Source organism: Artibeus jamaicensis, unplaced genomic scaffold (assembly GCF_021234435.1).
Source record: "Artibeus jamaicensis isolate MK-2021 breed Jamaican fruit bat unplaced genomic scaffold, CSHL_Jam_final contig_415, whole genome shotgun sequence".
Classification (NCBI taxonomy): Eukaryota; Metazoa; Chordata; class Mammalia; order Chiroptera; family Phyllostomidae; genus Artibeus; species Artibeus jamaicensis.
Genome location: NW_026521823.1, coordinates 2,002,581 through 2,074,669, shown reverse-complemented (window position 1 = coordinate 2,074,669; position 72,089 = coordinate 2,002,581). Strand labels below are relative to the sequence as shown.

At 34.7% G+C, this 72,089-nt stretch overlaps 1 pseudogene; it reads right to left on the bottom strand.

Annotated features, from left to right (window-relative positions):
* Positions 1–48,387: 48,387 nt before the first annotated feature.
* On the bottom strand, positions 48,388–50,059 carry LOC128627479 (ribosome biogenesis protein NSA2 homolog; annotated as a pseudogene).
* Between the last annotated feature and the right edge of the window lie 22,030 nt (positions 50,060–72,089).

Below are 72,089 nucleotides of genomic sequence, written 5' to 3'. Positions count from 1 at the left end.
AGCTTGGGAGATCAGATAGACTGTACCACTGAATCTCACAGGTTCTCTACCAAAGATGTTCACACCATAAACCCAGGGAGCCAGAACAGATCAATTTAAGAAGCTGAAGCTAGCAAGAAGAGTCTCACAAACAATGGAAAGACAAAGAAACAACCCCAAATTAAAGGAAAAAAGGAAGCCTCATAAAAATGTTAAATAAAATAGAGGCAAGTCAACTATCAGATATGGAGTTCAAAGCAATGGTTATCAGGGAGTTCAATGAGCTCACAATGAGCTACCAGAAACTACAGGGAAACTACAATAAACTCACTGCAAAGTATATCAACATGAAAAAAAATAGAAACTATCGGCAAGGGCTAAGAGAAAATGAAGAATACAATTTCTGAACTGAAGAACACAGTAGAAGGAATCAAAAGCAGGATCAATGAAACAGAAGATCAGATCATCAATCTGGAGGACAAAGTAGAAAAAACAGAAAGAGTGAGAAAAAAAGAGGCTCAGAAAGAATGAAGAGGGATTAAAAGAAATACAAGACAATATGAAATGTAATAACATCCATATAATAGGGACACCAGAGAAAGAAGTAGAAGAGCAAGGGATAGAAAACCTATTTGAAAAAGTAATGATGGAAAACTTCCCTAATTTCATGAGAAAAAAATTCACACAAATCCAGGAAACATGGAGAGTTCCAATCAAGAGGAACCCAAAGAGGCCCACTTCAAGGCACATCATCATTAAAATAGCAAAATTTTAAGACAAAGAGAGAATCTTAAAGGCAGCAGAGGAGAAACAGGAAGTAACATACCAGGGAGCCCCAATAAGGTTAGCAGCTGACTTTTCAATGGAAACACCCCAAGCCAGAAAAGAATGGCAAGAAATATTCCAAGTAATGAGAACCAGAGGCCTATGAACAAGGCTACTTTACCCAGCAAGGCTCTCAATCAACATAAAAGGCAAAATAAGGAGCTTCCCAGACAAAAGAAGTCTAAAAGAATATATCCCCACCAAACCAGCTCTGCAAAAGATTCTAAAGAGACTGCTTTAAGGAAAGGATGGAAAAGAGAGAGACAGAGAGGAACACAGGTATGAAAATGGTAGTGAATAAATACTTATCAATAGTAACCTTAAATGTAAATGGATTAACTGCTCCAATCAAAAGCATAGAATAGCTGAATGGATAAGAGAACATAACCCACACATACACTGCTTACAGGAGACCCACCTCAGTACAAAAGACCTACATAGACAGAAAGTGAAGGGCTGGAAACAAATTTTCCAAGCAAAAGGACAGCTAAAAAAAAAAAGCTGGGGTAGCAATACTCATAGCAGACAAGTTCCACTTTAAAAAAAGGGCCATAAAGGGAGACCCAGAAGGTCATTTCATAATACTCAAGGAAAGAATCTATCAAGAAGACATAAACATTATAAATATATATGCACCCAACATAAGAGCCCTGAAATACATAAAGAAATCTTAGAGGACTTCAAGAAAGATATTGACAGCAACTCAATTATAATAGGGGATTTTAATACCCCACTGTCAAAAATGGACAGATCTTCCAAACAAAACATCAACAAAAATATTGTGGCATTGAACAATGCCCTAGATGAAATGGACTCAACTGATATATATATATACAGAGCCCTTCATCCCAAAGAACCTAAATACACATTCCTTTCAAATGCATGTGGAATATTTTTAAATATAGATCACACAATAGGACACAAAACAAGCCTGAACAAATTGAAGAAAACTGAGATTATACCAAGCATTTTCTCCAACCACTAGGGATTGAAACTAGAAACCAACCCAAAGGGAAATTCCAAAACAATCAAAATCATGGAGGTTGAATAGCATACTATTAAACATTGAATGGGTCAAAAATTCAATAGGGAAGAAATAAAAAAGTTTCTGGAAACAAATGGAAATAAACTTACAATAACCCCAAACTTATGGGACATAGTGAAGGTAGTCCTGAGAGGGAAGTTCATAGCAATACAGGCTTACCTAAAAAAGATAGAAACATTTCAAATAAACAACCTACCCATACTCCTACAAGACTTAGGGGAACAACAACAAAGACAGCCCAGACCAAATAGAAGGAAGGAAATAAAGAAGATCACAGTAGAATTAAATGACATAGAGACTAAAAGCACAATTCTATAAATAAAGAAATCCAGAAGCTATTTTTTTGAAAAGATAAACAAAATAGACAAGCCTTTAAACATGGTCAACAAGAAAAAAAAAGAGAGGACACAAATAAACACAATCAAAAATGAAAGAGGAGAGATTACAACTGATACCACAGAAATACAAAGGATTGTAAGAAATTACTATGAAGAACTGTATGCCAAGAAATTTGAAAACCTAGGTGAAATGGGCAAATTTCTAGGAAAATATAACCTTCCAAAAGTCAATGAAGAAGAAGCACAAAGGCTGAACAAACCAATAAAAGCAGATGAAATTGAAGCAGTAATCAAAAAACTCCAAACACACAAAATCCTTGGACCAGATGGTTTCCCAGAAAAATTCTACAAAGCATTTAAGGAAGAGCTAACGCCAATCCTTCACATACTATTCCAAAACATCCAAAATGATGGAAGACTCCCAAACTCTTTTTATGAAGGCAGCATTATCCTAACTCCAAAACCAGATAGAGACACAACAAAGAAAGAAAACTTCAGGCCAATATCGCAGATGAACATAGATGCTAAAATCTTCAACAAAATATTGGCAAATCACATCCAAAAATACATTAAAGTGATCATACACAAGAACCAATTGGGATTCAACCCAGAAATGAAAGGATGGTTCAATATTTACAAATCAGTAAATGTAATGCATCACATAAACAAAAGCAAAGACAAAAACTCATGATCATATCAATAGATTTGGAAAGCTTTTGATAAGGTATAACACCCATTTATGATAAAAACACTCAGCAAAGTGGGAATAGAGGGAGCATTCTTCAACATAATAAAGGCCATACATGAGAGACCTACATCCAACATCATACTAATGGGAAAAAAAAACTAAAAGCTTTTTCACTAAAATCAGGAAGAAGACAAGGTTGTCCACTTTCACCATTTCTATTCAATATAGTATTGGAAGTTTTAGTCACAGCACTCAGTCAAGAAAAGGAAATAAAAGGCATCCAAATAAGAAAGGAGGAAACAAAACTGTCACTGTTTGCAGATGACATGATAGTGTACATGGAAAACCATATCTACTCTGCCAAAAAACTGCTCAGCCAAATAAATGAATTTGGCAAAACAGTGGGATACAAAATCAATATCCAGAAGTCAAAGGCATTTTTATATACCAACAATGAAACAGCAGAAGTAGAAATCAAGAAAAGATCCCATTCCACATAGCAAAAAGAAAAATAAAATATCTGGGAATAAACCTAACCAAGGACATAAAAGACCTGTATGCAGAAAACTACACAGCACTGAAGAAAGAAATCAAGGAAGACACAAACAAATGGAAACATATATTGTGTTCATGAATTAGAAGAATTAACATCATCAAAATGTCCATACTACCCAAACTAATTTACAGATTCAATGTAATATCTATTAAAGTACCAATGATATATTTCACAGACATAAAACAAACACTTCAAGAATTTATATGGAACCATAAATGTCTCCGAATAGCTGCTGCAATTTTGAGAAAGGAGAGCAAAGTAGAAGTGATCACAATACCTGATATCAAACTGTATTACAAGGCCACTGTAATCAAAACAGCCTGGTACTGGCATAAAAACAAGCACATAGACCAATGGAACAGAACAGAGAGCCCAGAAATCAACCCAAGTCTCTACAGGCAATTAATATTTGACAAAGGGGGCAGCAACATAAAATGGAGTAAAAATAGCCTCTTCAACAAATGGTGTTGGGAGAACTGGACAGCTATGTGCAAAAAAAAAAAAAAAAGAAAGAAAGAAACTCGAGCACCAATTTAAATTTACACCATACACAAAGGTACATTTAAGATGGATAAAAAAGATTTAAATACAAACCATGACACAATTAAAGTCCTAGAGGAGAAGATGGGCAGAAAAATCAGATATTTCACACAGCAAATTTTTTACTGATATGTCCCCTAGAGCAAGGGACATAAAGGAAAGAATAAACAAATGGGATCTCATAACATTAAAAAGCTTCTGCATGGCTAGAGAAAACAATATTAAAATCAAAAGAGAACCATCTGTATGGGAAAACATATTTGCCAATGATACCTCAGGTAAATGTTTAAACTAAAAATATATATATAAAGAACATGACTCCACTCTAAGAAGACAAGCAGCCCAATTAAAAAGTGGGCAAAGAACTTGAACAGACATTTATCCAAGGAGGACATACAGAAGATCCAGAGACACATGAAAAAATGTTCAGTATCGCAAGGTATCAGAGAGATGCAAATTGAAACTACAGTGAGATATCACTTCACGCCAGGCAGAACGGCCATCATAAACAAAGCAACAAACAAGTGTTGGAAAGTTTGTAGAGAAAAGGGAACCCTAGTGCACTGCTAGACTGCTAGTGGGATTGCAGACTGGTGCAACCACTGTGGAAAACAGTATGGAATTTTTCTAAGAAAACTAAAAATAAATCTGCCTTTTGATCCAGCAATTCCACTCTTAGAATTATATCCTAAGAACCCTGAAACACCAATCCAAAAGAACCTATGCACCCCAATGTTCATAGCAGCACAATTTACAATAGCCAAGTGTTAGAAGCAACCTAGGTTCCACCAATAAATGAATGGATCCAAAACTATGATACATTTACACAATGGAATTCTATGCAGCATGAAGAAAGAAGGAGCTTCTACCCTTTGTGACAGCATGGATGGAACTGGAAAGCATTATGCTAAGCAAAATAAGCCAGGTGGTGAAAGACACACACCACATGATCTCACCTTTAACAGGAACATAAACAACAAAATAAGCATGCAAAATATAACCAAAGACATTGAAATAGAGAACAGGCTGATAGTGACTAGAGGGGAGAGGGGAGGGAATTTCAGGGGGAGAGGCGGAAAAGTTTACAGAATAAATGTAAAGGATACATTTACAAAAACCAGGGGGTGTGGAAATGGGAGGGAGGCAGAGAGGGCTGGTGGTGGGGCTGCAATGAGAGTAAAAAACAGAAAGTGTACTTGAATAACAATTAAAATAAAATTTTTAAAAAGTAAATAAATAAATAAATATTGGGCTTTTTAAAGAAAGAAAAATATCTTGGGCTTTAAAATATACTGCTAAGAAAATAAAAAGACAAAGCATATAGATACCGGGAGAAAATATTTCTATAGAAGATAAATGGGTAAGTAGGTAGGTAGGTAGGTAGGTAGATGGCTAAATAGAATTGATAGATATTTAATTAGACATGTTTTGGTTTATTTCTTGGTCTAAATTAAGTTTACAAATATTTCTTCTGAATGTTTTATAGTTTTAACCTTTATATTTTGAGATGTGATTCATTTTTAGTTAATTATTTGTGTGTAATATGAGATAAATATATAAATAATTTTCATGTGATTATCCAATTTTTCCACCACCATTTGTACCTAGAATATATAAATAGCTCATAATTTAATAATAAGAAAAATAAGCCCATTAAAATATGGGCAAATGAACTGAATAAAAAATCAGTAAAGAAGATATATGAATACATAATAAGCACATGAAAAAATGATCGACATCAATAGTCATTAGTGGAATGCAAATTAAAACCGCATGAGATACCACTTCATATGCTCTACACTAGCTGTTACTAAAAAGGCAGATAATCAAGAGTGTAAGGGAAGGATCTAGATAAACCAGAATCTTCATATATTGCTAATGAGAATGTGAAATGATACAGCCACTTTGAGCTGTTTCTTAGAAAGTTAACCATAAACTTACTCTGTGACCTGGCAATTGTATTCTAGGTATCTTCCTTAAATTAAACACAGGTGACACAAATATTGTGTTCATAGTAGTTTTATTCATAAGAGTAAAAGTTCTTAACAATCTAAATCTCCATAATGTGGTAAAGGGACAACATTGTCGTTTAACCCTGTAAAAGGATGCCATTGGGTTATATGGAAAGAAACAAAGTATTAATGCAAACTACAAAACAAATGAGACTCAAATATATTATGATAAGGTGGAGGACGTCAGATGCAAAAACTACCTATTCTATGACTTAACTTGCACAGCATGTCCAGAAAAACAAAACTATATAGAAAGAAAGCACATAGTGGTTGCCTGGGGCTGAGAGTCAGAACTAGAATTGATGGCAAATAGTTACTTGGGATATTTTTGAGATGAACATAATGTTACAAAACTGGACCGTGTTTATACAGCTCTATAAAATTGGTAAATGTCAAACCTGTACATTTAACCTAGATAAACTTTATGGTGTGTCTATCAATTTCCTCTTTCTGCTGCAAAAAATTACCGAAAACTTAGTTGCTTAAAATAATACAAATGTTTGTTTATTTTGCAGTTCTGTAGATCAGAAGTCTAGTGTGGGTCTCCATGGGCTAAAACAAGGTGTTACACTCCTTTCTGTAGACTATATAAAAGAATCTATTTTCTCATCCAAATATTGGGAGAATGCAGTTCCATGAAGCTGTAAGAGTAAGGGTCTGAGGTGTTTTTCTGAATGTTCATTAGGGGCAACCCTTGACTCTGATAAGCTGCTTCTTTAGTCCTTGCATATATTTTCCTATATTTTGAAACCAGGAATGAAAAACCAAATCCTTCTTATGCTGCCATGTTTTGGAGTGTCACCAATCATTGCAGCTCTCTTTGACCCCACAAGAAAAAGTTATCAGATTTTAAAGATTCACGTGATTACATTGGGTGACCAGGAAAATCTCACCATCTCAGTGTTCTTAACTTTAACATCATCTTCAAAATCTCTTTTGACAAATATGGAAACATATTTATTATTCAAAGTATTAAGATGTGGATATGTTAGACGGTCCATTATTTTGTTTACAAAAACATTGTTTTATATAAATTTTTAACTTTATATCATGTACTTAAATTTGAATAGCATATAATAAATAGCCTCTGAACAGTCCTTTGCAGAAAATTACATCATTTGTGCATAAAAAGAGTTTAGTTTCTTCCTTTCTGATTCTTATATTTTTATTTTTATTTTCTGATATTATATGTCCTCCATGTCCTTAACTAATAACTTTCCTAGATTCTTTTTAAAAAATATTTTATTTATTTATTTTTAGAGAGAGGAGAAGGGAAAGAGAAAGAGAGAAATATCAATGTGTAGTTGTCTCTAGCATGCCCCTACTGGGGACCTGGCCTGTAACCCAGGCATGTGCTTCAACTGGGAATTGAACTGGTAACCCTTTGGTTCACAGGCCTGTACTCAATCCACTGAGCTACACAAGCCAGGACAAACTTTCCTAGATCCTTAAGCTGAAAATGTCAGAGCCATCTTTTATTCCTTTTTTTCCCCTCTCAAGCCCAGTGAAAAATTCCTCGGTAAGTCCTGACAGTTCTACCTAGAAACATAAAATGAAAATCATTACTTCCTCACTTCTACCTGTACTCCTACGTTCCAAATCTCTGTAAGATTCCAGTTAAGACTCCATCATCCTCCTTGAAGATCTGTCTGCTCCCATTTATGCCCTGCTCTCCCTTATCCAGTCTATTTTTTATTTAGCAGTCAGTATGTTCCCTAAGGTCATTAACCAGAATACTTAAAAATAGCTAAGACTCACTGAGTCCTTACTACATTCCCCAACTCATATGTATGTTTTAGAGAGATTAACCCATCTTCTATTCATAATAACCCTATAAGGTAGGTATTGTTATTTTCCTCCTATTTACAAATTAGAAGTTAATGCACTGAAATAATTTAGTTTACAAAAGAGTAGACATCTAGCAAATCTAAGCAGCCAGGATTTGAACATAGATCTATTATTTCAAAATCTATGACATTCCTAACTGCAATACTACAGAGTCAATCTACAATTTGCTGAGTGTAATGAATATGAAATTCAACTTTATCTGTTGACTTTGAGTTTTGTCCAAGCCACCAAGTGTCATTTTTCTCCCCAATGCATATTTTTAGAAGACTGGAGAACAAGGTAGTCACCAATACTTTTGGCCTTAAAGACAGTGTTCTGATTGTCGGGAGAGGCACCCAGCTCCCCAGAGAGGATAGGGAGACTGCAAGATAACAACTGATGTTGCCATCATAAAGGGAGATCTGCATTTGGTTTCTCAGATGAATACCTGTTTAGGCAGTGAGCTTGCTGACCTTCCTCTCTATGTTTCTCAGCAAGGAAAACAATCAATTGGAGTGACAGCTGGCTGGCACTCTAGGAGACTGAGCAGGAATCAAAACTCTCAGATCAAAGACCTGGGAAGTGGCTAGTACCTGCAAGGCCTCCAAAGAACTGTCACTCACACAGTACCAGAGCCAGATGGTCATTGCCTGCCACACAGGGGCTGATGGCCAGCAGTGCTGGTCACAGAGGCAGCCAGAGTTTACAAGAAGGAGCCCCAAACCCAAATGCAATAATAAAGAAAGAGCCATTTGTACTTTTTTTATCTCCCACTTCTCCACTGTTAACACCATGAGGGACTTACAGCCTAGTATCAGGAGGTGAGAAGGGGTTGAACTTAAAACACAAGGTTTAGACATGAAACTGGGAGTTTTAATGTAGAATGGACACATTTTTTAAATGACCATAAGGACACCTCAGGAATAAAAAGGAATAGATTTTCCAGAATACATTTTACCATAATGATAGATTTAAATAAAAATGTGTGTTTATCTACTATGCTTGAAATTTTGTAACTAACTGGGTACAATAACTTCAAAGCTTTCAGAGATTAGGCTTCTATCTCATTACTCTTCTACCTCATCATGCTTGTCCTTTCTTTCACCAGACTCCACCCCCTGGTGCAGACTGTCTGCAGCCTCTGGGTCTTTGCACAGGCTGTCTGCAAGGCTGCTCCTACTCTCCTCTCATGATTCCATTGCCACATTTTCAAATAGGCCTTCCCTGAGCACCCTCTTGAAAGTTGCCCTTCCCCTGGCTCAATGACCATATATCATTTTTACCCCTATCTTATGTTATTTTATTCACTGCATTTCTAATTATAGAACACCCATAATGGAAGATAAGCTGTTTTGTTAGCAACTCCATCTAGGCATGCAAATTGACTCCAGTTTAAAAGAGAGGGCTAGAAACTTGAAATACTGGAATTGCTAACAAAACATAACATCCATCACATGGAAACAGCACTATTAAAGGGCTGGTCCAATGTCAATGTCCCTTTCAAGGGGTGAATTGTCACTCTATACAAGATCCAGAATTAGTCATCTCTATGTCTGAGACCCATGTCATACACTTTTCCACTCCCTCCCCAGGCCCAGCTCCATTTCTTTGCAATTTACAAGGTATGAATACTTAAAACACTCATCTGAAGATAAGAGAGTTATAAAAATTTTGACCAGGGTTAAATTGTGACCTTGTTTGGGGGATATTTGGTGATAAAATATTCTGTCTTATTGGGATTTAACCTCACTGTTTGAAATTACCTACTTTGCTATCTCCCAAATGTTGTAAATTGAAATTAAGAAAGATAATTAAAAATATGTAAAGTATGTATGGTATAACAGTTTTCCATCAGATCTATATGAAAGACCTGGCGAATTACTTCCACCATTCAAGCCATCTGTTTTTAGAAATGTGCTATTCTTCTTCTTATGTGAAGAAGAAATATGACTTTTAAAACACCTCCATTGTTCTATTTTATCAAATAGGATGGGTGGCGAATGTGGCAGTAAGTCTCTTTAAAGATTTACTTCTGCACTGTAAGCTCCTTCAAACATTGTAAATGTGAGTTAACATTCTGGAGACCAAACTCTCTTTTGCAGGTAGTGGATGGATATGCAGAGTTAAACAGCATGAATCTGCTACAGGCATAGTTATATTTCTATCAAGCAAGAAAAAGACAGAATTGTTATTCTGCTGGTCAAGTGAATGCCTAGAAAAGGAGCCGTGGTGTGCATATGTAATCTGCAGTAAATATGGTCTTTCTACACTGATTATCTGACACACCAATCACTCTCATTAAAAACTAAAGAACTGTGATTCATCCTCTTGTTCCATTTAGATAGAAAATTAAATTATTTCATGACTTAATTCTTTACTTGTCATCAGAGGATCAGAACCAAAAGCAGACATAAATACTAGCATGGAAATGTATAGCTGTTATAACATTTATAATATTCAGTAGGAACAGTTAAAAATGGAGGGCAAAAAGGTAATTAGTGATCAAATTTTTCCATATAAATTTCAAGGCAAGTCCTGTCTTATGAGGCTTTTAACAATGTTTTACTTGATGGTTCTTCGAGTTGAATATGAAAAGAAGTTAAATAATCATGATGGTTTATATTCCATCATGTGATTTAGAAGCCATTATCTGAATTATCTTTTCCATTCTCAGAGCGACCATGGAGAATACTATTATCACTTGATAGATGTGGACACTGAAGCTCAGAGAGGCTTAGTGACGTACCCATATTATCTCACGGCCGATAATAACAATGAACTCCGGTTGTCCTTGTCTAAGATTAGAAACACTAGCACTATACTTGTAGATGATGGTGTTCATAAATTCAGTGTATTATTTCCAATTGTATGTTGAATATAAACATGAATTTGTTAGATGAAGATGAGATTCATAGGACACAAGCTATCACTGTAAAGAAAAATGCTTTCTTGTAGCTTCTGGGTAACACATAATACGGTAGGAATTTACTCATTTGTTCCTCCACATATTTATTAATTACCTACTTTGCCCAGGGCACAAGTAGTGTTTACAGACACTAAAGAGACAAAAAAAGAGTCTCTGTGTTCTAAGGCTCATAATTTAGTGGAGAGAAAATAATAAAGAATTAGAACTCAATGTGACAAATATGCCAGCACTAAGTAAGCAGATGTAGTTTATCCTTAACCCTCCTGGGAAGGTCAAGGAAGACTCCTTTGAAGTATCAGTTAGAAGTCAGATTGGAGTATGTGAAGTGAGGAGACTCAGATGTATGTGGAATGCAGGAGAAAGTACCAAGCAGGAGGGCTATTATTTGGAAAACATGGACATATGCTGAACCATAAAGTGTTAAGAACCATTTAACACTTTAGAAACATTTTGCCTAGATAGTCACAGGTGAAACACAAGTAGATATGTTGCAAGTGCCTTTGTTTAAAATGTATTTGTACTAAAAAATAAATCATTTTTAGTTTATTTAATTAACAATTTACCAAAAGGGGGACAGTAATGGTAAAGTTCTACAATTTTTATACTATCATTGGAAACCTTCAGGGACTTCAAAGAGCAATTTAAATTATTAACATTTAATTATGGAGACAATGGAGAGTACTATGGGAAAGAAAAGTATTTCAGATTAGTAAAATATTTATAAACTCACCACTTATATATAATTTTCTATGAACTTTCTATGAAGATGGAATTATCTGACTATAACATCATCAATTTTTGATAAACTCTGGCTCCATGGAAATGGCATGCTTGTAATCATCCGGACCTTCTGCAGAAGGTTTCAGGAGCTTCTTTACCATTATCCCTCTTTTAATCTTAGATAGTCTTTCCTATTTTTTCATTCTTTCCATTACAGCCTATTTTCTATCACTTTTATGTACACACCCCCCATACTTCATACTTTTTCTTCTCATTTTTTCCCTATTAAGCACAGAGGTCTGTGCTTGCCAAACAATACAAAACCAAGGCCTAAGCCTTAAAGCAGTCAGTTTGTGATTGTCCATTAAGTATTTTGAGTTTCAAAGACAAAGTCTTTTCTAGGGACTGAGATTAAAACCAAAAGAAAGGATAAAGCCTTAGGTAAAAAGAGTTGGGCTAAGGAAGATGTAGTAAAACTTAACGTAGATAGCGAAATTTAGGTACACATAAATGAATTTAGGTAATGCCAATAAGAGGATTTGGGGTATTGTCTAGTTATTATGCTGAAATTTTATAAAGTGAATGTGAACTGCTTTTCCCCCTATGTTTAAGATCCAGTGCACCTTCTCTCTGACCCTCTGTTGTGGCTTCCTGGTTCTCACCTATTCCCATGCAAATTACATTCTGAGGCAGGAGTTGATCCTGTACTACTCATGGGCCAAATTCAGGCTACTATCTATTTTTATGAATAAGGTTATATTGGAACAATATTATATCCATTAGCTACTTTTCTATAGCTGCTATTATGCCATAAGGTAGAATGGAGTAGATATAGCAAAAACCATTTGGTTCACAAAGCATAAAATATTTATTCTCTGGTATTTTTAATAAAATGTTTGCTTGCTCTGAATAACTCGTTAGATAATTACAATTATCACCTTTTATTATTTTTTTCATGTAGTTCATGCTTCTCCAGTGAAATTGTTGCCTTTTATGAGTGGGTATCAAGTATTGTATTTCTGAACAATGCCAGGTAAACTAGGCTTTAAACAATAAATATGCAAGTTCCAGGAGCTTTAGAATTATAAACATCTGATTCATTGTGTCCTTAGTACCTTGCATCATGTCGTGTACCTGGCGGATGTGAAACAAAAATATAAGTAAATTGATGGATGGTGGTTATCAGTTGCAGGGCTTGGGAGATATATGAAATATACTGATTTTAAGGACAGTACCCAAGTACAAAAATTTAGTCAAATCCAGTTTTGCACTCACTTACATGCAAACTGTATATTAATACACAAGACACACTTATGTAGTTGGCTTCAAATCTGGAGTCACAAAATGGGTCATTCAACCTGTAATTCTTGACCTGTTGTATTTGTTAATCATGTATCTACATGGTGTTCAGACACATATTTGCTCTAAACAATAAATGTTCTTCAGTGTATGTTTTCTGCCAACATAATGTTTTTCTTGTAGATAACAACCTCAAATTTTAGCATCAACCTAAGATCAATTTAATCTCCAAAAATACACAAAGCCCACCAGGAGAGAACTTAATGGTTAGAAAAGTACTGAAGATTTTTTTAACTTCTTAATTGTTCTTTCAATTTTTATTACCTTGCTTCAGCTCATGCTATTATTTTTCACATGCTGATTTGCAGGATTTGAAAAGGCAGCTAAAGGAACATATTCTGAAGGCTGGAAATGTGGAACCTGCTGATGTTATAGAAAAAAGTCAAAACATTTAGAAACCTGTTGACTGTTAAAGAGAATGAATGTCAAAATAAAAGTCAGTCTGAGGCTGCCATCTTATTCGAGGAACTGAAGAGGTACTGCCACCCTGAGTTTGGGTAACATGCGTTTAATTAGTGGCCTTCTGGAGACATAACCTTTACCCAGAGAAGTGACTGGTGAGTTGAATGGTGATAACTACAGGGGTATGGTCCTATTAATGGTATGCATGACAGTGGACCACAACTTGGCTCAATGGGTAGCCTGACCATGAAATCACAACTTCAAATCATTGTTATTTCAGTAAACTTAAAGAAAATAAAATGAATTGGTTTGGACCAAGTCCTTATTTGGAAGTCACAATAGATGGACTGTCAAATAAGACAGAAAAATATAACAATGTGAACAGTCCCAAAGGAAGCAACATCTTACAGTGTAGGTTTGGATGTATTTTCTACAGTATATCTTGTTTAGTAGATGAGCAGAAATGCAGCCTCAAAATTTTTTCTCATTGTTTTCTTTGTTTCTTCCCCCTCTCTAATCTTTTTCTTTTTGTCCTGTTCTACAATTCTTCCTCTAGTCCCTTTTTTGTTTCTCTTTAGACATTTCTGTTTTTCTCATCTGTTCTTTACCTTCTCTAGTTTACTTGATGATGGTATCACTATTGCCCCTGAACAACAGCTGGAAGAGCCCATGACCATGGGTCATCCTTAGCAGGTCTTTTCTTAACTTAGAGTTGAAACAGAGCCATGAGTAGCTCACTTTTTAAAATATAATTTTCAAAAAGTTTATTTATTTATTTTTTAAATTACATTGCCCACCCAGAAGGTACACAAGGATTTTCTTCCTTAAAAATGATGTTTTGTATTTTATTCTACAATACTAGTTTTATACCCAAGATACATAACATAGTTATCTTTCCAGCTGAGTACATACTGATCTAACATACCTCATTTAGCTACATAATATTCCTTAATATGGATGGACTACCACTTATTTTACTAGTCCCCTACTGACCAGTTGATTTCTAATACTGTGTAGTTAGACACTGTTACAATCCATGGGCATTTGTCTATATGTTGATGTTTTCTCTACTATGAATTCATAGAAGTAAGATGTAGCTCAATTTCAACACATGTTGACAAAACCCAAATGTTGGTATTGAACATTCACTGAAGGAAATTATAGGTTAACTTTAATTTTTTAATAAAAGAAAATAAAAGGCATGATTTATCAAAAATGGATTTTTAAATAATAAAGCACATTTATTTGGGGGACCAAATGTATATAAGCATATATAAGAATATATAAGAATGTAGTACAAATGTAACTAGTTGTCACTTATTAAATATGCACACATTGCTCTTATAAATAAATAAATTGATTAAATAGTCCAGAATTCTAGGAAAGAATTTTGTTTCTTGGATTCCCTTATATTATTTGAGGGGAGGGGGAAGAATCTGTTTTTTCCTGAAACTTAAGAGCCAAGATGGCGCTGTGCTACTGTTATTCTATAATCGGACAGCCACCGTGACAGTGCGGTGTGGTGTTTATCAGAACTTTGGCAAACATGCTAATATCCACACAATGCCCACACTCCTCCTTTCCTGCCCATATTCATTTGTCCCGCTTCAGCTCATCACCTAGCAGCTGTTTCAGCATCCCGCTGTCATCCATCCTCCACATGTATCCAGCCTAGTGGAGCTATATTAAAGTGAGCAGGGCTTCATTGCAAGGAGATTGGCTGCTTGCCAGGGCTTCATTATTAGGGATCTGTCCATACTGCTCATATTTCATAGGCTTTGGGAGACACTGAAGCTGGTTTTCAATAACCTCAATGGAGAGTTCTGGGAAGCCCAGGTTTCACTGCCTCCACTCTGTAGACCTCAAGCTTGACTGGCAGCAAACGTGTGCCCTGTACAATTCAATATGTACAGATATCCTGGTATTTCAAATTCAGTACACTAAAATGATTTGGCAAGGGTAATGATGAGTGCACTTGCTTAGCAGAACAAAAATATTTCTTCACCATCCTGGATAACATTATGTTAAAGTACCTATAACATTGAGATTTATTTTCTAAGGAAAAGTAGAAATATTCGAATCTACCACCTTCATGTCAATCAAACACCTATTTTTTAATCCCTAATTTTAACAACTAAGAAACCTGCATTATAATAGAGCTTAACTTTATACAAAAGTTTAAACTTTTAAACAAAATTAGGGGGAAATCTTGGCAGAGTATAAAATTAAACAGAAATATATTCTAAATTTATTTCTTTTATATAGAAATAAAAATGAATCATGCTGCCCAAGTGTCCACTGATGGATGAATAGCAAACAAAAGGTGGTATATATGCATATAATGGAATGCTCTTCACTTCTTTAAAGAAAAGCAAATTCTGACACATGCTACTACATGGAAAAACCTTGAGGATGATATGCTGAGTGAAACAAGCCGGTCACCAAAAGACAAGTTGTATGTATTCACTTACATGAGGTGTCTAGAGTAGTCAGATTCAGAGAAACGGAGGGCAGAATGGTGGTTGCCAGGGCCTGAGAGGAGGGAGTAATGAGGCGTTGTTTAAGGGGGACAGAGTTTCAGCTTGGGAAGATGAAGAAGTTCTGGAGACTGGTCACTCAACAATGTGAATGTATTTAATACTACTGAACTGTACACTGACGTGATTAAGATGGTAGTTTTATGTTATATGTATTTATTACCATTAAAATGCATTGATAATTTAATAGATTAAAATTTATTAAAGGGACATAGGAATAATGATCATCAAATTAAAACGTTTTATAGTGTAAAAAAAAAAAAAAAGAAAATATTCTAAACACTCAAAAAAAAAAAAAAAGAAAGAAAAATGAATATCAAACAAACATAATTAGAAGCTCTGAAATGCTTTATTTCTCTATGTTTTAAAACTGTATGGGATAAGTATGCATAAATGGAGATTATAATCTAGTCTCCTAATCTGTTTTTCCAAGTAAATCACTTGCTAATTGGGTTAATTGACAGAATTTAAATAATGTTAAATATAAAAAATATTTGGCATTATCTACTCTTTCTCATACTTCAAATAAGAAAAAAAGTTAGACAATGTATTAAATGTTACACAATACTTTTCACTGTGCCTTACTAGTGAAGAAATATGTATTTTGTTTGATGGATAAAAAATATTCATATTCATCTCATATCATCCAGCTCCAACTCATTAAAAATATTTATTTTTTCACAATGGCATATTCGCTCTTCCCAGAGAAGCTAGAGGGAAGGGCCCATTAATCTTGTTTTTCCATTGTACTTGACTGGGTCACTCACGAACCTTAAAGAAAACACGTTGACTGAGCTCAGAAGGCCCACCTGCCCCTGTGCTTTCCGTCAGGTGTCACACAGGCAAGTGCAGCAAAGGCAAGTACATGGGAAAAGAAAGCCCTGGTTTGTATTTACGCACACACTTGCAAAACCTGCATTGTTTACATGTACATATGTAGGTATAGACACAGCACTATAGACATAAATATATAAATATATAGAACAACCAAAAGCCAGTATCCACTTTAATGAAAAATTAGAAATTTTACCTATAAAAGCAAGAACACCTGAAGGAATGCCAAAATCAAAAATATGATATATTCAGGAGGAATGATTTGACACATTTAAAGATGTTATTTATTTATTTATTTATTTTAGAGAGGGGAAGGGAGAGGGAAAGAGGGAGAGAAACATAACTGTGTGGTTGCCTCTCATGCACCCCTTGTTGGGGACCTGGACTGCAACCCAGGCATATGCCCTGACTGGGAATCGAACTGGCGACTCTTTGGTTTGCAAGCCAGCACTCAATCCACTGAGCCACACCAGCCAGGGCTATTTGACACATTTAGATTGATGGAGAAAATTAAAGATATAGATATTGGAAGTAATTGAACTGTACTTTACAAAAACACATGTAAATAAACTAAAAATATTATAGAAATATAAAATAATTTTAGTTATATAATTGGTATAATGTAATAGGCAAAACAATATACATATTTATTGTTTTTACACATATATATCAATAGTTTCTTTACAAAAACAATCATCTAGAAAGCATAAAATAGGCCAGTTATATAGTAACATGATGAGAGGAACTTTCATTAGCAAATGTTAATAGGAAAAGTAAAAGATATAAATAAATGAAAATGGGGACTTAAAATATATTTTAATAAAACAGTGTGTATTTCTCTTAACTCCAATTATAAAGATATCAGTTTTCTGTAAAGTAATCAATGTTAAATGTTTAAATGTTAAATTTAGTTTAACATTTTAAAAAGATGATTTTTTATTTTCAACCAAACAAGCTAATTATAGTTTAGTTTGAATAAAAAATTTTGCTAGAATTTCTAAGAAGTTTCTTAACTAGAAGAATAATGGGCAAAAGATAGCCCTGTAAGATGTTTCAGTATGTATACAGTTTTAGAAATCAAAGTAACTATGTATTTATGCATAACAATACAGAGAGATCAATGGAATATCAGAGAGAACTGAGAAATACATACCCAAACAGGAATTTTGCTTATAATAAACATAACCTCCCATTTCTCAAGAAATAATTCATTTTTGAATAAGTAGAATTGGGAAAACTTGCCAAACATCTAAAAAACAAATTTAAATTCTATATCAAAATATACAAAATATACATATCAGATTAATTAAATAATTAAATTAAATATAAATAATACAATAATAAATAACATTTTAAGATTTTTCATATTTGATCGAGCAAACCATTTCAAAGTATAATGCAAAATGAAGAATTACTAAAATAAAATACAGATCAATTTGTCTACACAAATTTTTAAAAAATTCTTACAGAAAAGTATTATTCAATTGAAGTCAATATAAATAACACACTAAGCAAAGCTGTTGAGGCATTTCATGGGCTAAATGCAATTCTGAATTTATAATGAATAATTGCAAATCAATTAAAATCTGTGAAAATTCCTTTAGATAAATGGGCAAAGGATATTGAAAGATAGCATATATAAAATAAATGCAAAGGGTGTTTAAGCATATAAAAATACTGCATAAAAATTTCTCTATAAGAAAATTGATTTAAACTTGAAAATATGAGGTTTGATGTTATCACAATTGCGGAGTGTGAAAGGTTAATTATGGAACAGTGGCACATGGGCTCACATAGTGAAAACCAGTTTGCGAGGCTTAAGGGATACTTCATTTTATTATGCTTCGCTTTATTGCACTTGGTAGACAGTATGTTTTTTACATAATGAAGATTTGTGGCAACCCAGTGTCAAGCAAGTCTATTGGTGTCTTCTTTACAACACCATTTGCTCATTCCCTAACAGCTTCACATTTTGGTAATTTTTCTAACAGTTCAAAAAAATTCAATGTTGTTACATTTGTTATTGTAACAAATGTTACAGTTTGGTGGTGTGGTCAGTGATCTTTGATATGACTATTGTAACTGTTTTGGAGCACCATGACCCACTCCCATGTCAGGCTATGGACTTAATGAATAAACATGTGTGTGTGTGTGTGTGTGTGTGTGTGTGCGCGCCCGCGCGCGCTCTGACTGGTCCACCGACCGGCTCCTCCCCATCTCTTTTCCTCTTCTCTGGCCTCCCTATTCCCTGAAACACAACAATATTAAATTAAGCCAATTAGTAAATCTATGATGGTCTCTAAGTCTTTAAGTGAAAGAAAGAGTTACAAGTCTCTCACTTTAAATTAAAAAGTAGAAAAGATTCAGCTTAGTGAAGAAGACATATTGGAAGCTAAATTAGGCTAAAAGCTAGGATTCCTGTGCCAAACATTTAGTCAAGTTGTGAATGCAAAAAAAAATTCTTGAAGATAATTTTGTTACTTCAGTGAACACACAAATGATAAGAAAGTGAAACAACCTTATTGCTGATAAGGAGCAAGTTTTAGTGGTCTGAATAAAAGATCAAACCAGCACAACATTCTTTTAAACCAAAACTTAATCCAGAAGAAGACCCCAACTCTCTTTAATTCTCTGAAGGCTGAGAGGTGAGCAAGCAGCAGAAGAAAAGTTTGAAGTTAACACAGTGCTGATGTAGAAGCTGCAGCACATTACCCAGAAGAGCTAGGTGAGATAATTAATAAAGGTGACTGCACTAAACAACAGACTTTCAGTGCAGACAAAACAGCCCTATATTGGTAGAAGAGTCCATCTAGGACTCTCATAACTACAGAGGAGAAGGGTCATAAGACCCTGAAGAATTCTGTTTATGTTCTAGAAATGGAATTGCAAAGCCTGGATAACAGCACGTTTATTTACTACATGGTTTACTGAATATTTTAAGTGCACTGTTGAGACCTACTGCTCAGAAAACAGAGATTTATTTCAAAATATTTCTGCTTATTGATAATGCTTTGGTCACTCAAGAGCTCTGATGGAGATTTACTACAACATTAATGTGGTTTTTAATGGTTTCTAATGCAATATTTATTCTGTAGCTCATGAAGCAAGGAATAATTTTGACTTATAAGGCTTATTACATATATATATATATATATATATATATATATATATATATATATATATATATATATATATATCTGTAAGGCTATAGTTGGAATTGGAATAGATAATGATTTATCTGATAAATTGGGCAAAGTAAATTGAATTGTTCTGGAAAGTATTCACCATTCCACTTTCCATTAAGAACATTTCTGATTCAAGGGAAAAGGACACAACATTGACATTAGCGTGAGTTTGGAAGACGATGATTTCAACCCCCATGGATGACTTTGAGATGTTCAAAATTTTGCAGCAGCACGGATGGAACTGGAGTACATTATGCTAAGTGAAATAGGCAAAGCAGTGACAGAGAAATATCACATGATCTCACCTGTAAGTGCAACCTAACCAACAAAACAAACAAGCAAGCAAATATAACCAGAGACATTGAAATAAATAACACACTGATAGTAACCAGAGGGGAGGGGTTAACCAGGAAAAGAAGGGGAAGGTCGTCAAGGAACATGTATAAAGGACCCATGGACAAAGGCAACAGGGGTAGGGGGTTGAATGTGGGAGGAGGGAGATGTGAGTGCGTAGGGCAGGGGAGATTAATAGGGGAAAAGGGGTGACAACTGTAATTGAACAGTAAAAAAAGGGGGGGAGACTTCAATGGTGAAAGTAACTGCAGATTTGGAGGATGTAGTAAGAGAACTAGAATTAGAAATGGAGGCTAAAGATGTGACTGAATTCCTGCAATCTCATGGCCAAACTTTAATAGATGAGAAGTTGCTTCTTATGGATGAGCAAAGAAAGCAGTTTCTTGAGATGAAATATGCTCTTGGTAAACATACTGTAAAGATTGTTGGACAGATGACAAAGGATTTTGAATATTAGATAAACTTAGTGTATAAAGTGGTGCCAGAATTTTAGAGAACTGACTCCAGTTTTGAAGGACATTCTGCTGTGGGTAAATGTCACGTTGCATGAAATGGTTTCTAACAAGAAAAAGTCAACCGATGTAAAAAAGTTTTATTGTCTTATTTTAAGAAACTGCCATACCAACCTTCAGCAATAACACTCAACAGCCATCGACACTGAAGCAAGACCTTCCACCAGCAAAAAGACTGACTTGCTGCAGGTTCAGATAATGGTTAGCATGTTTTAGCAATAAGATATTTTTTAAATTAATGTATGTACCTTGTTTTTTAAGACATAAAGTTATTGCATACTCAATAGATTACATTATAGTATAAACACAATTTTTATATGCTTTGGGATACCAAAACATTTGTACGGCCCAATTTATTATGTATTGTGTATTATATATTATGTATTGTGATTATGTATTATGTATTGTGATATGTATTTTTTTAAAGATTTCATTTATTTATCTTTAGAGGGGAAGGGAAGGAGAGAGGGAGAGAAACATCAGTGTATGGTTGCCTTTGTGCGTCCCCTGCTGGGAACTGGCCTGCAGGGAACTGGCCTGCAACCCAGGCATGTGCCCCGACTGGGAATCGAACCGCGATTGTCTGGTTCGCAAGCCCATGCTCAATCCACTGAGCTACAACAGCCAGGGCTGTGATATGTATTTTAATGTGGTGGTCTGCAATCTACTCATAATATCTCTGAAGTATGCCTGTAATTTGCTTTTAAGGAGCCAGGTAAAAGTCATACAGCATATTGATGTACTCATTCCATTTTTAGTGTATCCTACAGGTGTTTTCACATGTTAGTATAAAGACATTTGGATGAGAATATTTATCTGAGTATTATGTAGTAAAAAACTCAAAATGGCATAAGTGGTCAAGAGATTATTAATTAAATTATGTATAAGTATATAGTGGATTAATATGTTACCATAGTCATTAAAATAAAAAAAAGATGTGTATAAGCTAATGTACATACAACTAATATATATAGTTTAGGGAAAAAATGAGCTGCAAGATGGTATATATATATATATATATATATATATTACAACATTATTTAGAAATTCAGAAATATATCTGAAATAATTTTAAGGTCATTCTTCACTGGATATATCTGGAAAACATTGAAGATATAGGGATAAATCATTGAAGGTAGATACATTACCTGTTAGCTGTTTACATTATATGAATTTATCACTAGGTACATGTAATTCCTACTAATAAAAATACTGCAAACAAATGTAGGATCCCAGTTATAGAAAAGGTATTGAAGGGAAACTGTGCTGTTTATCCCTTGGACTTCACTAAGTTGTTTTTAAACCTTGAGGCATGAATGCTATTTTTACATGAATAAGTTTTATGAAAGAGCTTAGTAGACTGGCATTTTCTTAGAAGTATAGAATAAAACAATTTGTGTTGAAAGGATGGTAGAAAAGAGCAAACTAATGAATATAAATCTTTGTTTTAAAGGATATGTGGGGATGGCTTATCACATTTTTCTACCTGTGCTCAGACTTTTTCAGTATTAAAGGGGGGTAATTCTCTCAGTCATTCAGCATTTATTGAGAACTTACACGAGCTAATTACTGTTCTAGGTGCTTGAGGTACAGTGTATAAAATAGATCAAATCCTAGCCTTGACCCTAGGGTGAGGCACAATTAGCATTTCATAAAAAGCCACCTATAGCTGGTGCCAAAAGCATGACCCTAGACATAAAGCTTTGGACAATAGTATCACAAACTTGGAATCAATACACTAGGAAATGTGAGTGTGTAATTTATTAAGCTAACAATTGATGTCAAAAGTTAATTGGCTATAAGATGATATTCAGAAGTGCATTTTGTCTGGCCACATTTTATGTATGATGCATAATGTCAGAAAGCAGAAGTAATATCATTTTGCAAAGTACATAGTAGACTTCAAATAATTGCACTTGTTTCTTTTTTAATATTTTATTTATTTATTTTTAGAGAGAGGGGAAGGAAAGGAGAAAGATAGGGAGAGAAACATCAATGTGTGCTTGCCTCTCATGTGTCCCCTACTAGGGACCTTGCCTGCAACCCAGGCATTTGCCCTGAGTGAGAATCAAACCAGCAACCCTTTGCTTCACAGGCCCGTGCTCAATCCACTGAGCTACACCAGCCAGGGCTGCACTTGTTTCTTCATAGGACTTCACAACTTTAAAATATTTTCATCTATTACTCTCATGTGTTCCTAACAATTTGCCCATAGGAAGGAAGCCAGAGCTAGTATTTCCTGCACCAATTAATAGATGGAAATGTGAGCCTCATTAAGGTTGTAAATATTTAAAGTATTTTTGACTAGTAAGTGGCATATCTTAAGTGAGTTTCCAGATTTTAAAATCTGAGTTTAGTTTTTAGGAGCACACCACTTCTGAGGAAATATGGAAAAAGTCCTATAGCACTCTGATACAGGAACAGTTCATGGGCCCTGAAGTTTCACTGACTGCAAAGGTGATAGACACCACTGGTCCTTGCAAATATAGAATAGGGCAATTTTTTTAAAATCTTCACATGTAATGGTATTAAGGATGCCAAAGGTGTAAACATTTTACATTAACACAATAATAATATTTGTTTTACACATTTTCATTTTCACTCTCTCTGAGACCTATAGAATGTGTAATGTTAGCTTCCATCCTTTTAGAGTTTGTTTTTATATGAACCATAACTCCAAGAATCTTAATGAATAATGCAATCTTCACTTAGAATGATCTTTTACAAACTATATAAAGTGTACTAAATTGCACATACATTTTTAGCAGATAGAACCCAAACTGAATTGATAAATATAACCTATTGCTCATACAGAAGTATTTCAAAATGCTTGGCTAGGCATTAAGATTAAGCCCCTTGAAAATACTCTGAAAAATACAATGGGGTTATGATTATGATTTAAATTCTGTGTGGCTGTCATAACAAATTTGAGATCAGACTTGTTGTATTCCTAACACTTTTCCAAAATAGTGGCAGTGAAAGCATCATCTTGTAAAAGGTAACAGAACAGTGACACATTGAATGTATTCCGTGTGAAATTGGAAGGAGTGATGTCCAACAAATCTTAAAGTGCATATGCATATACAGATTATGTGCATTTTACTGATTGGTCACCAAAGTTATGGTCCGGACTACAAAAAATCTGGTCTCTCAAGAGATGCTTTGAATGTAACCATCATATCCCCTGGTCTTAAAATTTACTACATTTTCATTATGCAAAAAAACATCATTGAGAGATGTGTTCTGAGCATCACACAGCAATTCTCTTATTAATTCATATCATTGAGAATCCATGTTTACTATGATGTTGCAAAGAGATAATTGGGCCAAAGGAAGGCATGGGGTCTTAAATTAAACCTGGGTGCAGGTATACAATCATGGCCCTCACCTCACTGTGCCTGGAGCTTGTCAATCAAGAGAAAGAAGATTCTTTTTGAAAAAATTCAAAGGAGAGTCTCTTTTTCTGTAATTTATACAAAAGCATTTTTTTTTCTTTTACTTGCTGGTCTTGTTGAGATGCTGATAAAACTGAGAGCCAATGAAAATACTCAGAGATAGTTAATTTTTTAAAATCACAGTAAGAGTTTTGCAGAAGCAAAAAAATTCTTAATACAAAGAATAAACACTCCAGATTCTGTAAAAACTGAACACATTATCTAGGCAGACCTTATAATAAGCCAAGAGGGGATAGTGGTAGAAATTAGAGACAAACTGAAACAGTCGGCACTGTCCTTTCAGCATAGACCTACGTGAGTTTAGCTTTGTTAAGACTAACATGTCTAGCTTAGGTGTGTAAACTAGACTAATAATAGAGAACACACAGACTTTGTGACCAGAATAATTATGTACAAACATCCAGTAATGTGTAAACAGTGATTAAAAATTAGAAGACTATGCTTACTCTTCTAATAACTCTTCTGTTATTTTTTTCCTATTAGGGAAAGGTGTAGTAATCTAACAGACTGATGGTATGCATATAGAAGCATGTGTTATTTGAATGAAGACTAAGCAAAGAACTAAGAAATGGAATGGCATAGATAATACAGCACAGGAAGGATGGTATCATATAATGGAAAGGGCATGTTCCTGGGAGTCTAGAGAACATGTTCAGTTCTGGACTTGCCAGCAGTGGTCTTCTTGTAAAAATCTCTGCCTCACTAAGCTTGAGTATCTTAACTTCATGAGGAAGAGGTTTCTCAGCATCTTCCAATCCTGGGGATCTATGATTTAATGGAACTGACAATTATAACAATGCAGATGGCATCACTCTTTGCCTCAAAATGTTGAGTGCACAGATAAGCAGCCATCTACACAGAGAAGACAGAATTTGTCTTCCCCTCAACAGAAGTCTGTGAAGAAGTGAAGATTCTTCACCGAATATCCAGGCTCGCAAGGGCATGGACATGCCAAAGACCAAAGTTGCAAGTATGAAAGTCAGAAAGTGCTGACTTTGATCTGGTGCTTCTATTCACCAGTGTTTGGTATAAATCAAGTCATTTAATATGTTAGAGCTATAATTTTCTCCTATGTAATGTGAGTATAATACCCTACCTGGCAGGAACATTGGGCTTGGATGGAAAGGATTGAACAATGCAGGATTTGCATTCTGTTCTAATAAAAATCAAGCTTCTGCAAGGCAGAGATTGATGGACAGTCTCCCAGATGGAGAGCAGGATGACAGTTTAAAGGGTGGAGGAATTGAGCAAAAAAGGAAAATGGACTTACAGACATGGACAACAGTATGGTGATTGTTAGGGGAAGGGTGGTATAAGGACACTAAATAATAATGGAAAATACAATAAAGACTAAATAAAAGATAAAGATTATTGAAGCCCTAATACACTGAAAAACAACACACTGGAGCTGTTCTGTAAGTTAATTGAGTAATCAGTTATGCAGTTAGCAGCAAGTGTCCCTGAGATAAACCATCACCAAGGTTGTTTTCTCAGCACAATTGCTGCAATTACCATCTATTTTGGATGGTGTACAAGATCACTCATATTAGCTTCTGCATAATACTTATAGCAATGGCCAAATTTTGAAGATTTTATTTATCATCTTGACAATAAAGTGAGGTCTAAATAGTATTTAGGCTTCTGTTTCAGAGCCAAGAGAATGTCTTCTGTTTTTAAAATATATTCTTTTTAAACATTTGTCATTAAGATACTAACTCTTTGCTGTTTAGATCATTTGACAACATGAACTTCTCTTTAACAAAGTTTCCAAATACAGAGGCTTATATTTCTACAATACAAAGTATCTCACTGACAAGCAACAAACCCCAAAATATAGAAAATAGAAATAGCATTCATAAATGTGCTATCTTTGTATGCTTAGATAGCCATTAAGTAAAACATACAAAGATTATCGTACATTATATATTGATTTACTTGTATCAGACTGGTGAAATATACCAAGCTTCAGTTATTTACAAATATTTTGACCTATTAAATTGTAAATATAAAATAAACTTAAAAGTTAAGTTATTGAAATATATAATACAATAAATCTATTAGAAATTAATTGTAAGATCTAAACTTTTTAAAAGAGTGAAGTGTTAACTTAGGAAGGCTTATTTGTGCATGTTTATGTGAATGTAAATGTAATCTTTCTAACTTATTTCAAGACAAACATCATTTTTACTAAAATAAATGTTATTTTTTAAGATATAAACACCTTATTCATTCAAATTGCCCCAATCATTCATTCACCTATTGATTTCATGTTCCCAAATAATTCACCAAACATGGAGGATTTTTGACAGACATTTGGTAAACAATTAATTATTTTAATATTTTCCACATTTTAAAATATTTTATTTATGTCATTTATATTAAAAATTAGAAATTTTCTTTTCAGACTTCTAGATACAGCATGCTAAATTTCATATTATTTTTCTTATTTATTTCTTTAAGATATTTATTTATTTATTTTTAGAGAGAGGGGAAGGGAAGGAGAAAGACAGAAAAAGAAACATTAATGTGTGGTTGCCTCTTGCATGTCCCCTCCTGGGGACCTGGCCTGCAACTCAGGCATGTGCCCTGACTAGGAATCAAACCAGAAACCCTTTGGTTCCTATTATTTCTTATATCCAGTGACTAATGATTTTACATTTCCCTAAACAGGAATAATTGTGTTTGATTTGATTTTGAAATGGGTATAATCCCTAGAATTGAGAAATTATAAATTTCACAACTAGTTGGTGTAAGAATGTTCTTATGTAATCATCATAATTTTGCATGTTATTTAATTTTTCATAATTTAGTATCAATTACTTTACTTTTTGTATCGGAGGAGTCAAAATATAAATAAAATAAAAAATAGATAAATGTGCAATGATATTTGGAGATGTAAAAATGATTCTCAGTAATTGATAGAATCCATTAACAAATTAGTAAGAGTATAACACTGTTCACCACCAACTTGACCAAATGGACATTTATAGAACTCTGACCCCAGCAAATGAGTAAGAATTATTTTTTCTGTGTACAGGGATCATTCTTCAGTATAGACTATGCAATTATCAAAAAATACAACTGTAAATAAATTTAAAATACTACAAATCACACCAAATACATTCTGTGACAGTAGTAGAATTAAATTAGAAGTCAATAGACAACATCTAAAAAGTCTCCCCAAATTTAGTTCTTAAATTAAAAACATCTAAATAATACATAAATCAAACAATAAATTATACTATATATTACAAAATAATTTAAAGTTAATTTTAATGAAAACACATTAAAAGTTTACTATGTATTTCAGCAGTGCTTAGAGAAAAATTTTAGCTTCAAATGACTATATTTTTGACAAATAATATCAATGATCTATTTCTTTTTAAGAATGGGAAAAAGAAAATTAAAATTATGTAGAAATTAGAAATAATAAAATAAGTGAAAATCAATGAAATAGGAGTAGATCAAATATAGATAAAGTCATATTGTTAAAAAATTGATCCTTTGAATAAAGTAAATTATTCTCATAAACTAGTGAGATCTGTAAAGAAAAAAAACAGAAACGTAAAATATTCTAATATTATCAATACAATAATTACAAAAATATTAAGGAAAACCTTATGCCAATAAATTAGACAACTTAAATGAAATAGAGAAAGTTCTTAAAAAAAACAGTTTGCCAAATTTGGTAAAAGTAGAGATAAATACCCAAATATTTTATCTATTAAACACATTGAATTCATACTTACCTACTTTTCTACAAAGAAAAATTCATGACCAGAAGTTTGATTTCATCAATCATCTTTAGAAGAAATAATTCATATTATAAATAAATCTTTCCCAAAATTGTAGAAATGAGAATATTCCTAAGTAATTTGATGGAATAAAAACATATTAAAAAATGGTAAAATAATTTGGATGAATGTAGGTGCAAAATTCTTAACAGAAAAATTAGTAAATTGAATCAAATCACATGAAAAAGGTAATAAATAGATCATGACCAAGTGGGGTTAATAAAAAATGCAAGGTTGGTTTAACAGTTTAAAATTCATCATTATAACTTATCACATTAAATTATAATAATGTAATTAAAATACATACAGAGAAAAGTTGAAATATAATGCCTATTCAGGATAAAAAATTTTAATTCTCAGTATCTAGAGTAGAAGAGAACTTTCTCAATCTGACAAAGGATTCTATAAAAAAGCCAACAACTAATATAACTATTGATGGCAAACACACACTCTCTCATAAATAATAAAGTGGATAACTTCTCAACGCACACCTCTACTATTCAACATTGTACTAAAAATCTTAAGAAATACAATAAAGCAAGGGAAAGAAGTTTTAAAGCATGAAGATTAAAAAAATAAACCTGCAGTTATATATTTGAAAATCATTTGGCATCTGCAAAATAATTATTAGAAAAAATAAATAAATTTGGAAAAAATTAATTTTATAAGATTAGAATAAAATTTTTCTGTATATAATAAGTAATTTTTAAATAAATTAAAATAAAAGCGCTCACTACAGCATTAAAATACATGATGTAACTAATAAAATTTATGAAAATGTGCAATATCTCTATGCTAAAAATGACAACGTTTTCTAAGAGAAATTAAAGAAGATATGAATAGGAGAGGTATGCCATGCTCATCAATTGCAAAACTTGATATTTTGCAATATCCATCCTCCCTAAATTGATATATAAGTTCATAGCAATCACAACAAAAATGCCAGTAGACTTTTAAAAAGAAAATTAGTAAGCTCACTTTAATACTGATTTCACCTCTAAGTGGAACCTAATCAACAAAACAAACAAGCAAGCAAAATATAACCAGAGACATTGACATTAAGAACAATCTGATAGTAACCAGAGGCGAGACGAGAGAGAAGAATGGGGGAGAAAGAGGGGAAGATGTTTTAGGAACATCTGTAAAGCACACCTGGACAAAAACAAGGGGGTGGAAACAAGGGAGAGAGGTGGGCATGGTTGGGGCTGGCGGGCAGCGGTGGGGAGTAGATGTAGACAACTGTACTCAAACAACAATAAAGTAATTTTTAAAAAACACACTTAAGAAAATGAAAAAAAGAAAAGAAAGAAAAACAATGATCTAAAGAAATCTGTCTTAATACCGAAAAGCACAAGGGTTGAACTGACTAATTTACACTTGCTGATTTCAAGACTTACTGTGAAACTACTGCATCAAACAGCAGTGTATAGCTCTAAGGGTAAATTAATGGGTTAATCAAACAGGCCAGGGAATCTCAACCCACATGAATATTATGACAACTTTTTACAGAAAAGTACAAGGTCAGCTCAAAGAGGAACAGGAGGAGTGTCTGTGTCTGTCTCTCTGTGTGTGTTTGGTAAAAAAAATGTTAAAAACTGAATACTTACATTTAAAAAATATTAAGAAAAATAATTCCACCTGTTCTCTACTCTAAAAGTGAAAATTAATTGAAGTGGGTCATAAACCTGAACACAAAGGCTAGAAATATATAAGCTAGAAGAAAACAGCAGACTATTTTGATGATTGTAGTAAAGTGTTTCTTAGATAGACACACACACAGTGTCAATGTCTTTATTAAAACTAATAATTTCTGCTCATGAATACACCACTAAGAAAATGAACTGTCGAGTGCCAGTTGGAAAGTATGTGCATCCATTATATATAAAGAACTTATACAGTGAGATGTTATAAAAACACAACCCGATTTAATATTGGGCAAATTAGTTTAGAACAACTGAAAAAATAAAAAAATATAAATGTTTAATATACATATGAAAAGATGTGAAACAGAATTCATTATAGCAATATAAATTTAAACCCCAAAATGCTATCATTTCTCACCATCTATAACATCTATTATCAAAAAGATTTGCAATGCTGACAAGAAATTGAAGCAACAGGAACTCTCACACTTTGCTGAGAGTGCAAATGGTAAAATAACTTCAGAGGACTGTTTGGTGCTTTTTTAAAAACTGTAGTACATGTCCCCACACAATGCTGAAACAATTCACTTGGAACAATTCACTCATTTAACATGAGTCCACACACATACACAAACATTTGTAGATAATGTTCATAGCAGCCTTACACATAATTGTCCCTAGAAACAACCCAAATATCCATTAATATAAGTATGGATAAATACATTGAAATGTATTAATACAGTGGGATATCTATTGAATACATTGGAATACATTGGAATAAGGTAATGATGCAGTCAACAAAATGGACAAATGTCAAAATATTATACTGTGAAAAGAAACCAAGACCAAAAGATTATAATCTTTATGATTCTATTTAAACACAAAACAAAAACAAGGGAAAGTAACATATAACAGTGAAATCAGATGGTAGTTACTTCTGAGGTAGGTGGGAGCATCCATTTAAAGGATGATAAGGATGCTTGGCTGATAGACATCCTCTGTATCTTAATTGGAATGGTTATTCACTTAATGTGAATAACCAATTGTAAAAGCTCATCAACTGAACACAAAAGAAATTATGAATGTAAATTATAAATTAAAAGCAATTTAAAACTATATGTCATAAAAATATCTGTATCAATTTTTTGTTTTCAATAAGACATAATTCAAATAATTTTAAACACACAATTTCTATCATTTATGTTTTTAATTCAGTATTTTTCTCACCAATTCTCTAGTTATACTTCATAACTCCCAGTGACATAGGAAACTATTGCACTTAAAATTCCCGAGTGCAGCATCCTTCTCGAACCTTATACCACTGCATATGCTGCCTTCTTTATCTGGGTTCCCTCTCCCTCTAACTTCCTTGTCCTTCAGAACCTAACCCGTATTTCATTTTGTTCCAGAAGTCTCCAAACGTTCCAGTTCAGTGTTGATGCCCCTACTAAACGTTATCAGAGTAACATTCCTTCGCAAGCCCTTGTTCGCTATTTGTAGTCTAAACAGTCTAAACAGAAGGAACTCCAGTTTAATTCGTGGGGGAAATAATCAACCTTTTCTTTTAAATTCATTGCCTTCAAATATTTAGTCTGTCTCTAAAAGTAATAAACTTCTTATAGACACACTATGAAACATTTTAATTCTATAAATTAGCTGCCACTATCCTATAAAATGATAATAAAGATGGTAATGATAACGATAGCAAACATTAACAGTTTTTGAGTGACTGGTCCATGCCATATATTGATCTACTTATTTACATTTACTTTAATGTACACTAAATCTATGCAGTAGTGACTAGCATTATCATTCCCATTTTATACTTTAGGAAAAAGAGATAAAGAGTTTAACTTATTTATGTAATAGAAATGGAAAATTTATATGAAATAATTTAGACAAAATGTGCATTAAAACCCATTTTTTATGAAAATTAAAAATTGAAAATAAGTCCTGACTGAAATATCACACAATTAAATTACTTAATGAGGCCTAATGTTCAAAATAGGATTAATAACCAAGAATAAAGATTTTCTATTCTCTACATATATTGCAAATATGGATAAATAAATAATCTATTTAATTTCTATTTTGCTCGGACTTTTAAATGTCCATCTAATGTTTTTCATTAGTTAAATAAATTAATTTATACTTCTTTATTGACCAGTACATGTGTTCTTACGTATGACGTCAATGAATCTCAACATTACCACAATGTAATGCCATGCCAGCTTTGCTAGAAAACCTGTTTGTCAACAAATGGAAGACAGAGAGAATAATATGAAAATTACCGGCAAGCATCCCTCCGTGTAGAAAGCAGAACAGTGGCTTTCACCACTAATACATTCTATTCATGCATTTAAATTTTGCCTAAGTCAAAATGTTATGTATCATCTCTTTTTTAAATGTATTTAATTATTGTTCAAGTACAGTTTTCTGTTTCTAACTCCCATTCTTTTTTTATTTTTTAATCGATTATGCTGTTACAGTTGTTCTAGTACCCCCTTCATTCCCCTCCACCCTACAACCCCATCCCCACCATTACCCCCTTTAGTTTATGACCATGTGTCTCAAGTCCTTTAGATTCTATATTTCCCATGCTATTCTTGCCCCCCATCTATTGTCTATCTACTGTCTATGCTACTTATTTTCTGTACCTTCTCCCCCCATCTCCTCCTCCCATTCTTAAAACATGTTTTTATTATACTTTTAGGGTTAAAAGTACAACTCACACTATACCTTTTTTTTTAACACACATACAATTATTGTTTCTTTGGCTGAGGCTCTGTGTCACAATTATTTTAAAAAATTATTGCTTGCAAATCAAGGCTCACAAACCATTCTTTTGTTTAATGATTTTATTTATTTATTTTTAGAGAGAGGGGAAGGGAAGGAGAAAGAGAGGAAGAGAAATATCATTGCATGGTTGCCTCTCCTGGACCCCCTACTAGGGACCTGGCCCACAACCCAGGCATGTGCCCTGACTGGGAATCAAACTGGTGACTCTTTAGATCACAACCCATACTCAATCCACTGAGCTACAACAACCATGTCAAAAATCATTCTTGAGTGATGTCAGCAGCATGGCAGCATAGAGGACCTGCAGGTCTCTTCCCTTAAAGTTACAACAAGTTGAATAGCTATAATTCAACAAAGGACTCCTTGCTCAACACACAAATATATCTAAGAAATCTGTGCATGGAGATATCTGAGGTGGATACATGGGAGTAAACAGAGGAGATGGGAAGCCCCAGAAGCAATTTATTTGCTTGCTCTGGGCCCAGGAGCACCACAGCAGAAGGGTCAGATGCAACCCCACCTGAGCAAACTGGAGGTCAGAGATAGCAACTGGGCCTGGGTGGCTGGCCCACATGGAGACTGAGCTCAGTTGAGGGGTAGAGAAAAGGTCAAAAGGGTGACAGCATTCCATAAACCGCCACCACGGGGCAAGTAAATTTGCACATATGGGACCCCCCCCCCCCAACACACACACCTTCCTGTGGCCTCTCTGGCTGTAAAATTCTCACTAGCAGATCATATAGTCAAGAAAAAAATTTTTCAGCCTAAGTGGACTATATTCACTGTGGCTAAACCCATTAGGAAAAACCAAGCTGCAGATTCAGGAAGCTTGCTTTTTCAACTCAACCCTCTCCTATCCATCACAGTGGAATCTATTAGAACCACCTGAGTTAACTCAGAGCAGCTCTGCTTCTAGCTTCTGGATAATGAGAAGATACAGGCCAGGAGACCCATAGCCTGCACTTCCCACCTCCACAGGGATAGTGGCCTGAGATGGAGGCTACTGGGCATAAAGGGATGCTCACCTCTTTGGGGAATACACTGTATTTTCCACAGCGAAGGGGACTCCTTCCCACAAGATCCCAGAAACCCCAGCAGTGCAGGCTTAAGAGAAAATAAAAACTTGTACTTTAGCACCACCTACTGGAAAACAAAATAGAGACCTCTTTAATAATAATAACTATTATTATTATTATTATTATTATTATTTAATTTTCACAGATGCTCAGGCAGACAAGAAATCTATCAAGCACAATGAATAATGGAGGCAATGGGGGAGTTTAGAAATAAAAAAATTAAAATCTCGAGAAAATAAACTTAAAGACACGGAAGACTGATTTACATGACAGAAAATTCAAGATTGCATTTCTGAGGAAACTCATTGGAATGCAATAAAACTCAGAAAAGCAACTCAATGAGCTCAGAATTAAAATAAGCAAAAGAAGTATTTTTCATCAGAGAGATTTAAACTAAAAATAAAAACTGACAGAAATTCTGGAGCTGAGTAACTCAATATATGAACTGAAGAATGAACTAGGGGGGCTTAGAAAATAAAGGAGACCAGAAACAAATCATGTGGAAGAGGAGAGAGAATTGAGAATAAAAAAAATATGGAGTTTTCTGAGAGCTCTGTGACTCTATTAGAAAAAGCAGTATAAAAATAATGGGTAAATCAGAAGAAGAGAGAGACTATTTAAACAAGTGATCAACAAAAACATTCCAAACCTATGTAAAGAACTCCATTCTTGGATCCAAAAAGCTAACATAATAATTATTTCAAATCCAGAAGGTCTATTCCAAGACACATTATATTAAAGCTGCCAAAAATGAATAACAAAGAATTCTCAGGGCAGCCAGGGAAAAGAAGACAGTAACCTATAAAGGAAACCCTATTAACTTATCATTGGATTTTTTAGCAGAAACTCTATAAACTAGAACAGGATGAAATCAAGTATTCAACTTATTGAAAGAGAGAAATTACCAGCCAAGAATAAGATATGCAACAAAGTCCTCCTTTAGATATGAAAAAGAAATAAAGGTTTTTCCAGACATGCAGAAGCTGGGAGAATTTATCACTAGAAGACTAGGTTACAAGAAATGATTAAAATGTTCTTCTATTTGAAACAAAAAGACAACGGGATACAGAAAGTGACTAAGATGACCAATAAAGAAAACAGGGAATTGCAACTCTTGTTTAGAATAGGTGATTCAGCACTTAAACATATCATAGAGATTAGGGAAGAGAAGAGCATTAAAAAAAGAAGATGGAGATACTTGCAGTGATGTGGAATGCACAGCATAAAAAAGAATCATTTGTGACAACAATGGCATAAAAGCACAAGAAGGAAAGGATTGAACTTGCACAGGTGAGTGGAGATAAGATGCAATCAGAAGAGAAAAGATTTTTTTACATAAATTTTTTTCCATGAAAGTTTTTTTTTACATAAACCTAATGGTAACCACAAAACAAAAATACAGAACTGAGACACATAACATTAAAAGGGGAAGGAAACAGGAGAAAAAAGTCACAGAGCACCAGCAAACTAAAATAACAGACAGAAGCACAAGAGGGGGAAAAACAGTGGAAGTAGGTTATCAGAAAAAAAAAGAAGGGAGGAAAATGGCTACAGGAAATCTTTATATATCAATAATCATTCTAATTGTAAATGGAACAAACTCACCAATTAAAAGGCACAGAGTAGCATGATGGGTTAAAAAACAAAGCCCAACTCTGTGATGCCTCCGGAAGACAGATCTCGTCTGAAAAGACAAACACAGGATGAAAGTGAAGGGACAGAGAAGAACACAAATGGTATCTAGTGAAAAGCAGGTATAGCCATACTTATGTCTGACCAAATAGATTTCGAGGTAAAAAAGTTACAAGAGACAAAGATCAACATTTTATAATGATAAATGAGACACTATATCAAGAATACCTAATACTTCTCAGTGTATATACCCCCAATTGGGGAGCACCAAAATATATAAAGCAACTACTGACAAAACTAAAGGTGAAAAGTGACAAAAATGCAAGTATAGTAGGGGACATAACTATCTTGTTGACAACAATAGATTGATCATCCAAACAGAAAATCAGTAAGAAAATATCAGCTTAAATGACACAGCAGAGTAAATGGACATAATTGATATTTATTGTTATTCATCTCAGAACACTAGAATAACTATACATTCTTTTCTAGAGCACATAAATCATTCTCAAGGATGGACCATATGTTGGGCACAAAACTAATTTTACAAATTTAAGAAGATTAAAATCATACCAAGCACATTCTATGACCACAATGTTTTGAAATTGAAAATCAGCAGCAAAAAAGAAAGCCAGAAAAACCACAATTATGTGGAGATTAAACAACAGTGACTGAACAGTGACTAAGTCAAAGAAGAAATAAGAGACCAAAAGACATATAGAGACAAATGACAGTGAAAAATACAACATATCAAAAATTGGGGGATGCAGAAAAACAGTAATAAAATGAAAGTTTTTGGCAAGTATAAGAAAGTCTTAAATAAAAAAATAACATTTTACCTTAAATAACTAGGAAAAGAACAAATGAAGCACAAAGACAGTAGAAGAAAAATTATAAAAACTAAAGCAGAATTAAGCAAAATAGAAAACAAAAAGATTATAGAAAAATAAATGCAACAAAGAGGTGATTATATGAAAAGAATAATAAAATTGACAAAGCTCTGGCTAGCCTCACTAAGAAAAAAAGAAAAAATCAAACAAAAATATCATAAATGAAAAAGAAGTCACAACAGACACCACAGAAATATAAAGGACTATACAAGAACACTGTGAAAGGCTATATATTACCAAAGTCTAAATCCTAGAAGAAATGGATACATTCTTAGAAATATATAATCTTCCTAGAATGAATCATGAAGAACTAAAAAATCTAAATAGAATAATCAATGGTAAGGAAATTGAAAAGTCATCCAAAAATTCCTCAAAAATAAAAGTACAGAGCCAGATGGTTTCACTGGTGAATTTTACAAACATTCAAAGTTTTGATATCTATTCTTCTCAAATCCTTCCAAAAACATATAAGAGGCAATATTCAAAACACACTTTATTAGGCCAACATAACCCAAATACCAAAACCTGGCAATGAGAATGCAATCACATAAAATTAAAAACTAACCAAAATTTTTAAACAAAATACTGCCAAATTAAATACAATAATACATAAAAAATAATGCATCACAATCTAGTGAGGTTCACGCCAGAGGCATAAGATAGTCAAGAAATGCAAATCAGTCAATGTGATACACATTAACAAAATAAACATATCAACAGATATAGAAAAAGCATATGACAAGAAAAACTGTTTATGTATGATTAAAACACTAAATAACATGGGTATAAAAGGAAAGTACTTCAACACCATGCCTTGTAGACAAACCATCAGTTAATATTTTACATATGGTAAAAAAAACTAAAAGATCTTAGTTCAGGAATAATACAAAGATGTTCACTCTCACCACTGTTACTCAACATAGTCCTGGAAGTCCTAGCCAGAGGAATCAGGCAAGAGACGGAAATAAAATATATCCAAATTAGGAATGAAGAAATAAAATTCCTACTTTTTATAGGTTATATAATTCTATATGTAGAAACTCTAAAGATTCCACCCAAATCTATTAGAAACAGTAAACAAATATAGTCATTTTGTGATACAAAATCAAAGTACAAAATTCTATTTGGTTCCTATATTACAATGAAATACCAGAAAATGAAGAAGACAGTTTCATTTACAATTGCAATTAAAACAATAAATGCCTAGAGATAAACTGAACAAAGGATGTTAAGGACCTATTCAGTGAAAACTACAAAACAAGGTTGGAAAAATTGAAAAAGGTACAAAGAAATGGAAAGATATTACATGTTCATGAATGGGAAGAATCAATATAGTCAAAATAGCCCTATTAACTAAGCAATACACATATTTAACTTAATCCCTGGCAAAACTCCAATGGATTTTTCTAAGAAATAGAATAAAAAATCATGAAATTTGTGCAGAACCACAAAAAATCCTGAATAGCCAAAGCAATCTTGAGAACAAAGAGAACAAAGTTGGAGGTGTCAGACTTCCTGACATCAAATTATACAGAAAGAAGGGTATAGTAACCAAAACAATATGGTATTGGCAGACCAATGGAACAGAACTGAGAGGCCATAAATAAACTGATAGGTATACAAGCCACAATTTTTTAACAAAGATGCAAAAAACATGCAATGGAGAAAATTTTTTTTTCCAATTGGTTCTGGGAAATTTTCAAAGGATGCTAGGAAAATTGTAAATCCACCTGCACAAAAAAATCAAATGTGAGTTTTATTTCACAGCATACAAAAATTAAATCAAAATGGTTTTTAAATATAAAACCTGAAACAATAAATATGTAGAATAAAATATAGGTATTAAACATATGTACCTTGATCTCAAAGAGAATTTCATGAACTTGAATTTGAAGGCAAGAGAAGTAAGAGCAAAAACAAATGAATGTGGCTATGTAAAACTAAACTTTTTCCACAGCAAAAAAAAAAGAAAAGGCACCAACAAAACAAAAAAGTTCAACTGACCTAATAGGAGAAGATATTTGCAAACAATGCCTCTGTTAAGGTGCTAGTATATAAATACTCAAAATATATAAAGAACTCATACACTCAACATCAACAAAAAGTGATCCAATTTACAAATGGGAAGAAAACTTAAATGTACATTTTCCCAAGAAGACTTACAAAGGGCCAACAGATTAAAAAACAATGTCTAACTTCACTTTCTATAAGGGAAATGCAAATCAAAACCACAATGAGATACCATGTCGCACATCTTAGAAGAGCTATTATTAAAAAGATGTGATAACAAGTGTGTGAAAGAGACTGTGAAGAAAATAGAACCTTAATACATTGCTAATGGGAATGTAAATTGGTATAGCCACTATCGAAAATAGTGTGGAGGTCCTTCAAAATTTAAAAATTGAGCTACCAGATGCTCAGAAACCTCTTCTTCTGTATATCTACCCATAAAACTTGAAAACATTTGTTTGTAAAGATATATGTATTTCCATGTTTATTTTAACATTATATACAATAGCCAAAACATGGAAACAACCTAAATATCCTTTAATTAATGATTGAATAGAGAAGATGTGGTCCATATACACAATGTAATACTAATGAAACATAAGAAAAGATGAAATATTGCCATTTGTGACAACACAGAAGGATATTGAAAATGTTATGTTGAGCATAATTAGTCAGATGGAAACATCAAGAACCATGATTCCACTTGTATGTGGGATATAAAGCAGAGAGCAAACAAAGCAAACTCTAGACACAGACAACAGAGATTTGGTTACCAAAGGGGGAAGGGAGGTGGGCTGGATTATCAGCTTTAAGGGGGCCAAATATATGGTAACAAAGGGAAATAAGACTTTAAAAAGTGAACACAGAATGCAACATACAGATGACATACTGTAGAAATGTACGCTTGAAACTTGTACAATGTTAGTAATCAATGCCACCCCAATAAATTTAATAAAACAAATAAAAATTCTTAAACTAAATGATACTATTCAAATTGAATCTTAACTAACTTCATTCTGCATTCAACTCATAATTATTAATTCAACAGATATTTATTGAATCTTTTTAGTGTTAGGGCAATAATATGAATATAATGTGTCATAGATTATATATATAATGAAGCACTTAAATAAAATAAATAAATGTATTTACCAAATAAGTGCTACATAAATAGTGTGGAAAACAGAAAAAGGAAGAATTCAAAGGAGAATTAACTTTGTCTAGTGGGCAGAATAAGCAGTGACTCGAGGATCTAGAGACCATTATACGTATTCTCACTAAAATTTTCCTTTGGAATAGCAGCTAACACAAAATGCATTCTCCAAGTTTTGGTCTTTCATGGTAATTGATACCATTCCCTGTAAAACATTTATTGGGTTGGCCAAAATATCCACTTAGTTTTTTCCATAAAGTAGAAGACAATTTTTTTCATTTTCACCAAAAAGTTTATTGATTTAGATATTTTGAGTATGTTGGCTCTCCCCTGCATGATATATATATATATATATATATATATATATATAGTCATAGTTGTTATAGTTATAGTTATATCTCGATTTGATCTCAATCATCTGCAACTTGTCTAGCTGACTGCAGAGCATCATCCAGAGAGAAATCTCCACCACAAAACCTCACAGACCTCTTAATCAGTCACAGCACTGTTTCCATAGACTGCACAAATCTTTACTTTGTGCCAGTTTCATTTTTGCCTTTCTTGAAATAATAAAGCATAATATGCTGAAAATGTTGCATCTTTTCTTCCATCTTCAATATTAAAATGGCTACAAAAATTCACCAATTTTGATGTTTTTTAAATGCACATTGATATGACAGCTGTCACAATACAATCTGAAATTTTTAATGAAGTTAAAGACAACTAAATGATACTAGAGAAATCTTATGAAAAAAAAAACAATTTTTTTGGCCAACCCAATATTAGAAGTGGTTATACAGTAGCCTCCCTCCCTTATCCACTTCAGGATATATTCCAAGATTCCCCTGCCCTTCAGTGGATGCCTGAAATGATGGATAATACTGAGCCCTATATGTACTATGTTTTTTTTTACTATGTGTACATATCAATGTTAAAGTTTAATGTATAAATAATGCACAGTAAGAAAGTAATAGCTAGTAATAAAATAGAACAACTATATCAATATACTGCAATAAATATTATGTGAGTGTGGTTTCTCTTTTGCTTTTGCTTTCTCTTGTACTATACTCACCTTTTCACTTAAAGAAAGCGCTTGTGGCTTCTTTTCGGCATATCCAAATTACCAGCGTCATTACTCTTGGGCTTTGGGACAATTATTAAGTAAAACAAAAAAGCGTTACTTAGTGCTGGCTGGTGGCTCAGTGGGTTGGAGCATCACCCTTTACACCAAAAAGTTGTGGGCTTGATTCCTGGTCAGCGCTGGGGTTTGATTACCAGCTGCAGAGAGTCTGGGAGTCAAGCAGTCAATCAGTGTTTCTCTTTCCCATCAATGTTTCCTCTCTGCCTCTCTGTCTCTGTATCTCTCCTGTCAATTAAAACATGTCCTCAGATGAGGATTTTAAAAAGTTACCTGGACACAGGCCCAGTGGCCTAGAGGACAGGTAAGTGAGAACTGCACAGGGAGCTACACTGCACGGAGATGCTGGACAAAGGGACGGATCACGTCCTGGTTGGGATTGAGTGGGCAGTGCGGGGTTTCATCTCACTACTCAGAATGGCATAAATACAAGACTTATGTATTGTTTATTTCTTCAATTTTTATTTTAATCTTTCTGACTATGGTTGACCGCAGGTAACTAAAACCCCAGAAAGCCAAACTGTAGATAAATGGGAGCTATTATAATATTGATTTTTAAAGTACCAAAGAACTGAGAAAAACATGTTTGATTAAAGGCATTTTCAACAAGCCAAAAATCACAAAATAAAACATGGAGTCAGTAAAACACAGATGATTGTCCTAAAAGACCCCCAGCTTCTCTACATACATCTGAATCACTTGGGAACTTACGAGCACCCAGTTGGAAATCATACATGAAGAGGCATCAGTTGGTTCTCAATTCCAAGTGCAGCATCACTTTGAGTGTTTCATTCCTAAATTCCCAAATTTAATCTCAACTTCGTCGATATTTGAATCCAACATCATGTGCTGAATGTGCCAGACATTTTTATGACTACACCTACCCTAAACTTTTAGGTACCAAATCCTTTATCATGCACTTTTAAAGGACCATGTTTTGTTTATTTTTAATTCCTCGGAAAAGAATGTATTGCTGGCAATGTTTTGTTTTCTTATTTAAAAACAATTATACAGAAGTCAGAAAATTTTTTCTCTTTACTCTAAATGAAAGTGTTATATCTTAAATTTTGCAAGAAAATTACAAAACTACAAAACTGCAGTAAGTATCAATAAACTTTTAAAAACCAATTTTGAAGTCTCTTTAAAAGAAGTTTTAATCCTACATCATCATCTGTTCCTTCTTCATGCTGAGAACACTTCAGTGAACCCACTAATTTGCTTCTATTGCTTCACTATAGTCAGATCTTCTTTTGTTGTAAAACTCGAATGAAATGTAATGAAAGATTAAGAAATGTTTCTTGACTTACTTATGCTATTTCTTTTATTTTTTTAAATATTCAAGGCACGCTATCTATCAGCATTAACTCAGCTTCCCTGCATACTTCCAGCGGCCCTACTTAGTGTATGCAAAGTCCCAGCATGTGGCACAATTCCAGTCCCACAGCTTCAATATAGTTTTGTAATCCTGATTTCATACACTGTCTTTTATAAAAATGTTGATGGCTCAGAGAGTTACCTCATCCTTTTTCTCAGTACCAGCTTTCATCATAAAATGCATGTGTTTCACTAATCTCCTCTTGAGAGAATCTTTGCATCTGGCTCTGGCTCAACTTCAGGGGTAATATTTCCTTATTACTTACAAAGTATGACGAGATTCAAGCAGTTCCTCATTCATCCCAATTAAAAATAAAAGCCACCTTACTTTTAATACAGTGATGTCCTATGGGAAATGTTCATCGTCTTTAAGTTGACGCTTCCTTAGAATACATGGATAGATAAAAATGAAAACTACAGTTCTGTATTATGAGCACTGTGTCTTGTGGTAAATTCCAACTCTGTTGTGTTTTTTTTTCCTTTTAAATCAGTTAAATATAGCTCTCTTTGTTTTTCTGACTTCTTGAGTATTCAAAGACTATAATTTGGAGATTCCAATAAGCTTTCGATACATTTAATTTAGTTAGTACCCTAAATTTTGGTTGGGTCCTTCAACACCAAGCAATGCTGGGGTCATCAAACAAAGCTCCATTATCCCCCATCCCAAAGATGTGAAGAAATTGCTTGGAAATTAATACCTATGTCAATAACTATGATGTTGCCGTGTATGCATTATCTATTAATACAATGTGACAACCTTTAATTGTTTCTGTGATTACTTATAACATATAGCAATTCATTCAAAGTGAAAACAGATATTTCAAGGATGAGGATTCAAATCTGAGAAGTGTGTACTTGGAATCCCTTATTTATTTTTAGTTGAGACTAGAGAATGCCAGAGACGTTACTTTTTTTGTTTGTAATACACATCTGCACTTAATTGTTGTGCAGTATTAGACAGTTTTATATGCATATATATTTGTACTATTTAAAGCTTACTACTCTAACAGTTTCTTCCTTTATAATTACTCTGTATTGAAAGATAAAGCATATTTGAAAATTCTTAAGACAAGGTGCATTTTTGGTAACGTTTTATTTTTGTGAAACTTAAAAACTAATTGTTTTTTCTCTACAATCTCTACAATTTTTCTCTACAATTGTTATTTCTCTACAGTCATTTAACTATAGCAGGTTTCATAGAGGGCTTGAACACAATGGGAGGAAAGGCAATTGTCAGGTTCAAGGAGATGGGGGTTCACATTCTGGGCCTGGCTCTTTCTAGCTGAGTGTTACTTAGTGTCTCTAAACCTGAGAATTCTTCACTTGTAAAGCTTGAAATTTTAGACAGTGTACTCCTTATTATTACATGGCTATACTGTATGTACATTATACTAGCAAGTACAAAATAGAAAAAAGTTACCACTTTTTTTAAATACAGAATTTTGGTCTTATGCTTTCTGAGCCTCCATTTTCTTATCTGTAAAACAGGACTGCTTTTACCTTGAAGTGCTTTGGAGAAAATGTAAGTAACACAATTTGCCCCGGTAGCAGAGCATAATAGATGATCAGTGACCACATCTAACTTCGATCTAACTTCATAAAACAGTACTTTTATTATTTTCTTTTCTTTTTTTTTAAAGTTTTTATTTATTTTTCTTTAGAGGGGAAGGGAAGGAGAGAGGGAGAGAAACATCAATGTATGGTTGCCTTCATGAGTCCCCTGCTGGGAACTGGCCTGCCGGGAACTGGCCTGCAACCCCTGTATGTGCCCTGACTGGGAATCGAACCGCAATTGTCTGGTTCGCAGGCCCGTGCTCTTATTTTCTTAATAGTAGTCTTCAAACTCCAGGAATTTAGAGCCTCTGATCCACTTTATATAAGAAATAATCATAACTCCTTATGTTAATAATGAATAATTTCACTATCTTAGTTTTATCCCTTTAATTAGCCAGTAATCTTGACAAGGGCTTCATCCCAAGATTTCTCGTAACTACCAGCACAGAACTTGGTCATAGTAGGAATTCAATACACTCTTTAAGAAAGAAAGAAAAACTTTAATCTCAGGGAATTTTCATCTTAAATGTAGACATTTTAGATAAATACAAAGCAGAGAAGGAAACATGTCATAGTTCCTCACCAGATGATATGTTTGTTTACTTATTTATTTACTATCATTGACACTGTTACAGATGTGCCCCATTTTCTCCCCTTTCCCCACCACCACCAAAACCTGGCCCCTGCTCCTGGCCTTCAGCACATTGTTGTCTGTGTCCACGAGTTATGCACCCATGATTATATGTTCTCTCACTAATTTCTTCCAGAAACCTCCACACCCCCCCCTCTGAAATAGGTCAGTCTGTTCCATGGGGGGACCCCCCAAACTGGAATTTACTTATAAAAATGGGTGTATTTATTCTCACATCTTTAAACTTTAGTCACCTTCAAAATAGTTGCCATTTGATACAATACAGTTATTGAGACTTTTTTCCCACTGCTCAAAACAGTTTTTGAACTCATCAGTTTTGATGCATTTTAGTACTTCTGCTGTTTTTTGCTTTACCTCTTCCACATCAACAAAATGTTTCCCTTTGATAACTTTTTTTAATCCAAGGAAACAAAAAAGTCACTTGGGGTAAGACCAGGTACATAGGGAGGGTGGGGCATGGGGATCATATCCTTTTTGTTCCCAAACTGCTGAACATGACCTGGCTGGTGTGGCTCAGTGGATTGAGCACCAGCCTGCAACCCAAAAGGTCACTGGTGGTATTCCCTGTCAGGGCACACGCCTGGGCTGTGGTCCAGGTCCCCAGTAGGGGCAACCACACATTGATGTTTCTCTCTCTATTTCTCCCTCCCATCTGTTCTCTCTAAAAATAAATTTTAAAAAAATCTAAAAAGGAATATTGCTGACCACTCAGCATGGTGTGGCAGGTTAATTTATCAATCATTCATCATGAAATAGTCAAATACATTGAGTCTTCAAAAAAATTCACTGAAGCCAAATGCAGCCTCTCACAATAATGTCAGCTGGCACACTGAAACAGATGGGTTCTAGAACACTCATCTATCAGAGTAGCCTGAACGACAAGGGGCCCTTCCACCAGAAGAGCCCCTGGTTTTTATTGGGCCCCACCTTGTATCCATGCCTTTGGTCCTACTTTGTCAATTTATTGTTTTTATTAGATTCTACATAAATGTGACATCATATGGTATTTGTCTTTCTCTGACTGGGTTGTTTGGCATAGCATAATAATGAACTTTACTTGCTGACTGATGTGACTCTGATAAAGGCTATTTAAATTTTTAAATGCTTTACTTGACTTTGTGAATATGCACTTGTATCAGGGTTCCCCAAGACCATCCTGAGACACACTGATTTGCTACAAGGGCTCACAGGACTCTTGTTATATTCAGGATTGCAATACCTTTACACTGAAAGGATAAAGGTTAAAATGAGCAAAGATAAAAGTCAGATGGAGTAAAGATTAGGAAAAAACACATGCAAGCTTTCAGTGGTGTTCCCCCCAGTCACATGAAGACATGCCAAATTCTCCCAGCAACAATGTATGACAGTATTTGAGAAATGTCACCAACCACAGACGCTCACCCAAGCCTTAGTGTCCTCTGTTTACATGATGACCCTTAGCTACTCACACTCCAGGTATCTGGCACTCCGCTGCCTCAGAGGAAAACCAGGTATTTACCATCTATCACACTGTTAGGATGATCTTATCTGCTCTGTAATTGGTAGGTCATGACTTGATGTCTCAGGCATACGAAAACTGGTATTTATCATAAAACTACAGTATGCCCTAATGCATCAGTCATACAAAATCATTCTTCTCAGGCAGAGTATACCAAGGTTATCTCCAAGAGTCTACCAAAGGCCAGGCCTGAAAACAGACATTTCTTTGAAATGTGCAGTGTGAGCAATTCAGGACTGCTGAGTTAACCTCATCTTGCCCAATAATATATTCACATAATGAAAAATTTAAAGTATTCCGTCTTTTTTGGTGGTCAGAAGGTGCTTTATTGAAGGGTGAGGGCTCTGGCATCCAGTGTCAGCTACGACTGGATCTGCTGGAATGCCTGTTTCTCCACAAGCTTCACTCTGTACTTGCATTTGAACTTGGCTCTCTCCCAAGCTCGATCATGTTGCAGAGGATGTTGCCCTCCAGCTGCAGCTGCCTCTGAGCTGGGCTTGGAGGAATCACAGGAGGGAGGCCGGTGCAGTGGAAAAGGGCAAGCAGTGAGGCAAGGGCCAGGGTCAGAGACAAGGGCACGGTAGGCCCTGGGCAGGCCAGACCACGCAGGGCCAGTGACCGGGTTAGGACCTGGGCTTCCTCCTGGGGACACTGGGTAGCCATGGAAGGTTCTAATGGGGGAGGGACATGGCCCACTTTGAGCTTTAGGCTGACCTCTGAAATTAGAGAGGGCAAGGGTAGGAGGCAGGAATGGAACCTGGAACCTGGATGGGAGGAAGGGCCTTCTGAGGGTCACAGATCCAAACCAACACATCACCCAGTCCCTCCCCCTGGGGACGGCAATCTCAGGCCCCCGTGTAAATACATACATTGAAAATTATCCTTCCTACTGTGTCTTCACCTACCTAGTCCCTTGAACATACTAAAAAAATAAAATTTGCATTTTTAGCGATATGTGTATATATATATGCACATAATATATTTGTATTATGAATATATGTGAATATATTATATATTAATATATATTCATATTTTACATGATGTTCTATACAATGTTTGGTGCCTTATTTTACTAGCATGATGTCTTACAGATCTTACCATATTAGCACATAAATAAACAGCCTGATTATTTTCTATACTACATAATGTTGTTTCCAGATCGTTTCATTGTGTGATTATATCATAATTATTTAACATATCTTTATACATATTTAGACAGTTTCCTATATTATTCTTTAGAAAGCAACATTCAATGGCTGTAGCATAAATTTTTACAAGTTGCACACTTTTACAAATGTGATATATTCCCCAATGTACTTCCATTGTTGTTTTGTTGTTTTTTACTCAAGCTGGGTTATAATTATGATGAAATTAAGTCAAAGGTTACAAAGAGAGATTAATTATAAATTTCTGAATATCAGCTACATTGTAAAGTTTAAAAGTGAAACATCATATTTTGACTTGAAGCAAGAAAATCTTATCAAGGATACTTTAATGTCGTATTAAGTATAGCATTAATATCGGTGTAGGGAACGAAGGAATAGTGCTTAAATAATTTTTGTTTTATTTTGTTTGATTCTGTAAGTTTTTCTACATCAGAAAATGAGAGTGGCATTCTGGATGTCTTTGTAGCTGAGTCCCCAGCTCATGATCTCTCCCTTGCCTCTGGTGGAAGTGAGTAAACAATGTGATGTTCATACCAGGTATAATGACTATGTATAAAAGCGTAAATATTATGAAATGTAGATTTATCTACGAATCTGATTAAGATTGCATCTTCACGAAGTTGGATAGGTTCTTGCAAAGAGAATCTGCCTAGAAAGAGAATTTTTTTCTAAATTAAGCTGGAAAAATACTACTTTTAAATATAGGAGAATCACATTTTCAACTAATTTTAGCTAGAGTGTGAATAAAACACTTCAGGAAGATAAGCTCACAGTGTCTGTATTTTGATGACACAATCCACCGTTTTGTGTGGTCTTAAGATTTCTGTCATGACAATAGATTCTTTTTCCTTCTCATTGTCATTTCTGACACAAGAACAAGACATCGAAATTTTAATATTATGTATATATTTTCAGTGATTCTGACTAAGCTAAATTGCCAGCAGGCTACAGTATTGTAATTCACTCTTTGCAAGTTTCACAGCTGCAAGGGTTCCTGTTCGTGACAAGTTTCATGAACATATTCTCTTCATTGCAGGTTTTTCCAGATGGGATGGTTACTCGTGGTATATTTTGTGAATTGTAGAGAAAATCATGTAAAAGCTTTTATATTTTGAGTTTTTCCACTCTTATAATTTGTATATACCTTAGTTAGATTCAGCTTTTTGAATTTTATAGTTCTTATAATAGCACACATTTTAGTGTTAGTATTTAATTCTATCAGATAGAAAAAATAACAGATTTTAATATCTCCAGACTTAGATATTTAATTAAATTAACTACCATGATTGTGTTTTTTTAATCTAAAGCATTTGGGAGTATTTTTATTTTTTTGTTATTGTTTTCACTTGTAGAGAGCCATTTGTTGATTAATTGACAACAGTAAGTAACTTGGAATATTTACTTCCTGCCTACATTCTAAACTGTTTCAATCTTTATTTTAATTGACATACATATATACATATATGTATGTGTGTATACATATATATTTTAATCATCATCTGAGGATAAGTTCTGATTGATTTGAGAGAAAGAGCGGGGGAGAGAGAGAGGGAGAGAAACATTGAGGTGAGAGAACCATGGACCAGTTGCCTCCCATATGTGCCCTGACCAACCATGAATCAAACTTTCAATTCTTTGGTGCACTCTCTAACCTTCTGAGCCACTCAGACAGGGCCAATAAATAGTTATCTTGATGACTGCAGACACATAACTGTGTGATAGTATTCAGAAACGTCACAGTAGTTTTCCTGATCAGTACATAATCTTCAATAATTATAAGGAGTTATTTATATGAAATTGCTGTCAACCCAATAAGGCTGCATTTATGCACCCATAGTTTTCCAGGTTGTTAGTAACTATCATTTTCCAGATTGTCCAAGTAACCTCGCCTTCTTGTGTCAAGTGCCAACTCACTCATTTCACCTCAATGACAGTATCGTTGGTGACAACACCTTAAACTGTATAAAGTGGTGATGAAGGGTTTTTCTCTACAGCAAGTATTGGCAGGCAAAAGTTGACTGTCAGTTCAGAATGTGTTACATAGGCCTTCTTGTTATGTAAGCCCATTGGGCTAGTGAACCTTTCGTATTTAGATGGTTGTCAAGTAGTCATTTCCAACAAATCAGACTTTAGTAAGTAACCTTCTGTTACCGAACAAGAGGTCCGAGGGAGGGGCAATACAATATTTGGCCCACCTAGGGATGCCCAAAACTGCTATACAACAGGGGCCCCTCCTAAAACCAGAATACTAATATCTACTGGGCTCTTCTGTCCGCCGCCAATTGGAAAGACATCTCTCAATGCCAGAGATTTGTGAAAAGGAAACAAAATGTTTATTTAATGCTATTCAGGCCTAACGGCTCCACTAAAATAGCAAAGTCCTTTAGGTTGTACACCAACACCCACACAGCGCTCCCTTCTCCCACTGTCCCAACTCCGGGTACCGTAAATCAGGAAAAGAGCACACGTCTGTGTTGCAGGCCGCTGGCACTGTCAGCTGTGTCACCGTGCAGGCAGGGTCTCTAGTTAATCCAAAGTACTGTGGTACCCTCTCATGGTCCACTGGCAAGAGTCCTTTGTACCCAGTTGCAGTCAAAGTCTCTCTTGCTTTCCAGGCCCTGTGGCCAAAGGGGGCACCCCAAAGCCGAGTGGGCCACTTCTACCAAAGCTGCAGGAGTCCGCACTCCACCAAAAGCATGTGGCTTTCTTCTTCACCTGGCTGCAGGGATCTCCATTCTGGCAAAGCTGCGTGGTTTTTCCCTTTCACCTGGGCAGTTATCCCCTCATGTCCTGGAGCCTATTTTTTCCAAGCTCTCACACAGGCACTCCTCACTCTGGAGTGCAGACCCTAGTTCCATCCTGAGTCCGAGCCCTTCTCGCTCAGGAGCGCCGACCCTAGTTACATTCTCCTGAGTCCCCTGCTACTCCCTTCTCCTTGGCTCCAAACTTGGCCACTGCTATTTAACATATCTATGAAACTAGTTAAGGTTATACATATGTTAAATAACCATTCCAGAGGTTAGCTCCAAAACTGTTGCTATGCAAAACAGCTCTCAATGGCCTGCTCTCATTCCTTCCCCCTTGGGGGGGGGGGTGGTGAGGACATCTTATATGTCTCTCCAATATTCCTATACACTTTGAATTCTGGACACTATTCCAAATCTTTTGGGGGGCCCCCCTGGCTGCACCCTGTATCACTTCCTTTTCCATTATCTTCTTTCACTTTCCTGTTGGGATAACTTTTAATAGCACTTTCTCCCTGGGCATAAACTTTGGCTGGAGGGACTTCCCATTTCCCCCCAGACTTTTTCTTGTGTGTGTGTGTGTGTGTGTGTGTGTGTGTGTGTGTGTTTAATCATATTGGAAATTAGCCTAGGGCTGCTCCTTTTTGTACAGCACATATGCCTGTACTGTTCTTTGTGGAGCCTATTCATACTTATTTTGTTTGCTATTTCTCTTTTTGTGCATCCGGGTAGTCTTTCTTTTGTGTTTTCTCAGCTTGGCGCTGTTTATGGTTGAGCTTAGCAGTCAGACCAGTCATCTTTTTTGCCTTGTTTGAACGTTTATGAGCCTCTTGACTTTCCATCTTTCCCTTTTCTCATCATAATTCAACAATGTAACTAGTATAATAACTAGCTTGTGATGTAACTAGCATAATTGTTCTGTGGCAGGTTAGAGCCTCTGAGTTGCTGGGTGCAGCCCTCCCGACTAGAAGGCACTCCCTAATTTCAGGTCTCAGCGATGCATGGGCCAACAATACAACACAGAGCAGCTAATTGATATTTTACTGAATGTCTCTAAGAAAAAAAATGAAGGTGATTATTTTTTCTTTTTGAATCACAGAGGAGGAAAACATCTGTTAAAATTATCAATTTAAATCTCAGTTGACAAGCTCAAGAAACTAAGTCTGCATCTTCCCTGAACTCACCTTCAGGTTATATGCCCTTGCTTCCTCATTAGTTGGAACATGCTGGTGATGATACTAACATTGTCTTATCCATATGTAAGAAGAAAAAGTGAAGAACTGTATTAGCACAGTTCTTTCCTAACACTGCCTCACTCACTGAAGCAAGCTCTACAAGCTACTGAGCACTTGAGAACTAAATTTACAAAGGCAGAATTGAACATAATGAACTTTTATTTGTGAGACCTCAGGGCAGGAAGGGCAAACTCTCCTGCAAGCCATTATTACCAAAGAGAGAGATAAGCATCAGTAAGTGTGAAAAGACATTGCCTTCGGGCAGAGTGCATTGTTTGGGAAAGTTACTCTACTGTTTTTGTAGAAAACTAACAAAGAATTACTAAGAGAACTGCTGGGAAATTTGAAAATACTTGAAGGAGGAAATTTGTTCCCCTATTTGATTTCTGTTGTGCAGTTAGGGTTCACCACTCTGTTTGCTGATTGAGTGTGAGTGTGGAAGAGAGAACTGTGGAGACTGAAGTGGTCAGACCTGAGGACAGAAGGCAGGGAATCTCTAGAGCGACAGGTTTTCATGAGATGACATCAAGGTGGCAAAAGACAAACTGTGGCCCTTAAGGCTGGGGACTCTGGCTGTGCTGTGATCTCATCAGAAAACTTTAGTTCAATGCTGCCAGCTAAAAAATATGTAGAAGATACGGGACCATGAAAAATTAGCAAACTTGATTTAGATTCTGTGCTATGTCAAAAGGCACTGGTGACACCTCCAGTAAGCTCTGCGTACCTTTTGAAAATGAGCTGGGTGGGTCAATGTTGACGGTCAACGAATGGAGATAGCAACATCCTCCCAAACAAAGGCCACTTGTTCACACAAGGAAACTACCACTTTGACCAAGACTTACCAAAGTAAGCCTTGTTTTCCTTGTACCAACTCCAACACACCTCAAAGAAAATGAAAGAAAGAAGGTAGAAAGTGTGGGAGAACAGACTACCCCCCCCCACTCCACCAGAGTGAGGAAGCCATAGTCTGGTCTACAAGAAATGAAAGGGTGAGTCGAAAGGGAAACACATTTAAAATTGGTGGGCATATTAAGTTTCAGTGATAAATATGAGATGCCTATACATTTGTAAAACCAGAGAGAGAGATTCAGTGATCCCAGGGAAAATATCACTACTTATCAACTATTTGAGATCTCACTTAGATTGACTGCACTGTCCCCACTATCTACAATGTCCTTTTCATATAATGAGTGTTTAGCAAGTCTTTTTGAACCAGTTACTTGGAATGAAATAGAGTTTAGAGACTAAGAAACTAGCTAGATAAACCTTTACCCAGTTGTAACAATGGAATAAGAGGAATAAATTACCTTGACTAAGTAATCTATTGATAGACAGTGAAAAATAACTGGTTTTAAGGGGAAAAACTGTGCATGAATCTGTTGCAACTACTGAGTCTTTGTTAGGGTGAAACAGGCTTAAATGCCAACCATACATGTATCGATGCAGAAATAGATGTGGGATGCAACTAAACCAGAAATGGTAAGTACAGCCTCTTCCTCAGGAGGTGTTTATGTCCTGGGAAAAAGAGAAATTGGAAGACAGTCTTGCAACAAAAATATAAACCAATTTATTTATCTCTTCTCTTAATAAAATTGTATTGTTAGCTTAATATTTGAAAGTATGCATATGCTTGTGTATTGAGGGTATTTTGTGAGCTGTGAAACGAATTATTTTACCAACATACATGTTTATTGTATTGAAAGGCAATGAACACAAATCCTTGGTGAATTGAGATAAGTGCATTTGAATCTGTCATTTCTTTTTCCAAACACTTTTATTGGTTTACCTGGTGAAGCAATGAACATTTGAAAGCATAGTCCTTAATTATAAATGCATCAATTAAAAATTGCTATACTTCCACCCCCTGCTTAAGTTTTTTCTTCTATGAAATAACTGTAATAATGCTGTTCTATTTCACTGGAGAACTGTGAGGAATAACTAGTAAAAATGACTGCAGCATAACTGTTAAAGTAGAAATGCGATATAAATGCTAAATATCAAGGGTCAGAAACACACCACCAGGGATAGCTTCATAACAGAGTAATACACCTGAAGAAACAAGACAGTTTTGCACAAGTCAGAGAAGCCTTAGTGCTCAGGTAGACTTTAATAATTTTCAAGGAAGCCCTTTCTGAGGGCAATAGATTGATACTGACTCCTTTCAGAAAATAGTTCTTCCCTGACTGGTGTAGCTCAGTGGATTGAGCACGGGCCTGTGAACCAAAAGACTGTGGTTCGATTCCCCATCAGGGCACATGCCTGGGTTGCAGGCCAGTTCCCAGCAGAGGCCAGTTCCCAGCGGGGGATGCACCAGGAAGCAACCATACATTGATATTTCTCTCTTTCTCTCCTCCCTTTCCCTTCTAAAGATAAATTAAAAAAAAAAAAGATAGCTCTTGCTGAATAAAAAGGATTTCCTCTCATCCTGATTACTAACCATACCCTTGCTTACATGCTAAAGGAAGGCAGACCAGACAGGAGTGACCACCTGCATCTCGCAGCACATTCCACATGTTCAATTATGCCCTTAGTCATTGAGAATCTACCACTCACTTCAAGTAGGCATTTGCATAGACTTTTTATGGGAAGTCTATGAAGGAGAGCTAAGGCTGTCTGTCCTAGAGATAAAAATTAGGAATGCACTTAGCACTTAGTCCCTCAAACAGTCCTCTGAAGAAACTTTATATGTACTTTTGATGCCACTACAAAATTGAGTTCAGTATTCCTGTATTTACCTATGTCTTTTGTCTGAATATTATAAGATTTCAAATTACTGCACAAACTTCCACTGTATTTTTTCACTGTTACTATAATATAAGGAGCTGAATATTCTACCTTCCCTTTAATATATTCTTTTAACAAGTAAGAAACATTTTCTTCAAAAAATTTTACTAGGAATGGCCAGCCCATTCAAAAAACTTCCCTGACAGCTTTACTTCTTTTCAGAATTGAACTTAAACTGTATCTTCTTTTCTTTTTTAAGGCCCCGAAATAATTGAAAGAATATTTTTATTATACCATCTATCTGGGGTACTATGAGAAGGGCTATTCTTTTTGTGGTATTTTTGGCAGTGTCTTAGGGTGGCATGTTTGATATGTCATGAGAAAGATGGCCCTCAGATTTCCAGTGCATTTGTACAGGCACCAGAGAGATCAAAGGGGAAAGATCAGCTTCTAATTAGTAACCTATAAAATGTCTATCTTTTCACCTTGAGTTCTAACTAATTCTTATAGCAGCACTTTTTTTTTGTTGTTAACATTCTTTAGTCTTTTTTTTCCTTTTTCTCTTTATTGCTGCTTTATACTGAGTTTCTTAGTAGTCTAACCACATACCCAGGAACATTTGCTACTTTATAATAGTGATAACCCGTGCTTATGCAGGATGGTTCCCCCAGGAGCTCTGAGTGCTTCGAAGATTCCACCCTATTAAAGCTGATAACCTCCCTGATGGATGGGCACAGAGTAGCCTCCAATCTTCCTGAATTTTTAGAAAAGGAATTTTTAGAAAAGGAACAAAAAGTTTAGAAAATTATTCATGTACATTTTATTAATACTTTTGCTAGCTTATTTTACAAAAGTATGATATCATAAAGAAATGCAAGATTTAAACAGTATGGTTTTATTAGCCATATTAGTTTCTTCATTATGCCATTCATTTGGACAGAATTTCGTGAGATCTTGGCTGGTATTAATTAGAAGTCCTGATTTCTGTCCAATTATCTTAAGTAAGAAAAAGGAGCATGATTATTACTTAGACCAGTCTCTTTTTTTGAGTTTTCCAATAAACTCAACTTTGTTTGAATTCACTAGCTCAAAGGATATTAAAGTATGTGAATCAAAATTTAACAAAGTATCAGCAACTTATGCAGTTGTAAATTATCTTTAGAATTTAAGAATAAAATAAATAAATTCACAAGCACTATGTATTTTAATTGCTGCACCTAGTTCAGTAATGTTTCTGGGTGATTGAGGCTTAGATATAATCATTGATAAGAAATTCATACTTGAGAACATATGAGTGACAAAACAGTTATTTGTTAAAAGTTATAAAACCTATTCAAATGCAAAAAAAGATATATCAAGAACCGGAAGTTGATGTATGTGACATTTGTATTTAATATTTTCTCTCAGTAATCTATTTTGGTCCCATTAATGTCCCAATTTTCTCCTTGGTCAGAACAGGAAATTAAGTATAATGATTAGAAAGTGGACTTTGGAGCATCAGGAACTGGTATTGAAATCCATCCCTACCTCTTCCTTAGTGTGGGTGACAAACTATGTAATTTTTTGATCATTGACTTTCTCACTAATAATAAGAGGACCATGAAAATTCACAACAACATAGGTTATTATTTGGATAAAACATAATTAAAGGGATTGTCATGTGTCATATGAAGTCTGTGTTCAATAAATAACAGCAATAATAGTGACAGTTATTTTCTTATTATTTAGTTATTATGCTTCAGGTCCTGGTATGTGCTTTCTTTTTCCAGTTAGCATTCCAGCATCTGTACCACCTTTGCATGAGTTTAGTGTTTGCTCTTCTGAATTGTATTGAAATTTACTCTGACTTCATATTATTCTCATAAGCCAAGGCATTTAGTGTTTTTATTTTTTCAATATTTTATTTGTTTTTATTTTTAGAGAGAGGAGAAGGGAGGCAGAAGGGGAGGGATAGAAACATGGGTGTGCAAGAGAAACATCGATCTGCCAGGGACCATCAGCCAGCACTCCAGGCATGTGCCCTGATCAGGAGTTGAACCAGGATTCTTTTGGTTTGCAGAATGGTGCCCAAGCAACTGAGCCACACTAATCAGGGTGACATTTAGAGTTTTTGATGGGACTGATAATCCTTGTCAACACAGTAGTGAATGAAAAACCAACTAAGACTTCCAGGTCTTGTATCCCAATTTGGCATACAAGTAGTCATAGGAGACAGCTAAAATGAAACTTGGATTTTGTCCATTAAAACATTTTAGTAATATGAAAATTATGATTCAAGGCACTTTTCAAAGTCACAAATGTGGTGCATCAGTCTTAGTCCACTTAGGGGAAAAAGACATATAATTTTAAAAATCAAAAATATATATAAAGATTGTTAGCTAGGTACTGAAGAATCATAAGAGAACAAGCTATCACAGAGGTAGCAGTTACAGGGAGCAGCTTCTACTCTTGGGCAGAGAGGAGGCTAGAATTATTGAAACTTAGATGCTTCAAAGAAGTCTGCAAAGCCCAAAAACTTCAGAATGCTAAGTAGAGGATATTACAAGGTTTGCGTAGTATCTTTAACTCATGAAAATATTAGAGTAGTTGGCTTCTTCTGGTAACTCTGAGGGGGTGTAATGAGGCTGTTTTTTTAAATATTGAAAACAATTTAAACTGCATCAACTGTTACTAACTAGAATGAGTTGTCAATACTAAAGTGAAGATACACTGCTCAGATAACACTGATGAAAAAAGGGAGGAACAAGTTCCTTCTCTCTCCAATCTCCCATCTCCCTCCAGGGCCTCATTATTAACAGAGCATTATAGGGCGCCAACTGGAAAAAAAACAAAATATGATCGAAGGTTCCAGCCTCTGCATCACAGATAATAGTGGAGCGATTTAAAGCTGAGTTACGTTATTAACTGGCACAAGTGGTTAGTGGATAAGCCAAGTATTTCACCAAGCCAGGTAGAATAACTAATGAAAGATGGTGAAAGTGGTGGATACAAAGTAGTATCTCCACTGTCAACTTGCTCTGTTACCTCCTGCATATGAGGGCTCACAAAGAATTTTCTCATTCTACAGCAGCAATTTTTCAACCTTTTCCATTTCATGGCATGCCTAAACTAATCCTAAAACTCTGCAGCACACAGAGAAATTTATTTTTTGCCCATTTGACAAAAAAGAGTTATGATTTTAATTGATTTACAAAAAATAATAGTAATTATAACTTCGAAATGACTTTTTAAAAAAATCAAGTGCCTATATTTGTATATAAGGATTTCTCATACCAAGAATTAACCAATCACATGCAAACTTATTATGCAATGTGACCAGTAAGATGCAACTCTATGATATGAGCTACATATTTTGGTTCGAGACAGGGTATTCGCACCGGATGGCTGTTGTGTTTGCTGTTGTCGCTTTTTTTATTTGACAGTCTAAGGGAAAAGAACAATGCCCCTGACTAAATAGTCAGCTATTACATATATTAAAAATGTGTTGTGGCACTTCCTTAGCATTGAAAATCACTGTTCTACATCCTGCTTTCCACATTTATGAGCTTCTCTTCTTCAACATAATCCATAACTTAGTTCACACCTTGTCTTCTTCTTATTTGGCCTATTTTATGTCATGTAAAATTATGAACCAAACCTTAGTCTAAGGTTTGAATACCCATGGAATACTGAATTTTTTAAAAGAGAGAATATTCCTTCTAATGAACAAATGGAGCTACCAAGCAAAATAGAGACTCTCATAGATAGAGAGCATGCTGATAGTTCTGAGTGGGGGTTTAGGATGTGGAGGTATGGAGCAAAGAGGAAATAGGAGTCATGGACATGGACAACAGTGTGGTGATCGGGGCATGGTGGAGTAGAAGTGGCAGAGGGTATAAGGGGGATAAATGGTAATTGAAAAAATACAATAAAAACAGAGTAGATTTCAGGTGCTCTCACCACATATGCATATCCAAATGGTAACTATGTGAAGAGTTGAATATATTAATTACCTTGAGTGCAGTAATTATCTCAGTATGTATATGCATATCAAATCATGTTGTACAACTAAAATATATATGTGATTTTTATTTTTAAAAAAATCAAGAGGGAAATTCCAGGGGACAATTCCAACCCTAGATGGGAAAGATTAGCTCTGATGCAGACCACCACCCAACATTTATGCTCTGGACACAGTCTTCCACAATCTAAGAAATTCTCCATTTAATATTCTTTGTTCAGCTTTGGAAATTCACATCTTCCTCATGTGTCTCTCAATTCAATCTTGCTACAGTATCTTTCTCTCTCTAGTTCCCAGTCTTCTGTGTACTTCGTTCCATGGAGTGGCATTGCACATATTGACCTCCTCTCCACCTCCTAACAAAGATTTCCACAATTATAAAGTCCCTGTAACTAACTGATTCATACCATACTGTACATACTTGCCATTTCCAGATCATTTGGTTAGGTTACATTTCAGTAATATCAATTGCCCTTATTTCTTATCTCTATCTAGTCTTAAACTAATATCTTTCATAGAAAGATGGAAAGGTGGTGGTTAATAGAGTGGCTTTAGAAATGAAATCTTACCATTTGTGACAGCATTTTGAACCTAGAGTATTATTCTAAGTGAAATAAGTCAGTAAAAAAATACCATATGATTTCACTTATATATGGTATCTAAAAAACAATATAAATAAACAAACCAGAAACAGACTCACAGATACAGAGAACAGACTGGAGAACTGGGTGAAAAAGTGAAGGGACTGAGAAGTACAGATTGGCAGTTACAAAATAGTCATAGGGATGTAAAGTATAACATAAGAAATATAGTCAATAATATTATTATAACTATGCATGCTACCAACTAGGTACTAGAAATATCGGTGTGCTCATAAAGTATATATGATTATTTAAATACTATGCTGTACACCTGAAACTAATACAAAATAATATTGAATGTAGGCTGTAACTGAAAAAAAGTAGTTTTTAAAGTGTAGCTATAGACTGACAATGCCTGAGTTTGAACCTTAGTTTTTTTACTTACTTGCTATGTGACTTTGGAACAAATCTTTGTGCTTCAATGGCTTCACCTATAAAATTCCTACCTTCTTGGTTCAATGTAACAAATCAATTATTGTAATACCTGCCAATTGTTTAGAACACTGACCAGTATACAGCAAGTGCTTAAGAAATACTAGCTATTTCACTGGGACTGGAGTTATCTTCCAAATTCAAGTGGGTGAGCATTTTGGCTGTATTGTTTACTAGCAATATGACTTTGTGAAAGTGATTTAATTTTCTTGAGCGTTAGTTACTTCCCTTGCTTAAACTGTTGCAGGAAATGGAGATAAAGTCTAACTTATATGGATATGGTAGGTTTTTAGGATTAAATTATATTACACAAATGAGACGTTGTAATGTTTGAGTGAGTCCTGAGACTCAGACCAGTGGGTAGCATTAAATGACTAATTCTTACATGTCCTCTTAGTGCTTTAAACAAACCACATGTTGAATTTAACACAAAGTTCTAATGTTTGGAACATATCTGACTTACAGCCAAGATGGAGGCATGGGCAGATACACTTTGCCTCCTTGCAAAACCAAAAGAAGGACAACAAAAAATTTAAAAACAGAACATAACCAGAACCGCCAGAAAACTGAACTATATAAAAGTCCAACAACCAAGGAATTAAAGAAGAAACATTTATCCAGACTAGTAGGAGGGGCAGAGATGGGAGCTGGTTGGAGAGGACTTGCAGCAAGGTGGCAGCTGGTGGAGTGAGTGGCCCCACATTTGCCTGTGAATAAATGGGGAAGAACAACCAGGAAGCAAGATAGGCCACAGGATCCAGGTTTTCAGTTCAAGGAAATAAAGCCTCAGAACCTCTGACTGAAAAAATCTGGGGGGTTCCAGGTGGCAGGAGCAATCCCAAGCCTCACAGGAGAGTTCATTGGAAAGACCCACAGTGTCCTAGAATATACACAAAACCACCTGTGCTAAGAATTAGCACCAGGAGGGCTCAATTTGATTGTGGGTAGCAGAGGAAGTGACTGAAAGCCAGCCAAGAGCTGAACAAGTTTGTTTCTGCTTGAGCCCCTCCCTCACAGACAGCACCACAACACAGCTACAAGGGTTGTGCAGACCTGGTGAATAACTAAGGCTCTGCCCCTTACTACGTAACAGGTGTGCTGAGACAAAGAAACATGCCCCAAATGAAAGAACAGATCAAAGCTCCAGAAAAAAGTATAACTAAGTGATGAAGAGATACCCAACCTATCAAAAGCAGAGTTAAAAGCACTGGTGATGAGGATACTCACATATGGTTGAGTATTGTTGAGAGAAAAAAAGGGAAGGCTATGAAAAATGAAATAAAGGAAAATGTACGGGGAGCTGACAGTGAAGGGGAAAACAGGACTCAAATCAACAGTTTTGAGCAGAAGGAAGAAATAAATAGTCAACCAGAAAAGAATGAATAAACAAGAATTCAAAAAAATAAGGAGAGGCTTAAGAACTCTGGGATGACTTTAAATGTTTCAAATCTGAATCATAGGGGTGCCAGAAGGAGAAGAGAAAGAGCAAGAAATTGAAAACTTATTTGAAAAAAGTGATGAAGGAGAACTTTCTTAATCTGGCTAAGGAAAGAGACTTCCAAGAAATCCAGGAAGCTCAGAGAGCCCCAAAGAAGTGGGACCCAAGGAGGAACACACCAAAGCACATCATAATTACATTAGCTGAGATTAAAGAGAAGGAGAGAATCTTAAAAGCAGCAAGAGAAAAGGAAACAGTTACCTACAAAGGACTTCCCATAAGGCTATCAGCTGATTTCTCAAAAGAGACCTTACAGGCAAGAAGGTGCTGGAAAGAAGTATCCAAAGTCATGAAAGGCAAGTACCTCCATCCAAGATTGCTCTATCTAGCAAAGCTTTCATTTAGAATGGAAGGGCAGATAAAGTGCTTCCCAGATAAGGTCAAGTTAAAGGATTTCATTATCACCAAGTCCTTATTATAGGAAACATTAAAGGGGCTTATCTAAGAAAAAAAAAGATGATAAAAAACACAGACAGTAAAATGACAACAAACTCACAATTATCATCAAACAAGCCTAAAAAAACCAAAAACAAAAGCAATCTAAGCAAACAACTAGAACAGGAACAGAATTTGCAGAAATAGAGATCACATGGAGGGTTATCACTGGGGAGGGGGAGGGGGGGAATGGGGGAAAAGGTACAGGGAATAAAAAGCCTAAATGATAGGTACAAAACAGACAGGGGGAGGTTAAGAATAGTATGGGAAATGGAGAAGCCAAAGAACTGTTATGTATAACCCATGGACATGAACTGAGGTAGGGGAATGATGGTCAGAGGGGGTTATAGGACAGAGGAGAAAAGGGGAAGAAAATGGGACAACTATATAGCATAATCAATAAAATATATTTCAAAAATCCTAATATAAATAAAAAAGTTCTAGTGTTTGGAAAAATGTCACGGATTGTGTAACTTTACTGAAAATATTAACCAGGCATGAGTTTTGATTCACACAGGGTCTAGGGGAATAGTTCAAAAGAACACGGCCTTGCCCTAATTAACAAACCTATCTAAAGAACCAAGCATTGCTGAAGGATGTCAGATGGAGGGAGAGGATGAAGAGCTCATGAGAGAAAAAATAATATGGGAGAGAGTTTTAGAAGAAAGGGTCAGAATGACTAGCAGCTCCCAGAATGTTTACAGTGGCACGTAAGGGGTGTATTTCACCATCCAACCAAAGATACACCTGGGTCCTTTCCTCTCCTCAATCCCAGGTTCTGTTTACTCTGAAAAATAAAGGTTTGCAGTATCAGGGTCATAATCCCTCTGTTCTGGGAACACCTTCCTATTAGCTGTTAACATAAAATAGAGAGTGCTTTCCTTTTGGCTAGAAGGAAGCAGGTCAGAGCTTACACAGCAGAACAGAAGGATGGAGGTCATATCATTTGCAGTAAGACATCACAAAATGGTCTAGTGGTTATACATAAAAGCATCCCAAAGATTCAATTTCTTGAGAAGATGATGCCATTAATTATCACTTCCAAAATTATGCATTTGCTCTAACCAGCAATACATCTTGAGATGTACCAACTATATATAGTAAACTCTTGCAGATTACCTAGTAGACAGTGAGTGATCAATAGCCCTACAAAAATCATAATAGTTATTAACATCCACCCAAAATAGACAATTTCCTATCTATGCAATTTTTCTAACAGGGTTTTCCTGTTTCTGAAATATCTCCATTAAAAATCCCAAGACATTTCTTTTAAGTGCAATTTCTGGTGAAGGGAAGGTTCACTCATTGAGAACTTTTTCAAAACATGAGGCTCTACTCACAGGGGGAAAACACAAGGCCCACAGGCCGAATTCAGCCCGACACCGTGTTTCTACTCAGCGGCAGCACCGAGCTCTCACTTAACCGTTAAGAAGTAGTTACATTTATACAGTCCTAAAATTACATTTGGCCCTTTTAAGGCAACCGTGAGGCTAATGTGGCCCCCGGTGAAAATTAGTTTGACATCACCGAAGAAGTCTGTATCTTTCTTCTCTGCTCCAAGTTTGATCCATTATCAGCATTATTTTGGAGCTTGTTAGAAATGCAGAATCTAGGTTCCACGCTGGATCTATTGAAACAGAATCTGAGTTTTACTATAAATTCCAAGTGATTACCCTCATTAATCTTCGAGAAGCCTGAATTTCTCCCCCCAGTCTGTGTGGCTTGTATATATCCTGGTAAACTGAGATTTACTTGAGAAGAACCTATATATACCAATGAAAAGCTCTACCACCTGATGCTTTCTGGAGAGAAGATATTTCATAATGCCTATTAAACTGGCTTTAGAACACCTGTCCCATGTATATGAAATGCTACTTGTAGCTACTTTATAAGATAAATAATTTTAATCTAAAATTAGTGATATTATGATGTGACCAGAGGAAATAAAAAGCAAAACCAGAATTTATCAGTGTTCTCTTCATCTCATTCCAATAATAAAGTTTTTATAGTTACCTCACAGAAACAATACCTTCACTATATTTTTCTAACAAAGAGAAATCAAGGACTAATAACCTTCCTCCATGTTAATCTCTTTGCCCAGACTAGATCCAACAAATGGAATAGTGCATCATATTTGACATCTCATTACAACTTTAATGTGAAAATTGTATTTCAAATGGAAATTAGAGGGTACATTTTACTTGCACATGATTAAAAATATTTTAAGTACTTTTAGAGCATTATTTTATTACTAGCTTTGTTCTCCACACCTTTTCTTTTTAACTTGTATTCATTCTTCACCTGAGTGTACAAGTGTTGCTTGGGTGCAAAAAGAAGAGCACAGCACTCCTTATGCTACTTTTTATATGAAACCTGATGATTTTTCCAACAAAATTATCTGTTTTGCAAAGTTCTAATCACCACCATAATTTCCCCAAAGTGGAAGAATTTGAGGTTTTCCCCCTCAAAAGTGTTGAGTTCTCTCTCCTTCTCACTTAACCATTTCTTTGAGTATATTGTTCTGAGAAGCAAAATGGGGATTTGCCAGACTGACACAGCACATAGTAGTTCAAACATAGCGTTCCACTGTCTGTATGAGATCTTGGAACTGTCCTCCATTTCTAACAGAGAAAAGCCTTACAGTAAAAAGATTTGTGAGGTTCCCCTTGACACCGTGATGGCTTTAAAAGCCTATTTTCCAGTGTAAATTTTAGTAGATTTCCTGCTAACACTGCATTCATTTTAATCTCATTACTGTTATGCAAAAACAAAGGAGACAGACATTAACACTTCAAAATACTATTCATTTTATATTCTATAAAAGACAAGCTTACCTAAAGGTTTGCATGAAATTTTCAAGTACTAAAACATGAAATTCGGAGTTAATACAAAAAGCACTTTTAAGAAAAGATGATAATAAGCTGTGTTACCAAAAGAAAAGCAATACTGTTCAGATCTACCTAGAAAACATGCATTTATTAGTTCCAAAATGATTTATTGAGAGGCTGCTGTGAGCTAACATTGTGCCTCCCCTCGGGGTATTTTGTGAATCAATTTGTTCTCATGAATTTTATACTCCAGTGACTACACAACCAATAAATAAGTGGAAAAATAACTTTATTTCCTTAAAATACCATAAAGCAAGGAAGTAAACAAACAAGGACAAGTAAGTAAAAAATAGACTATTGAGAGAAGAACTTTCTGAGGACTAACCATTTAATCTGAGAGCCCAGAAGTGGAGGACAATTTGGGAATTTTTCAAAACCGAAAGAAAGTAAAGTGACTTGTGGAAACAATGGTATGAGATTATGTTTAAAAATGAGCCATGGGCTAGATTACACAAGGTACTGCAAATCATACCAATTTGAATTTTATCTGAAGTACAGTTGGCAGCTATCAAAGAAGTTTAACAGTGGAGTAAAATGACTGAATTTGTATTTTTAAAATACTTCCTTAGATGCTGATTGGATCAAAAAACAAAGAGTAAATAAAAAAGAATATCGGGTATGCTAAACAAAGGGAGAAAAATAGTGGCCTGAATGAAGCTTTTGCCAATAATGATAGAGAGAAACACCTGGGTATGAGATAGATTTTGGAGGGATAGGTTATTATACTAGTTAGTTAAATGGATAAGGAAATCAAATTAACTTCAATGACTATGATCATAAAGTTAACCTGATCTTTACATTAATCATCTGTGATAGATTTGGCATGGAATTATCTTTAGTGAAGTATAAATTTGATCTGTTTACCAAGATAATTGAGTTGTTTGTATTTGGCTTTTGGAATTTTAGCCATCTACTGTTTTATATGTAAGCAATAGCATGACACTTTTTAAACAAATAAGGATTAATTGCAAAGATACAAGGATTCTTTCTAGAGGTAAAATGAACAAACTGAGTTTGGGAGAACCCTGGAAATCCCAGAAATTATTACAACAGAAACCCCCAGTCACTACAGAGGCATGGTTAAAATAAAACTCAATCACATTTTCCATCTTTGCATTGTTCACTAGAACCAAAAAGTCATCAGATATGATTAGAACCATGACAGACCCCAAATTACCAAAGAATATTGAGAAAATAAAACAAAGTTGGACATAGCACATTCCCTGACCTCAAATTATACTACAAAGCAGCGATAATCAAACAAAATGGAACTGACAGAAAAATAAACAATGGAACAGAATTGAGAGTTCACAAATAAACCCGTGTGTATATGGGCAAATATTTTTTCATAAAGGAGCTGAAAGCATACAAAGGAGAAAAAAAGTTTCTTCAATACATGGTGCTGGGAAAATTGAAAGTCACATGCAAAAGAATGGAAGTAGTCCATTGCATAGACTGCTGTTTGTACCCATATGGAAAAATTAACTCAAAATGTACCAAAGACTTAAATATAAGCCCTGAAACAAAAATTACATAGAACAAAACATAAGTGCTAAAATTATAGACCTTGGTCTTAAAGAAGATTTTATGAAGTTGACCCTAAAGGCAAGGGACTAAAATCAAGAATAAATGAATTGATTATATCAAAATAAAAAGCTTCTGCACCACAAAAGAAATGACCAACAAAACAAAAGCACAGGCAACTTAATGGGAGAAGATAGGCAAACAACAGCTCTGACAAGGGGTTAATGTCCAAAATATTTAAAGAACTCATACAACTCAACACCAAACAAACAAATAATCCAATTTAAAAAGGGCACAGTACCTGAACAGATACCTCTCCCAAGAAGATATACAAATGACCAAAGATATATAAAAAGAGTGCTCAACTTCACCAGCTTTAAAGGAAATGAAAATCAAAAGTACAGTGAAATACCACCTCACACCTGTTAGACTGGTTATTATCAATAAGACAGATAATAAGTGTTGGAGAGGTTGTGGAGAAAAAGGAACCCTCATTCACTGGTGGTGGGAATGTAAACTGGTACAATCACTATTGAAAACAGTATGGAGGCTCCTCAAAAAATTAAGAATAGAGATACCATATGATCTCAGAAACCCTCTTCTGAGTATCTACCTGAAATATTTGAAACCATTTATTTGTAAATATATATCCACTCCTATGTTCATTGTAGCATTATTCCTGGTGGCCAAGACATGGGGATAACTGAAGTGTCCTTTGATAAATGACTGGATACAGAAGATGAAGTGCATATATGCAGTGGAATACTACTCAGCCACAAGAAAAGGTGAAATACTGCCATTTACGACAACATGGATAGATCTTGAGAATACTATGCTATGTGAAATTAGTCAGTCCGAAAAAGTTAAGAACTGCATGATTTCACTCATAAATGGGATGTAAAACTGATAACAACAAATTAACAAATAAGAAAAACAAACAAAATCTAACAGACGTGGTGGTTATCAGAGGGAAGAGGGGTAGGAGTGGTAAAGGCTGAAGAGGGTCATATATATGGTGTTGGACAAAGATCTGACTTTGATTGGTTAGAATAAATACAAATACAGATAATGTATCATAGAATGGTACACTTAAAACCTATATAATCATGTTAATCAGTCACCCCAATAAATTTAATTTAAAAAAAGATCCAGTGTCCCACGTGAAAGGGTTTGATTATACATTTCTTTGCAATACTGGAGTTGTAAGGTGAAAGACTTGTTAAAAAGATTGCCAATGACCTTTTCAACTTCATACATTGGTGAGGTCCAATGTATGCTTTGAATTACAATCCAACTAACACTTCATGAAACTAGGAAGACATCATTTCCCCAAGGAAGGTGGGTACTGGGAAATCACACACCTAAGAATATGCATGGAAATAAGAGAACAGTTTAACTGTTGGATTCTGTTGGTAGGCTACATTGTTTTGATTTTTAAGATTAATCCAGTTAAAGGTATTTATTTTATATTACCCATAGAGTAGAATCTAAAATGAATTTTATAGATGGTAACATGGAATGAGTCACAGTACATTGAAGGAGGTACATTACGTGATAAAATTATCTATAAGCCATGAGAGTACATGATTCCAGCCTTTACCTATCACCATGGCTTATTACAGTTTGGTTAGTTTTCAGTTTCTCAGTAATTTCCTTCTTTATTAGGGAGTTCAGTTTTTTAATCATTTTTATTTTGCTCCATTTACCTTGCATCTGTCTGATTAGTCCAATTTCTTTATGAAAAGCAATAATGGAACTACACATTTTGACCTTTTATATCACCAATTACATTTTAAAATCTTTTTGCACATACTAAAGAAATTATATTGCTATATGAGAAATTAATAAATAAAGAAAAAACAGGCTTCATTTCATTTTTATGCATCCATTTAAAGTTATGTCCAGAATAATCATTTGGAAATCAGTATCAGATAAAATTAAACCACTTGATTACTTTCCAAAGAATGAATCCATGGATGCTAATTTGTTCTTCTTACTGCCTGTTAAATCAAGGTACATTGTTTCTTGTGCCTGATATCGTGGAGGGCACTTAATAAGGAACATCTATTTCCCTCAAAGGACTTCACCCAAATCTGGCAACTTAAGTATAGCACAAAATTGAATAAAATTATAAAGAAGTATGTATGAATAGCAACAGTATTAGATCATGCTTGTTGAGGCAGAATTGCAGAGATGTTGAAAGCTTTGTCTTTATATTCAACCATGAGTTTGGATTTTATTTCTTACATTTATGATGTGTGTTTTTAAGTCTTGAATTACCTTCTCTATGTTCTTTTTATTTTTTATCTAAAATGAACATAAAAATACACAGAGGGTGTTTTGATGATGAGACTATGTTTACTGATATATTTTAAGCAACCAGTAATTGGTAATGGTGATAGTGATGATGGTGATGGTGATGATGGTGATGGTAAGGTAAGGGCACTTGGTAGAACACCAGGAAATAACTCTGCTGTGAGATGGCAGCTGTACAAACACACTGTGTGTGGACCAAAGCACAGAGAAGCAGAAGAAACTCAAGGAGAATCACAGAGCACAGTAACATTTTTTTCTCAGAAAATTCTTCACCTTGTCAGTTAGTAACTGAACTTTAATATTACTTGACAGAGTTCATTTTATTCTATCATATTAACCTTCTTCCTCCAGTCAAAATTATTGAGGCAGGTGGTAGGATCGCCGGCCACAGGAAGGTCTCTGTATGGTATTGGACTACTAGTTAGCAGAGGCGTCCAAGGAGAATACACAAATGGTGAGTTTCTTCCCCAGGTGAATTTAACAGCATGGAATTTCAGATAGTCTTTTCTGCCATATCCAACTTCTTTAAAATAAAATAAAATTATAAACTGCCTGTTTTAATGAAAGTGCAGAATGCTATACACATCTTATAGTAATGCTTTTCAGTCAGGAATACTGGGTATAATTTTCTACATAAATGGAAAAAGGTAATCTTATCTCTGGTCTATCCCTCTTCTGGGTTATGCAGGTTCAGCCAGTCTATAGCTGTTGACAGAAAATTCTACACTCCACAGAGAAGAGAAGATGAGAAGAGGCATTGTGAATGTAATGTAAAAGCCTTATATAACGAGACAAATCCCAGCACCTCTAGGGAACTCATTCAGTATGGAAATCATTGCATGCTTCTTTCATGGTAGGAATTATCCACTGTCTATTAAAAATACAGAACTGATGTTGTCCAGACAGTTATTTTAATAGGGTGACTGGCTTTGGATCATCATTTGGCTTTGCAAACAGCAGCATGTAAACCTATTTGTCTATAGCACCATGCTTCAAATAAGTCCAGTCTATCATAGCATGGTGGTATTTGCACCTCTTATTACAGAAGCCTGTCAGGGCGTTACAATATAAACAACACTTTCTGTTCAGCTGCAAAACACTTATTCAAGGAGTCCATTTAGTTTCATAAACTTTTTCTAAGTCCATGACACTTTAAACAAACTATGACAGACATTTATATTGTGCACCAAACAAGAGGGACACTCACTAAATAAAATGTATGTAGTGACTACCAACAAAAGAAAAAGATATGAGATAAAATAAATCTGTAGGGGAAAAAATAATATATTTATGTATATAAAGAATTCCTTAGAAAATATTCCTTTCCCCTCTTTCTGTCTTCAAAGCAGTCTCCAACAAAGAATAAAATTTAGCTCAGACAGAAATCTATTTTAACTTGTTACGTAATTGTTTTCTCACTGGCAAAACCAGAGGTCGCCTTTCGGCATTGGGATTATAATATGTTTCCCTGTGCTGATCCATTTAAATGATGACATTTAAATATAAACATTATATGGAGATATATGCATAGCATATATGCCCATTTTATGACTATAAACATTTACTTAAAATGTGTTTTCTTCAGAAATCACAAACAACTTTTTTCCATGTTGTGTATGTGTGTTTGAATATATGTATATGTATAAAATAGTAAATAAAACCATAAAGTAAGGCAAATTGTTCTCAGCTTACATTATCTATTTTCTATAGAGTAATTACTATATGAACAAAACTTCCTAAGTGAAACATTCCCTGAGACAATTCTGCATCTAACACCGGTCCCAATGTCTTCTAGCTATACCATTTACAAGTTTCCCCAAGTATTGACAAGATAAGCTACAACCATTCACAGAGGAGAGAGCACACTTAGATGAAGAGAGACAAGTATACTTTCAAGGGACTAAGATTTGAAATATTGATATAGTCACATTAATTGAATTTTTGCCTTGAAAAGTGATTACAAAAATGTTGCTCCAATATTAATTTGTATCTGCTTTGGATAAGATTAACATTAATTTCTTTGCCAGTCCCCATTACTCTTTTATTATTCATTAGTATCTCTCTTTGCATGTGTAAGAGACCTTGATGAAGCATGTTTATTCATAGGCTAACCTTTTTAAATAATTCTAACAGCTCTATAACAGTAACCTTCCTGTCATGCTGAATATCTTGTTTTTGTTTCATTATTCAATGCTTGCACTCTATCCACCACTTGAGATGCTGAACATGAATCATACTCCTCTTCCTATTGCTCCCTTCCTCCCACTAAAGTGTCCTCTGCAGCCCAATCCCATAGGAGAGCTCTGCTCACAAAATACTGCAGCAAAACAGTCTTTTGCTTGGATCAGGGACAGAATAATTTCCATAGACCATGAGTGCACTTATTGATCTATTTTTTGGTAGCTCATCATATATGTGTTACCATATTATAGGTTATTGTTCATTTACCTTTTGTTAGAGTATTTTGTTTGAGTTCATCTTTGATGAAAGCACCGGAGGTGGGTGACATTTTCATTTTATCTTTTCTTTGTATATGTGAGCTCTCAGGCTGATTTTTCTGAGCACATAAACAAACAACACTGTGAAAGGAGAGGGAGAAACCCAGAAGAAAAGTAGAATCAGTGAAGTAATTACATTTTTTGCAAGTCAAGACTTCATTGTTTCTAAACCTCATAAATATATATATGTATATATACACTTATATACATATATTTATATACATATTAACTCATATATATTTAAAAATGAGCAAATATAATTTTTGTTTGAATTATTTGTTTAATGTTATACTTCTACTTTAAAATAAAACTTAGCACAGCTTCTCACATAAAATTATAGATGGTCTCCTTTTTGAGTTCTATTCATTTATTTATTAATTTTTAAAATGTGCAACAGACAAGAATATATACTTGGATATTTCTGGCACCAAACATTAAGCGTTCTATTTATGATATTTAAGGGGCACTGTGTGTAAAGTGTGTCCAGGAAAATTCACTACTCTTATCATCACTGATATAATGATTTTGCAAATTTTAAGGAAGTTACTTATTTTTCTATAGTAACTCATATATATGTATAGATACCCACAGCTTCTTATCTTTGACACAAAACATAAATGAAAAAAAGTTAATCCAAAAAATTTGGCAAGCACCTTAATGGCTGTGTGTCATGTGACAGATTACAGAATTATATAATATTACTTATTACTTTTGTTCATAATTGCACTGAATTTAAATTTAATTTGAAAAAATCACTTTTTAATTCTAGTGTGTTTGGATTATACTGAATAATTTGTTATTACTAATGGTGTGCTTTATAAGTATATTTGTTTAGAGTTGAGAGCTGACACCTACACAATCAAGCTCCTACTTCAAATCTGCATTCTTTTCACTGTATCCATTGTACTGCAAGGAGTCTTGTTACAAAGACCACCTATTGCTACAGTGAATGAAGGTTCTGGGTTTGATATAACTTTTAAAATCCAATAATTTAGACACCCTTCACAATTTGTCAAAGCCAAGTTTAATTAATTCAATTAAATTAGTTAATTATAATTAGTTAATTAAATTGTTCAAGTTATTTTGCCCTTTGACATCCTACTCTCAGTGATAACAGAGAATGTTACAGGCTACAACCTAAAGAACATATGCTGTAACACACAAATCAAGAAAATAAATTTCTCTGAAGAGAAGTGTGATGGATCTAGAGACATTGTGCCTGACTGTGTACCAATGGCAGAGCAGAGGAAAGCCAACGAGGAAAATGTTGCCCCTTTATTAGAGAGAGAGGACAGGTTTCCATCTAATCACTTACCCCAGTGAGACTGAAGCTTCTATTAGGAAGTTGATGCTTTACTTTGAGGGAAACAAAGTCATGGGACTTTAAACATAGGAAGGGGCTTCAGCTGTGAAAGACAGGAGAAAATTCTAATTAAATGAGAAGATTTAGACAGAAAGGTTGACTTCGAATTCTAAAATTTTATGGGGCTTAAGTAATAAAATGGCTAAGTGAATGGCCAAGTCAATAAAGGACATATTCATCTCTGTCTCCAACACAAAGAGGCCGTTCTTGCTTCTCAAGATCCCCAAAGAATTTACCTATGTTATTAGGTAAATTCTAATATCATAGCATATGTGTGTGTATTTTCTATGTCAGATATAGATCTGTTCCCTCAATCTTAGTTATGACTACAAACCAAACCACCTCTATGGTACATTGGCGTTTTCCTGCCTTGTCCATTTATTCTGAACCACCCTGACATTAACAGCCTTAGGAGTACATTTTTGTGAAATTTTTGCTTATGTCCTCAGCACAAATTACTAGAAATAAGAGTTTTATTTACATTGTTTAAAGAAGATGAAGAGGAAAGCCAGAGCCCAAATGGGCATATGCTGATAAACATTTCCCCAGAAAATGTATTCCAAATTACATTCCCCTTGGTCAGTTAATGAGATTAACCTTCTCCTAACTTCTTATCTGCCCTGGTGCTCATTCATCACCAGTGGTATGACACCACCTTTTAAATTTGTTATGCATTACTTATACTTTGTTCTTATTATCCTCTGATGATTCTTCTGGATGTTCTACTCTATTTCACTTATATGTATGCCTATTATTTTACCACTACAGCATATTTATAGTTATTGATTTACAACAAATCAATATCTGGCAGTGCAAAAACTACTTATCTTTCTTTTTTATGATTGTTCTACTATTTTAATTTCTCTAAATAAGTTTTAGAATTAATTTTCACCCTATCTGGATAATTTATTTGAATACAAGAAAGCAAATGGTACTTAAATGGAAATAATTATAAATTCAAATATCTCTTTAAAGCTAATTAGCTTCTTTTCCACATTAAGAAACTCCAAAATTAAATATTATAACTTTTTGAGGGTATATTATATATAGGAGACACTTAATATTCAACAGAAAAGAACAGTAAAGTTTTTTCTCTTCTAAATAATTCCTGTTTTTAATCATTAACAAAACAATCCCAAATGGTAGCTCTTGACTGTGAAAACAATTAACTTAAACTATGTTGGATTGATGAATGCAGCCATTATCAGAATTATGTTTTTGTTCAGTTATCCTATTTATGTGGATAAATATTGGATGAGATGACTTGGTATCAAATGTGTAGTATTACATTTAAAACTTACAGCGCTAAAATGAGCAC